We start from the raw sequence: 72,089 nt of genomic DNA, 5'->3' as shown, positions 1-72,089 counted from the left end.
TGAAACTTAAGACACAGGCCCTTGAGATGTGTACCAGTGCAGGAGCACCGGCGGAGCTGAGTTACCTCACCCACAGGAAGCGGGTGCACAGGGTCGAAGTAGTGTCGGGTTTCGTCACGCTGGTCGATGGTGCTTGGAGCTGAAGATGCTTCAGGCGGCTCGACGTGAAGAGTTCCGGTGGATCCAAGGGTGGATCTGAAGATGTGAAGACCTGAAAGCAGAGGGGACAGTGTTCAAAGTCACTAGCCAGTGACTACCGTGGAACCAGATTGGAACCAGGCGATGTCGGGTGCAAACAGGCATTGTCGGGTAGCTTCTTTCTGCAGCCACGTGGATACCCGGGGTCGAGGACGTCTAGGAGTCAGTCACGAGCTGTCCCACGTAGGCTTTTCGCTGTTGGCGATGTCGGAAACTTGATCGGAGCAAACAGGCCTTGGCAAAGGCAAGCCAGGCAGAAGTTGAAAGATGCTTAACACTCGGACCAGCAAGGTCAGAGCGGGTGCTCCTTTTTACAGGAGCTTGGGTAGGTCTGGAGCAACCAGACCTGCTGTGTAAATCGTCGGTTTCGTCGCCAAGATGGCCGCTGACCACGTGGCTAGTGGCCGGGATGGCGCGTCGAGTGGCACAATGCAAAAGGGCCCCAAGCAGATCGTGGAGATGCTGGAGGGCTGATCTTCGGTGCAAGGGCTGCTCGGTGGTGGGGGTTCTCAGTCCCCAAAGCACAACGTCGAGGATGCCTCAGAAGCTGCGCAGTCAGCTTTTCGAGTGTCTTCCAAGAGGTCCGGTCCCACGTCACTCGGTGCCTTCACGGGTCCCTTCTTGGCAGGGACTGTGGATCGGGCTCTGAGAGGTCTGGGAGTCTGGTTCTTGTCGGGCTCTGGGCTCGGGCTCCGGCAGGAGGCGGCGGCAAAGCAGACGTCGAGTTGCTGGTTGGTACCTGTGTTCACAGGGTGGCCACTCCTAGGCCACAAGGGAGATTCTCTTCAGTCTTCTGTGCAGCAGAATGTCGAAGTCCAGTCTTCTTCTTCGTGTAAAGTTGATTCAGGATGATCTGCTGTGCAATGGCACTGCTCCCACTCTTATTCCCAATCTGAGGGGTGGATCACCTACTAGGTCCCTCCTCTGGGAGGAACCAGGAAGGGGGGCGGTTACACCCCCTTTCCTTTGTCCAGTTCCGCGCCAAGCCTGGGTCTGGAAAGTCCCAGGACCGGTTTGGACTGGCCAATGCACGGGGACACCTTGTGTGCCCCGGGCATGTCTGATTCTATTCAGCCCTGTCCTACCCAATACACAAAACCCTGTCTGGGGTGGTGCTCGCACCTCCCAAGGCAGGAAACCCTTTGTCCAGGCCACCATCTGCCGAGTTTCGGTAAGCAGCAGGAGGCCAGACTCGTGTCTGTGGTGGCAGCATCCATTTTTTGATGCTGAGGCTCTGTTTAACTTTAACCGGGGTTAAGGCTACACACATGTCGTGTCCCTCTAGAAGGGTGGAATGCTATCCCCGTCGCCAGAACTGGCGAGGGGATAGTATTCCAATTCGTATGATACCTTACTCGACATGTTTTGATAAAGCCAAACCAAAGATAGCAAATAACCGCGAGGATTATAATGCACTTAAGAGTATATGGTATGGCAATATCCCGGAACAGCTTAGGGAGTGGTTCCCGACAGCTGCAGACAGGCTCAGCTCATGCTAGAGCACCATCTCACATATTTCCAAGCACTCTGCCTCCAGGATTGATGAGGCCTTCCATAGGAGTGGCTGATAGGAACATATGTGCCCGGTTTAGGGTTAGGCACAGACATACTGCACCTAAGTAAGAGGTGGTTACACCGACTTACCCCAGCTGAGTGATCAGCCAGTTGTGTCAAATATGGAGGCCAGGCCAGGGGTGGCACAATACATGCTGCAGCCCCTGGTAGGCCTTGGATACACCTATGCCCTGGGCACCTATGGTGCACTGATACAGGGGCTCATAAGGTGAACCAGTTCCAATTCGTAATGCACCTAAAGTGCATTGGCAGTAATTTAGAGAGAGAACAGCAGGCTGTGGGTCTGATTAGCAGGCCCACAGCCACATTAAGTCAGAAACCAGTGAAGCAAAAAGCAAAAATTTGGGGTGACCATAGGATAGCAGACCCTACTCTCCTACAATGACCTTTTCGCCAAGGCCAGATCCTGCGACACCCTTCTACTCATCAAGACTATCCCCTGATCAATCAGACAGTTTGTACGAATTATGAAATCATCAAGAGTACCGGTTAACTTCTTAACCCCGGCAGTCATACTACGAGTCTCTCGGCATTCCATATCCAGGTAATGAGTTATAATCAATGGAGAACAAAGTCCACAAACCTCTTGTTACAGAGTTATGGTATAAGTCTAAAGGCAAATGCTTACACTTCTGTTGATCGATCCCGTTGTGGCATATAGATGATGCAGAGTTCCTGGCCCAGGCCAGGCTCCTCAGGCTGCTGGGATCAGATTTTAACAAAAGGGGGGAGAGAGAGAGTCAGTGGATTCAGTCTCCCTAGTTATATGAGTAAACAAAGTAGAATCCACTCAAAGTGATGGTGATCCCTAAAGTGATGGGGAACACACAGTGTTGTTTAAATGCCCCTCACACACCAACAGGCCCCTTGGTGTCATGCTTCATCATCGGGGCCTTCGCACCCCTCTACGGGATGCGGGGTGCTACCACTCGCGGATACGCAGGAGCACTTGGAAGTGAAATATGTGAAGGGGTGTGTGTTTACCAAAGTGTGAGTGAGGTGAGGTGAAAAAAAGAAGTGAATAGTTAAAAAATACCTGGCACGTGGGAGGAATTTTTTTTTTAATTAAATCCCCGGCTGGTATTGTTAAAAGAAGTGCAAGGCGTGGTTATAAGGATACATATTAGGGTATCGTAACCATTGTTTAGAGTGTCAACATGTTTCGGAGCTCAAAGGCCCCTTCTTCAGGACAGAGGATAAGCACTTACCCTCCCCTTACTCACATGTAAAATGTAAAAGTGTATTTAAAAATAATTACAACAATGTGTAATGTTCCTAACTATGTTTTTTATGTTAGTGAATGTAGTTGCGCCCAATTGGCGATTGAACCTGTGGAGAGAAATGCACAGATGAACACATAGATCTGTAATGTACAGACCAGTGGAGAAGAAAAAGCTTCTCAGAATACAACAAGGTCAAACCAAAAATAATGGAACCCTGTAAGAAAATAAAAAGCACAAATGGACATAGCACAGTACTTACAGACATATATACAAAACACAAAATTACTCTCTGCTCAGATGGAAAGAGAGCAGACAGTAGAAAAGATAAGTCTTACTTAGAGTTCTCAACTATAAGACCTCATGAGCCTATGCGTTTATTGGGGGATCCTTCCTTTCTGCTCAGAAAATGACCTATAAAACATTAATATATGGTGTTCAGTTGGAAAAAAAGGTACTCAATGCACCAAAGCAACAGAAAAACAGAAAAACTGCTCCTCTCTATGACCAAAACTCACGGTTACTGCAATGGCTATTAGCCTGCCTTCCCTCAACGCGGCTCCGATGAAGTGAGCCTGGATCGCGTCAAATCCCTTATATATACTCTCCCTGGAAGTAATTAGTAATAGTAAATTGATTAATGAGACCCGGGAATGCCCAAATACGGAGATCGTAATCCCTGAGGGTCCGGTGTTGCGCCATCGGCTAACACTACCTGATGCGCATGCGCATACTAGCTATTCCAATTGGCATCCACGGCACATAAAGCGATCGCGCATGCGTGAAACAAGAGCACTGCGCCGCTTTTCAACAAAAGAAAAACGGGGTTGTGCCTAGGGAAAGGGCACCGCGACTGATGCAATAATCGCGTGTAGAGAAAGATAGACTAGGATTTATGAATGAAAACGAAATTGTTTTCACGATAAATGTAAGAGGGGTTGAAAAGTGCCCTAGATTATGAAAAAACCATAATCGAAGTGAACCCGCAATCGGGTTGGAGTTATAAAAGGCAATAAGGTTCATTGCTAGCTTACAAAAAGATTGCAAGTGATTTCATAAAAGGGGCTCATCATATGCAGAGTAATACGGGAAGCGTGTGGTTTAAGAAAACAGAGAGAATAATTCGCTCAGTGAGTAACTCGTCATAGGGGACCCCAGATGTGGTGGAAAAAGGTCCCTGTTAACTAATGATTAACTAAACTATTTGCATAGATACTGATTGAATAAAGAGAGCAGTAGGAATGACTCAATGGAAGCAATGTGACCTAATAAGACACCAAAATACTCGTTATAGATGTGGCCCAAAAAAACCGCCAGCTGTCAAATTCACTGATCGAATAGAGTTTATTTTAAGAGGTTCCATGGAATGGAATCATTAAGTCCAGTGGTGTCGGTTCAGAGCCGGAACACCCACCGTTGTTCCTTTTCCAGAAGGCCCGTTTCTGAGGGTAGTTGTTCTATTACCGTCCACTGTAATTCATTCACACAGTGTTGGTGTTCAATGAAGTGGGCTGACATTTTTGTAGTGAGTTTTTTTACACCTGATGTTACTTTTGTGCTCATTTAGTCTCACTTTCACAGGTCTTGTGGTCATTCCCACATATTCTTTTCCACATGGGCACGTGATCAAATAAACAACATTCTTGCTGTTGCAATTCGTGAACACTCCTTGCTCCCACTGTGTCCCATTTGAGAAAGTCAGAATCAGGCTTTTTTTGGTAAGATGGCAGTTATTACAGTTGCCACACGGATGGTGACCATGTATGCCCTGCAGTCTTGGCTGGTCCCTTTTTGGAGGGGGTGGTCTTGTGTGGACGAGCATGTCTCTCAAGTTCTTACCCCTTCTGTGTGCGAAAAGCGGTTTCTCCAATGTTAGGCCGCCACTTGTTAAAGTGCGCCAATGCTTGTTAACCAGTTTTGTAACTTGGTTTGTCACTGGGCTGTACGTGGTGACACAAACTGTTCTTTTTTCTGCATTATCACTCCGTGGATTATCCTCCAGGAGGGCCTCACGGTTATTATTTCTAGCCCTCTTAAACGCTTTTTGGATCACAGTTTCTGGATACTTTCTCTGTCTCAGTTTTATGCTGAGATCCTTGGCCTGAGATTTGTATTAAGTAATGTCACTACAGTTCCGACGTAAACGTAGGAACTGTCCATAGGGTAAGTTCTCCCTCAGATGACGCGGATGAAAGCTGTCAAATCTGAGGAGACAATTCCTGGGCGTCGGTTTGAAGTGGGTTTCAGTTTTAAGGATCCCTGCTTCATGGTAAATATTCAAGTCCAAGAAAACCATTCTTTTGTTTGACACCTGGTGTGTGAATTTGAGAAATGCATTCTGATTGTTAAGCCAGTGGGTGAACTCAGATACCGTGGTCTCATCTCCTTCCCAGATAACCAAGATGTCGTCAATATACCTTCGCCAGGTGCGAATCCTCGCCCTGTGTGGATTGTCTGGATGAAGGATTCTCGTGGATTCTCTGGGCATTCCCGGGTCTCATTAATCAATTTACTATTACTAATTACTTCCAGGGAGAGTATATATAAGGGATTTGACGCGATCCAGGCTCACTTCATCGGAGCCGCGTTGAGGGAAGGCAGGCGAATAGCCATTGCAGTAACCGTGAGTTTTGGTCATAGAGAGGAGCAGTTTTTCTGTTTTTCTGTTGCTTTGGTGCATTGAGTACCTTGTTTTCCAACTGAACACCATATATTAATGTTTTATAGGTCATTTTCTGAGCAGAAAGGAAGGATCCCCCAATAAACGCATAGGCTCATGAGGTCTTATAGTTGAGAACTCTAAGTAAGACTTATCTTTTCTACTGTCTGCTCTCTTTCCATCTGAGCAGAGAGTAATTTTGTGTTTTGTATATATGTCTGTAAGTACTGTGCTATGTCCATTTGTGCTTTTTATTTTCTTACAGGGTCCCATTATTTTTGGTTTGACCTTGTTGTATTCTGAGAAGCTTTTTCTTCTCCACTGGTCTGTACATTACAGATCTATGTGTTCATCTGTGCATTTCTCTCCACAGGTTCAACCGCCAATTGGGCGCAACTACATTCACTAACATAAAAAACATAGTTAGGAACATTACACATTGTTGTAAGTATTTTTAAATACACTTTTACATTTTACATGTGAGTAAGGGGAGGGTAGGTGCTTATCCTCTGTCCTGAAGAAGGGGCCTTCGAGTTCCGAAACATGTTGACACTCTAAACAGTGGTTACGATACCCTAATATGTATCCTTATAACCACGCCTTGCACTTCTTTTAACAATACCAGCCGGGGATTTAATTAAAAAAAAATTTTCCTCCCACGTGCCAGGTATTTTTTGACTATTCACTTCTTTTTTTCACCTCACCTCACTCACACTTTGGTAAACACACACCCCTTCACATAGTTCACTTCCAAGTGCTCCTGCGTATCCGCGAGTTGTAGCACGCCGCATCCCGTAGAGGGGTGCGAAGGCCCCGATGATGAAGCATGACACCAAGGGGCCTGTTGGTGTGTGAGGGGCATTTAAACAACACTGTGTGGTCCTCAGGCCGCTGGCCGGATGTTGGTAGGCCACGCAGGGACTCCTGGAAGAGCGAGTCCCTGCCGCGCTTCACCCCTGTCGATGTCTCACCGCCTCACAGCCCACAAAGTCCACCAGGCATGCTCTCCCAAAGAGAGAGCCACGCAGCGGCACCCGCGCAGCAAGGAGCAACATCCGTGACAGGGAGGACAGGCTCAGGGCTCCAGCAATGCAGGACAGGACAATGGTCTTCAGGTAAGCGCTCTTGTGCAAAAGGTAGCGTGTTCCCGCTTGTTCCCCGGGATGGAGGCTCTTTAAACACTCGCACTGCCGGGCTGGGGGCGGGGCTAGCAGGGGGCGCTGGCCGGATGTTGGTAGGCCACGCAGGGACTCCTGGAAGAGCGAGTCCCTGCCGCGCTTCACCCCTGTCGATGCCTCACCGCCTCACAGCCCGCAAAGTCCACCAGGCACGCTCTCCCAAAAAGAGAGCCACACAGCGGCACCCGCGCAGCGGGTGCGGCAAGGAGCAACGTCCGTGACCGGGAGGACAGGCTCAGGGCTCCAGCAATGCAGGACAGGATAATGGTCTTCAGGTAAGCACTCCTGTTCAAAAGGTAGCGTTTTTTTCGCTTGTTCCCCGGGATGGAGGCTCTTTAAACACCCGCCCTGCTGGGCAGGGGGCGCTGGCCGGATGTTGGTACGCCACGCAGGGACTCCTGGAAGAGCGAGTCCCTGCCGCGCTTCACCCCTGTCGATGTCTCACCGCCTCACAGCCCGCAAAGTCCACCAGGCACACTCTCCTAAAGAGAGAGCCACGCAGCGGCACCCGCGCAGCGGGTGCGGCAAGGAGCAACGTCCGTGACAGGAGGACAGGCTCAGGGCTCCATCAACGCAGGACAGGACAATGGTCTTCAGGTAAGCACTCCTGTGCAAAAGGTAGCGGATAATTTTTCACGTGTACCACTACATCATCACAGTTCGACATCCAAAACAGCTGAGGAGTACATCAACTTCATTGTGAAGTCTAGTATGTCAGCGGCCATATCAGTCAAACAACTCACTGAGGCCACTAATGCTGACAAGAACATGCTTATCGTCAAAGACATCATTCTATTTCAATCCTGGAAAAATAGTGTTCAGCCTCTTGCTGACGATGTCAAAACAAAAAAATAAACAATTGTACAAGATATACTGTCTGTGACCAAGGAAGGTGTTCCATTGAGGGGCTAAAGAATTGTCATACCTGAGAGCTTTAGACAACAGTTCATTGAACTAGCCCATGATCGACGTTGTAGCATTGTAGCTACCAAAAGTGTCCTAAGAGAAAGTGTGGGTCCCAAGCTTAGACGAGGGAGTTAAGAGGGAACTAAAAGAATGGCACCGTGCAACTGTCCCTCCCTCCAAAAGTGACGCAACATCCATTGACCATGTCTGACCTTCCTACAAAGACTTGGGAAAGTATTTCAGTTGATTTACTTGGGCTCCTAGGAAACAGACATCATCTCATGGTTTTCATTGATGAGTATTCACGTTCCTATTGATGCTCTGGCATAGTGATGGTAATTATTGCCCTATGGAGCCACATTTGGTAAAATAATGGTATTGGCAATTCTAAGCATGACATGAACCTGTGGCAAAATACTGGCAGACAGGAGGTAATTTTTTGCATATTAGTAAAATACTGGAGGTCATTCTTGGCACAGTGGAAAAATGCTGGAGCAGGCAAACTTGAAGGAATTCTTCACACAGGGTCGCCCATGGCCCAATGCTGGGCTAAAGAACGGTGATGGATTAAACCCAGATCTCTTGACTGGGTGTGAGTGTTTGATTGGTTCAGATGCTCCGTCCATCACCATCCCCTTTTGTACCGCTTTGGCTGCCATAAGTTGGCAGGGTATGCTCAGACGTGAGTCCCTTGCTCACTTTGCCACTGGATTCAACCAAGCCTGGCTGAAGACGGCTGTAATGCCAGAAACCGGTCCTAGGAAGCTTGAGTCCGGTCCAGGGAAGGCATGACTTGGCAATTCGGGCTGGACTGTTCCCATGAGGCACAGGGTCAGACTGATTTGCATATGGCCATGTCTGAACTGGGGTGGTAGAGTGGGCTAAAGAACTGTGATGGATTAAACCCAGATCTCTTGACTGTTTTGATTGGTTCAGATGCTCCGTCAATCACCACCCCCTTTTGTACCGCTTTGGCTGCCATAAGTTGGCAGGGGATGCTCAGACATGAGTCCCTTGCTCACTTTGCCACTGGATTCAACTAAGCCTGGCTGAAGATGGCTATAATGCCAGAAAACGGTCCTAGGAAGCTTGAGTCCGGTCCAGGGAAAGTATGACTTGGCAGTTTGGGCTGGACTGTTCCCATGAGGCACAGGGTCAGACTGATTTGCATATGGCCATGTCTTAACTGGGGTGGCAGAGTGGGCTGAAGAATGGTGATGGGTTTAACCCAGATCTCTTGACTGGGTGTGAGTGTTTGGTTGGTTCAGATGCTCCGTCCATCAACCCCCATCTTTTGTACCGCTTTGGCTGCCATATGTTGGCAGGGTATGCTCAGACGTGAGTCCCTTGCTCACTTTGCCACTGGATTCAAGCATGCCTGGCTGAAGACGGCTGAAATGCCAGAAACCAGTCCTAGGAAGCTTGTTTCTGGTCCAGGGAAGGCATGGCTTGGCAGTTTGGGCTGGACTGTTCCCATGAGGCACAAGGTCAGACTGATTTGCAAATGGCCATGTCTGAACTGGGGTGGCAGAGTGGGCTAAAGAACGGTGATGGATTAAAACCAGATCTCTTGACTGGGTGAGAGTGTTTGATTGGTTCAGGCGCTCTGTACATCACCACCTCCTTTTGTACCGCCAATGCTGGCACTAGCACACTGGAGGGCATTATTGTCATGAGAGGACAGCTGTGGCTTATGAGAGGGGGGCAACCATGAATAAAATGCTGAACGTGAAAGGTCCTTTTTGACATAAGGGTCACCCATGTTACGTGGATGTTATTAATGGCAACATTTTAGCTCTGGTACATTGCTTGTAATTTTGGAATACTGGTCACCTATGTCAAAATACTAGCCCTGGCACTATGAATGGATTTTTGACATATGGAGGAAACCATAGCACATTTTGAAAAAAGTGGGTCAGCTCCTATGCAGTGTCAGTTTCATTGGCTATGCTCACCATCAGAGGACTTGAATATTTAAGGAATGTTGCTTCAGAGCCTATGACTTTCTCACAAATTTACCTTAAAATTGTGCTTCAAAATGCACTATTTGACTTAATTATTTTCAAAAGGTTAACACTGGTGGGAATTCCTAACCCTCTTATAGAAGAAGTCTGTCTCACTTTTTTTCATTCACACGCTGCCATTCAGGGCTAATATAAAGCCACAAAACTTTCAAAGATCATGTCGCACCTTGTTCTAAGTCGCATCTAAAATAGACGTTTACATGTTGTCTGGTTATATTCGTGCAGTTATTACAGAGCTTCAGCGATGTCACTTAATGGTCCTGACCTCATGGGAAAATTCAGTTCAAAGCTCATATATGTCACTATCTCTGATGTCATTAAGGTCAAAGGGCATGAGCTGTCACTTCCGCTTTACCTTGGCATTTTGGTGAATCGACTTCTGGTTCCATACAAAACTGTAGCGAACCCGCATAAAGGCTAAACGGCATTTATGTAGAGAATGAAAATTTGACAGATCAGTGTCCTTTGTGATTGAAGGATGGAAAAACATGTAAAGAAACATGATAAGAACAGTGCATTACATTTGCCCTGACCAATCTGTAGAGAAATAAATGTAACAGGAGGAAGAGAAATTGTGACATGGAGGATTATACATTTGTTTTGCAAAGACGACATGGCAAGCCTCACAGTAAGATAAACAGAAGACAGAGAAAAGCATACGCACAATAATTTGAAGAGACGTCCCTGACTTCGAGGCACAGATAAATAGATTTCATGGGACTGTATGGCAAGAACCAGTGGAAAATACTAAGAGCCACAGATCGTGTACTGTTCTCTGAAGTGAAACATTCACCTATAAGACCATCAAGGCGCCTCTTGTTCTGCAGACAGCACTGAGGATAGTGTTCTGGATGGCGGAGTGTTGAACTTCCCGAGTCCAAAGGCTAAACCGAACAATTAGTTCAGATAAGACATGAAAACAGAACCTTCAAGCTCGCTTCTTATTAAACTTTTTTCTGAGCTTCTCCTTATCAGATCCTGAATAAAGAATATCGGACGGGGTTCACCACTTCACCCGAATGAACTCAAACTAGCTGAAATTCTCCTCTGGGAAGGTTCTGTGAATGGCATTTCGGACTTGGCACCCTTCTTTGGTGAAACAATACTAAATCCTGCTACTGAGGACTGTGCTCTGCTGTAATATCGTAAACCATATGCGTCTTTGATGAGGAGTATAATAGGATTCCCCATTGCACACTTCTGAGGCAGCAAACAGCAGGCTGCCTCATGAACAAGAGGCCATGACCCCGTTTGTGATAGGCAGAAGAGAAGAAGCCCAACACACTATACACATAACTTCAAAACAAAATCAAACCCACACACTGTTATAGGTTTGAAAATCTACTACTGGAAACAGCAAAATGACACTACAGTGGTCATTCTCTAGTAGTCCAGGGCTATAGACCCGTTCTGTGCCAATGTATGAGATGTTTTATAATAGCAATTCAGCTGCACGTGCACGGTTGCCTCATTTTATTTTTTAAAGCATTGCTTTCAATTAAACTGAAAGTAATATACTTGCTATCAAAGCGTGACACCAAACTGCAGCAGTGCTCGGTGAAGGGGAACTGAGCCAGAGGAGGCAGGGTGCGGTCTACAGAAAATGACTAGGGCTCGAGTGGGGGTGTTAGGAGTAAGCTAAACACCAGGAGAGCTCCTTCGCTCTCTCGCTCTCGCAAGAGAGTGAAATAGAGTGAGATTGAGAATCAATGAAGGGCATTGCTGAACATGCGTACTCCTGGAGTGCTAAATCTAAAATGACAAGGGAAAAAAATACATCAAAAACATCTTCCTTGACTTCAGCAGTGAAAGGATACAACTCCTCTAATCAGAACATTGTGAGACCGAAATGCTCCTGGGTGGGACAAGCAAGAAAAGAGGATAGTCATGAAATCAAGACTAGACTACCGAGAGGGACGACAAACCATTCAATTATGACTGGGGAGCAAAACACGCATACTCCAAGTATATGCTTTGTGTTAGAAACACTAGGTCTGCCTGCAGACAGCTAAAGCAGTCTATAACCAACAACGAAAAAAGGAGAACTTCGAAAGAGACAATAAAAGTATAAGCAATGGAAAAAACATGTTTACATAAAGGTGCAACGCTAAAGTTAAAGCAGGATTCCTAGCAAAATCTGACATGAAAATTCAATTAAGACTTAATAGAGACTAATAGGCTGTAAAAGGTGGGGAGTGTTTAGCTATGTTCACAAAGCTTTGCAGCCCCAATTGGAACATGGACCATTACATCTATGACTACATATGCAAAGGCGTTGTGCTGGCAGTTTCAGATACCATTTAAATAACTGCAGTGATACAAAATGCCACATTTATTAGTCTCTTGTCGGATGGGTCAACTGATCAAGGAATATTGCTACAAGAATTGATTCATGTGTGATGCAAAATCTACTACACATGGGAGACCATGTAAACATGAAACGCTCCAGAGCGCGAGGAGTCAAAGGTGCTTTACTAATTCTTGGCAACATGTGGGATTATCAGTGGAGATACCTGGTTAGACATGTTTTGCTCTGAATAAAGAAGGCAGAGTAACGAACTTGACAGCACATCAGAAAGTGGTAAACAGCTACCTGATAACACGTCTGTTTACTAGGCATGGGACAACCACGGCTACATTGCAGTAGTGCACTATGTAGTTTATAAAGTAGAACTTGCTGTGTGCGATGCAAAAAAAAGTAGCATCTCTTTAGACAGTTTTGAAGAAGTACTTACATGATGCGTTAACCTATATTATTATTCACCTAAGCTAGGAAGGAATCTTCAGGAAATAGAGAATCTTGAAGAGCAGTTAAAGCAATTGGTGGATCGTAGCTAACAATTAGCATGTCAGTACGCTGCACTGGTAGATCGCAAGACAAACTGGGAGTCTTTAGTATTCTATCTAGATCGCCATTGTGCTTGTAAAGGTTACTATTTCACCAAGGACAGGAGGTTTCCTAATGACTTGAAATCAAAGTAATTTCTTTTACGCTTGACTTCACAGAGCTGAACAAACAAGCGTCTAAAGCATTCTACCAATAAGTCACTCATTTCCAAATCTGCAGGAAGAGCTAAGAATTTTTAATAGAAGGTAACACAAATGGAGACAAGGTGTAGAAAGGAACTAAATCAATTTAATTCAGAATTTAAAGTTAAAGTTTATGCTGCGATCCCACTTTCATTGTCTGGCAAATCTTGGGACTTGCCACAGTGAAATTGGAGTTATAGAAGCCACTGATTATTGCCTAAATACTCCTTGTGCTTCTGAGAAAGTGTCACTCTTAGTCTTTGAAATGTTGGTCACTCATAGTTACACTGAAAATGTCAGAGATTTGAATCTGAAACCTTGGCAGCTGTGACGGCCCTTGGCAGTGCCCATGATGCACTGTGTGCCTGGTCCCCCTCCCCCCAGACATCCATGCATCCATCCATTCATGCATCCATCCATCCATCCATTCATGCATCCATCCATCCATCCATGCAAGGACAAGGCTCCAAAGGGGCCTCTTCAAGTTTATGAAGGTCCCCTGGCTCTTACCTGTAAGCCTGCGGCCCTGCTCCTGGCGTGAGTGAGCCCTCGGCGCTACAGAATACTTTATACATGAAACCAATAAAGGTGTTTTATGTAAAGAGACTGGGAAGGCTCGAGGTGCAGTGAACACATTATTTATTTATATATATATATACACACACACACACAGGAGTGTGACTCAATAGTTTGTGTCACAAGTAAGGCCAGAATCTTAACAGAATCTTAGGACAGAGTAGAATTGTATTTCTTGCTAAAAATATGTCTCCTGGAGGCCAGTGATTGGAAGGGCAGTTTACATCAGAAGCCTGAAGGTTTATTGCAGTCAAAGAGCCCGGCTCTAGCAGGTATTACAAGTGTTCAACCTTTTACTTTTCCTAGGAACGCTTTCTATTCTATTAAGACCAAAGTGACGCGCATTAGTGAGATTGATGAATTTAGAAAGAAAGAAAGAAAGAAGGGCTATTCAGAAGCCCCCAGCTTGTTGGTCTACTTGTGCCTGAAGTCTCAACCCATTGGGCCCAATTGGTGGGCTCACTTGTGCGGAGTCTGTCCCCCTTGGTCTATCTCCAGTCTGACCCCATTCCACACTCTCTTCCTTGGACTCCCCCAAACCCCGCTTTTTCACATGGGGTTTTTATCAACTTGATGGAGGAACACTACACCAAGATAGGATAGGGATAGTAGGGATGGACTTCACGGATTAAGAATAAGTTGCGGGTGTGAGAAGTTGGCCTGATATGTAGTGTTTCCAATTCTGGAATCACTTGGTATCAGTCCAAACAAACCCCAATGATGTCTGGTTGTAAGTCAACCTTGTTAGACAAGCTATCCTAGTGGTAGCATGGACTAAGCAGCCTTAAAGGCTTAACTTAAGAGGTCGTGTTAAGCGAGCTGTTTTACCACATACAATCCTGTAATACCAAATGAAAGGACACCACACACGTATATATTATAAAAATATGTGTTTATTTCTAAATTAATCCCCAGTACTCTTTATGAGTAAAGGGGCACAAGCGTTAAATCAAAAGCACAGTATAACATACAAAGTTGCACAATTTTGGATGAGGGCTGGAGGCCACTCAAACCATATACTAAAAAAATGGTATAAGAGATACCAATCGAACAGTGATTAGGCCTAGGGCCTAGAGAATTGCTGGGAGTAGTCAGGACTAGCAATGCTGAAGTCGGGAGTAGCCTACGGGATTCGGGTGCAGCACGGAAAGTGCGGCTTACACCAATGCAATGTCAATGGTGCGTAAAAGTTACACAAAGTGAGTTTAAAGATACTTCCGCTGAACCTAGAGGAACAAAACTTAAGACACAGACCCTAGAGGTGTGGACCAGTGTAGGAACACTGGCGTTGCAATGTTACCTCACCCACAGGAAGTGGGTGCACAGGGTCGAAGTGGCGTCGGGTTTTGACACGCAGGCTCTTGGTGCTTGGAGCTGAAGAAGCTGCAGGCGGTGGGAAGCAGAAGTGTCCGTGTGATCCAAGGGCGGATCGAAGTCAAGATGTATCTGAAAGCAGAGGGGACAGAGTCTGGGTCACTCAGCAGTGACCAGGGTGGAACCAGGACGGAACCAGGCAATGCCGGGCGCAATCAGATGGTTGTCGAGAGGCTTCTCTCCACTGTCACGTGGGCTCTGGGGCATCTGCGATGTCCAGGAGCAGGTCACGATCTGTCCCACGTAGGCTCTCACCGTCAGCACCGTCAGCTTCAGGATTGCAGCAAACAGCACTTGGCAAAAGCAATCCACGCGGAACCGGGAGATTGCTTCTCACTCAAACCAGGAGGGTCAGAGTGGGGGCTCCTTTTCACAGGAGCGGGTGCAGATCTGGAGCAACCAGAAAAGCAAGTCGTATTCAAGTTTTCATTGGTACAGGGGCCACAAGCCAGCTGGCAAGTGACCGGGCCAACGCGTCGAGCCAACACAAGCAGAAGGGCCCCACGCAGCACTCGTCGAGTGTGGAGGGGTGAGCTTTGGTGCAAGTGTAGCTCGGGGTGGGGGCTTCTCAAGCCCCGGTGTACATCTTTGAGGGTCACTCGTGGGCTGCATGGTCAGCGTCTCGTGGCCTTTTCAAGATGGCGTGCCCCACGCTTCCGGTCGCCTCCACGGGTCTCAGCTTTGCAGGGACTGTGGATCGGGCTGAGAGAAGGCAGGCAAGCTTGATCTTGTTGATCTCTGTCGCTCGAGTTCCGGCGGGAACTGCAACAAAGCAAGGGTTGAGGGCTGGATGGTGCCTGTTTGCACAGGGTGGTCACTCCTTGACTACAAGGGAGATTCTTCAGTCTTCTATGTTGAGTAGATTGTCGAAGGGTCCATAATTCGTTTCTTATGTTTCTTCAGGATGATGTGAGTTGCATTGGCACTGCTCCCACTCTTATTCCAATCTGAGGGGTGGATCTCCTGCTAGGTCCCTCCCTATGGGTGAGACCAGGAAGGGGGGCGGTTAAACCCCCTTTCCTTTGTCCAGGTCACACTGGAGCTGGGGCTGGGATGCCCCAGAACCGGTTTGACCGGATTATGCAAGGGGAAGCCTTGTGCTCCCCAGGCACTGTCTGGTTTCTTTCAAACCTCCCTGCTACAATCCACTATCTCCTGTATGGGGTGGTGTGACACCTCCCTGTGACAGGAAAGCCTTTGTCCAGGCCTCCTCCGCTGAGTTTCGGTCAGCAGCAGGAGGTCAGACATGTGTCTGTGGCAGAAGCATCCATTTTGTGGATCTGAGGCTCTTTTAAAAATCAACCGCGTTTTAGCAAAAGTAACATGTCGTCCCCTCTAGAGGGGAGGAATGCTACCCCCGTCGCCAGGACTGGCGAGGGGGTAGTATTCCAATTCGTATGACACCTTACACGACATGTTTTGATAAAGCCAAACCAAAGTTGACATATAACCGCGAGGATTATAATGCACTTAATAGTATATGGTTTGGCATTATCCCGGAACCGCTAAGGGAATTGGTCCCGACAGCTGCAGACAGGCTCAGCTCATGCTAGAGCACCATCTCACATTAAACCACGCACTCTGCCTTCAGGATTGTTAAGGCCTGCCATAGGAGTGGCTCACAGGTATAAATGTGTCCAGATAGGTTTAGATATAGGCATACCATATCTAAGCAAGGGGTGATTACACCACCTTGCCCCAGCTGAGTGATCAGCCAGTTGTGTCAATTTTAGATAGCCAGCCAGGGGTGGCAAAAGATATGCTGCAGCCCCTGGTAGGCCTTGGATGCACCTATGCCCTGGGCACCTATAGTGCTCTGTACAGGGGCTGATAAGGTGACCCAAGCCAATCTAGTTATGCACCTAGGGTACATGGAATCCATTTTACAGAGAGAGCAGATAGCCTGGGGCCCTTATTAGCAGGGAACCAGGCGAACTAAGTCGAAAACCAGCTAAACACAAGGCAAAAATCTGGGGTAACCATAGTCAGGTAGCCACCTTCCTACACAACCCCCCTCCCCCCCCCCCAAACGAAAGGAGATAAGGCTATCCTTGGCCAGGTACGCCTATATTGCCTGAGTGGCCATATAAGGAAGTACCTGCACTAGCATGGGTACCCCCTGTCTCATGGTTCACTAAGCATTCCCTCACCCTAGGGGTATTAGAGGGTCTCCACCATAGGGAATCACTACCTTGGGTGTGTTTATGCAAAGTTAAAGGCTGGTTTGGATATGGAGTATTGAAGTGAGGCTCCACTAATTTTGGGCTCAACTTCCTCCAATTATCTTCCACCATGTGTGCCTTTCTTTCTTCAACTGAGTTGCACTGAGCTCTCAGGGTCAACCTCTGGCTACCTAAAGCTGGAGGCTGGGTCCCTCTGTGTGGCTTGCTGGAGGGACAGTTCAGGTTTGGGCCCTTTGGGTCCCAGGTTTGGCTGTGCCCAACAGAATCCATCTGTGGGAGGTCCCTAACTGTTTTTAAGGGGGCTCCCTCAGGAGTTTTTAAAGTTTTCACCTTACTAGGCCTACTAGTTTTGGTGCCCCTAATCTGTTGATGGGGGTGCTTTATTTGACAGGGGGCCCTCTGGGTCTCACTGTCCTTCTTGTCCTCTGCAGCCCTGGGCTGACTGAGGCAAGGTAGAGAGGGGCAGGTTACCTGCTCCAGACTGGGTCCCACCTGAGAAGGGTCCACTGCCATCAGAGGCTCTGTAAGGCCAGGCCTAACAACCTCTGGGGCAGTTCCTTCATCAGGGGTAAGATCAGTTCCCTGAGGAGGCTGATCCTGTCCTAATGTCTGGTGAGGGGGAGATTTCTCTTCCTCCTCCATGCTCTCAGTTTGGGTGGAGTGATCCATCATTTCAGGCTTCACAACACACATATCTGTTTGAGTTTGGGCTGTGGCCATCACAGCCCCACCAACCTTTTCAGGAGGAGACTCAGTTTGGGTTTCTGCTGTTATCATAACAGCTTTGCTATTCTGTTTTGGAAGAGCTTCTGTTACAGATGGGGCAGAGAGTTGCTCAGCCCTACCAACCTTTTCAGGAAGGACATCTTGGGTTGGGGCTATAGCCAGTACAGCCCCACTAACCTTTCCATTGGAGTTTACCATTCTAGAATGGATTTCCTGTTCAACCTCAGCCCAGGCTGAGATTTCTAAATCATTACCCAGTAGACAGTCTACAGGCAAGTTTGGTGACACTGCCACTCTCTTTGGGCCAATGACTCCTCCCCAGCTGAGACTTACTACTGCCATGGGATGATTTGTTTGGATGCCATCAATGTTTGCTACCTGGTATGTGGCACCAGGTAAAAGTTGCTTAGAGGGGACTATACAGTCAGCCACCGTGGTGATGCTAGCCCCTGTGTCTCTAAAGGCTTCAACTTTCAAACCATTGATGATGGGTTCTTGTCTATATTTGCTCAAGGTATTTGGGCAATCAGAGAAGTTGGCAAACCCCATGCCAGTCTCATAAACAAGATCATTTGGGGATGGGGACCTGGATAGGCCAGGGTCCTCCTGGGCTCCAAAAGTAAACCCACCCAGATTCCTGGGTGTGCTCCCACTTCCTGGGGGATTACTGCTGACAGTAACAGGAGGTGTTGGAGCTGGCTTTGGAGGTATGTTTTCTTTATTGCCATTCTTGGGACAACAGCTGTCTGTTTTGTAATGCCCAACCTGTTTACAGGCATGATAATAAGGCTTTTTCTCAGTTGAAGAAGTGTCGCGGGGCCCACCCTTTTCATTGGAATTTTGGGGCCCTGGGGAAGTCTTTTCTTTACTTTTATCCCCACCCTTATCTCGAGGCTTGGTAGACTCCTTCTTCTGGTTATTGTCCTGATTCTTAGGCCTAATCCTGGTTCTGACCCATTTATCGGCCCTCTTTCCCAATTCTTGGGGAGAGGTCAAATCTGAGTCCACCAGGTGCTGGTGTAAGAGCTGGTTCTGACAATTACTTAGGATCTGCTCCCTCATAATCAAATTATACAATCCTGTGAAGTCATGTACTTTGCTGCCATTTAGCCAACCCTCCAGAGCCTTAGTTGCACAATCAACAAAATCAGTCCAGTCCTGAGTCTGTGTCTTCTGGGTGTCTCTGAACTTTAACCTGTACTGTTCAGTGGTTAAGCCAAACCCATCTATTAGAACACTCTTCAGGACTTTGTAATTGTTGGCATCCTCATGTCTGACAGTGAGGAGCCTATCTCTCCCTTTCTCTGAAAAGGAGTACCATAAGATTGCTGCCCACTGTTCCTCAGGAACCTGCTGTACCATGCAGGCTCTCTCCAGAGCAGTCATCCATTTGTGGATGTCATCCCCTTCCTTGTAGGGGGGCACAATCTTTGTCAGGTTTCTACTATCATAGGACCTGGGTTTCTCTTTAGGAATATTGCTGCCACCAGTGGAATCTAACCACACATTTTTCTTTCTCTTGCTAAAGCAGGTTTAGCTTGAGCCAAGGCTATCTCTTCCCTCTCTATCTGGAGTTGGACAGCCCTCATCCTGGCCCTATGCTCTTTCCTCTGGGGGGAAGTCATTCCCCTTTGAGATTCTCTTGAGACAGTAGAAACATGAGAGTCCCCTGATGGAGATCTCACCCTTCTGTTGCCTGGGAGAATTAGGTTATGGGATCTGGGGAGGTGCTGGCCCTCTCCATTCCCTAGTAGGTCCAAGTTGGCTTGGCTAAGCCTCCCCACTGGGACCTGGTTACCCCTCTGACTCTGAGCAGGCTCATCTACCTCTGAGCCTTCTTCCTCCTCTTCCTCCTCTCCTTCTTCCTCCTCTTCCTCCTCTCCTTCTTCCTCCTCTTCCTCCTCTCCTTCTTCCTCTTCTGGAGTTATCTCATGCTCAAGGGGGTTCACTCCATCTCCTAAATCTAAGGGAGCCTGACTCGCCTTATCTAAGTCATCCTTTTCCAGGATGGCTATTCGGGAAGGAATGGTAGGGCCTCTGCCCTTCTTTAGCCCTCTTGCAGTGCACAAGGCACACAAGTCTTTGTGGCTAAGGTTGTCATATCTGGAAGTTGCCTTGGTAGGGTCAACTATCACAGGGGCAGAGCCTGAAGCTCTTCCTGTGTCAGACATGGCTGCTAGTGAGGTGTAAGTGGTGCACTTACCTACACTAAGTGTTTTCCTACTGTACCTTGCTAGTGAGTTGTAGTCAGGGTGTGCTAATCCCTTTAATCTACAACTACTAAATTCAGTAGAACTTAATATGCTAAGCTTTTGATTTATATGTACCTAAGGTACTTGATGTGATCTTTCAATTTGATAAAAAGATTGCAATGGTAAAACAACAGCCAGCTCAAATCCGCACCGCTGCGCACCAATGTGAGAAGTTGGCCTGATATGTAGTGTTTCCAATTCTGGAATCACTTGGTATCAGTCCAAACAAACCCCAATGATGTCTGGTTGTAAGTCAACTTTGTTAGACAAGCTATCCTAGTGGTAGCATGGACTAAGCAGCCTTAAAGGCTTAACTTAAAAGGTCTTGTTAAGCGAGCTGTTTTACCACATACAATCCTGTAATACCAAATGAAAGGACACCACACAAGTATATATTATAAAAATATATGTGTTTATTTCTAAATTAATCCCCAGTACTCTTTATGAGTAAAGGGACACAAGCGTTAAATCAAAAGCACAGTATAACATACAAAGTTGCACAATTTTGGATGAGGGCCGGTGGCCACTCAAACCATATACTAAAAAAATGGTATAAGAGATACCAATCGAACAGTGGTTAGGCCTAGGGCCTAGAGAATCGCTGGGAGCAGTCAGGACTAGCAATGCTGAAGTCAGGAGTAGCCCACGGGATTCGGGTGCAGCACGGAAAGTGCGGCTTACACCAATGCAATGTCAATGGTGCGTAAAAGTTACACAAAGTGAGTTTAGAGATACTTCCGCTGAACCTAGAGGAACAAAACTTAAGACACAGACCCTAGAGGTGTGGACCAGTGTAGGAACACCGGCGTTGCAATGTTACCTCACCCACAGGAAGTGGGTGCACAGGGTCGAAGTGGCGTCGGGTTTTGACACGCAGGCTCTTGGTGCTTGGAGCTGAAGAAGCTGCAGGCGGTGGGAAGCAGAAGTGTCCGGTGTGACCCAAGGGCGGATCGAAGTCGAGATGTATCTGAAAGCAGAGGGGACAGAGTCTGGGTCACTCAGCAGTGACCAGGGTGGAACCAGGACGGAACCAGGCAATGTCGGGCGCAATCAGATGGTTGTCGAGAGGCTTCTCTCCGCTGTCACGTGGGCTCTGGGGCATCTGCGACGTCCAGGAGCAGGTCACGATCTGTCCCACGTAGGCTCTCGCCGTCAGCACTCTCGGCTTCAGGATTGCAGCAAACAGCACTTGGCAAAAGCAATCCACGCGGAACCGGGAGATTGCTTCTCACTCAAACCAGGAGGGTCAGAGTGGGAGCTCCTTTTCACAGGAGCGGGTGCAGATCTGGAGCAACCAGAAAAGCAAGTCGTATTCAAGTTTTTGTCAGCACATGGGCCACAAGCCAGCTGGCAAGTGACCGGGCCAACGCGTCAAGCCAACACAAGCAGAAGGGCCCCACGCAGCACTCGTCGAGTGTGGAGGGGTGAGCTTTGGTGCAAGTTTAGTTCGGGTGGGGGCTTCTCAAACCCCGGTGTACAGCTTCGAGGGTCACTCGTGGGCTGCACGGTCAGCGTCTCGTGGCCTTTTCAAGATGGCGTGCCCCGCGCTTCCGGGCGCCTCCACGGGTCTCAGCTCTGCAGGGACTGTGGATCGTGCTGAGAGAAGGCAGGCAAGCTTGATCTCGTCTATCTCTGTCGCTCGAGTTCCGGCGGGAACTGCAACAAAGCAAGGGTCGAGGGCTGGATGGTGCCTGTTTGCACAGGGTGGTCACTCCTTGACCACAAGGGAGATTTTTCAGTCTTCTATGTTGAGTAGAATGTCGAAGGGTCCAGAATTTGTTTCTTATGTTTCTTCGGGATGATCTGAGTTGCATTGGCACTGCTCCCACTCTTATTCCAATCTGAGGGGTGGATCTCCTGCTAGGTCCCTCCCTATGGGTGGGACCAGGAAGGGGGGCGGTTACACCCCCTTTCCTTTGTCCAGGTCACACTGGAGCTGGGGCTGGGATGCCCCAGAACCGGTTTGACCGGATTATGCAAGGGGAAGCCTTGTGCTCCCCAGGCACTGTCTGGTTTCTTTCAAACCTCCCTGCTACAATCCACTATCTCCTGTCTGGGGTGGTGTGACACCTCCCTGTGACAGGAAAGCCTTTGTCCAAGCCTCCTCTGCTGAGTTTCGGTCAGCAGCAGGAGGTCAGACATGTGTCTGTGGCAGAAGCATCCATTTTGTGGATCTGAGGCTCTTTTAAAAATCAACCGCGTTTTAGCAAAAGTAACATGTCGTCCCCTCTAGAGGGGTGGAATGCTACCCTCGTCACCAGGACTGGCGAGGGGGTAGTATTCCAATTCGTATGACACCTTACACGACATGTTTTGATAAAGCCAAACCAAAGTTGACATATAACCGCGAGGATTATAATGCACTTAATAGTATATGGTTTGGCATTATCCCGGAACAGCTAAGGGAATTGGTCCCGACAGCTGCAGACAGGCTCAGCTCATGCTAGAGCACCATCTCACATTAAACCACGCACTCTGCCTTCAGGATTGTTAAGGCCTGCCATAGGAGTGGCTCACAGGTTTATATGTGTCCAGATAGGTTTATATATAGGCATACTATATCTAAGCAAGGGGTGATTACACCACCTTGCCCCAGCTGAGTGATCAGCCAGTTGTGTCAATTTTAGATAGCCAGCCAGGGGTGGCAAAAGATATGCTGCAGCCCCTGGTAGGCCTTGGATGCACCTATGCCCTGGGCACCTATAGTGCTCTGTACAGGGGCTGATAAGGTGACCCAAGCCAATCTAGTTATGCACCTAGGGTACATGGAATCCATTTTACAGAGAGAGCAGATAGCCTGGGGCCCTGATTAGCAGGGAACCAGGCCAACTAAGTCGAAAACCAGCTAAACACAAGGCAAAAATCTGGGGTAACCATAGTCAGGTAGCCACCTTCCTACAGCGGGTCACAAGAAAACAGTAAAACAAAGTTGCGAAGTAAGGGAAGGGGGCAGGCTAGAAACATTCTGACCCTTTAGGCTTGCTCAGGGGGTCGTACATGGATGTTAAGGCTCTTTTATTTATTTTTTTAAAGAAAAATCATGGCGTACGCATTCGGAAATCTGTGGAATTACGAGCACGAGCTGCATGCTGATTGGCTGTCAACTGTCTGTCAGCACTCTAAACCAGGAAGTGTTGGCAGCATAGTTTATTTTGAAGTATGTGGGGGTGTCATAACACCAAATGCGATCTCCCCAGGAACAGACGCTAGTCCCCAACACCCCCTGACCAAACGCAAGGGACAGTGGTTAAAACACTTGTTTCCTGAATTCAACCAGAAGGGAAAGGGGAAGTGGAAGACAAACAAGTGTCAGGTTGAAGCCTCACCGTGCCTGCCCAATTGTTAAGGAACTACATTTCCCTTGAGCATCTGTTACAGGAAGTATATAGGCGATGGAGACAGTAAGGAAGTTGCACGTAATTCTGAGTCTTTGCTTTGACACTATCGGGATTGGAGAGGTGCCTGAATGCTGCGGCGGTTAGCTGTGGCAACCGGCTGGAACCAAGGACTCAACATCACTCGTTCTTGTGAGGTATTGGGGCGGGCATTTACAGCCGCTGGGAGCCGCTCTGCTCGCGCGCTGTATTTCCTGTTGTTGCAAGTATCCCCGTTTGTGAGGCGGAGGATACGCGTCGGCTGACGCGTGCTGGTTCAAAAAGGGGAACTGATTTATTTGGTTTCCGCGGAACTGAGCGGCAGCTGCTGCCAGTTGCCGTGTTCTTCGTTTTGTTCTTGGAGTTTGTTCCGTTTATCAACACCGAAGGTGTGGTTGGTCACGTTTTCACTGGGGTAGTGTGGTGGTCACAACTACCTACTGCCAGTGCTTTGGAGTATAGGTGATAGTTACTTGCAGCGGAACGTAGTGGTGGTCGCAACCACACGTTACCGTTCAGCAACGTGGATATGGGAAGGATTGTTTTCCTATTCTTTCCTTGACCTTTTTTCAGTTATATAACAATAACATTGTTTGTGGAGTGATTATAGAGCTTCCTCTCTTCAACTCTTTATGATTTATGAACTACGGGGAAAGAGATCTCTACTGCATTGTATAAGTAGAGGACTACAAATCTATGGGGTCATATGAACAGTCCAATTCCTCATGATATGGTGTGTATGTGTATTGGTGGTAAAGAGCTGGTATGAAGGTTTGGAGATTAGAGATTGGTGTAATAACTACTGTGTTCTGTTGCAGGAAGCTGGACTATATCTGTCTTATGATTGTTGGAGGAAAGTGTACAGCCTCATAAGGTATTTGGGTTCTAGAGAGAATTTATGAGAGTAGACTTCAACATAGACTTGTGCTATAATTCCTATGTTTTGTCATTTCAGATCCCTTGTCCCTGCTGACCGTTTCCCTTCCCCGTTCACTTTTTCACTCTTTATCCCTCGCCTGATGGTTCGACCCCCCTGTGTTTTACATCCAGGGTGTTGGTAACATCGGGAGGTGGACCCCTTTGTTCAACAATCGTCTCCTGCGGAGCGGGCCCTGACAGAATTACGTGCCCACGTTAAAAGCTTCGCCCGATGCGTTGGTGAACAAACATGGCTACGCTTGAGAATGTCTTACAAGCTATTGCAGTAATGCAGCAGGAACTAACAGCCTTTAGAGCAGAGAGACTGCTTTAAGAGAAAGAGTGGATAGGATGGCAGGCAATCCCTTTGTTGCAGCCACTCTTAATCCACGGATTCAGGTTACGGTGCCTCCACCCATACTGTTGGCAAGCCCCGAAAGGTATTCTGGGGATCCTTCGAAGACCCAGATATTCCTGACCCAAATCATGATGCATTTCTCATGTAAACCCGCTTCTTTTCCCAATCACCATTCAAGGGTGGCATTCGCCATCTCGCACATGATAGGCGATGCCGCAAATTGGGCTGTCCCGTTGGTGAGAAAAGACGATGCCATATTATCTGACTGGGGGGTATTTAGAACCGAGTTCGAGAAAGTATTCGATCGGCGAACCACTTCTTTTAGTGCAGATAAAGAACTGTTGGAATTAAGACAGGGACGGAATGAACTGGTCACTTATCTAACCTCCTTTAATCGGTTGGTAGCGAAGTCATCCTGGCCAGAGGAAAAGCAGATGTCTATATTTTATCAGGGTTTGAGAGAGGGGATGAAGGACGTTATAGCCCAAATAGATCCCCAGCCCACTACCTGTGCAGGCATGATTAGTCTTTCATTAAGATTGGATGGTAGGCTAACGGAGAGATCAGGAGATAGGAAAAAGTGGGAAAGGGGTCCTCCTAAGCTAGAGTATCTGAATCGGAAGGGGCCAGTGGGAGTTGCAGACAGTCATGAACCCATGGAAATAGGAGCCGTGAGGGCTCCGTTAACTAGAGAAGAGAGAGAAACCCGTAGAACACAAGGGTTGTGTATGTACTGCAGGAGGAAAGGTCATTATGTGAGGGAATGCCCAACGAAGCCCAAAACCACTGGGGGATGGGTTAAGAAGAGATTGGCCGTGTCAAATACCGAGCTAGGCAATGCCGGGTCAGAAGGAGGAGTTCAGGCCCCTTTGAAACTGCCTTCTTTGGTATGTGAGATTATTCGTGATTCGGTATCGCACATTGTCCTGTCTATGTGTTTGGAAAGCCAACAGGTAGTACATCAGGTGCTAGTCATGATCGATTCAGGGGCTACTGGTAATTTTATTGATAGCGGGTTGGTGTCCCTACTTGCACTGAAACGCATCCCACGACAACACCCAGAGGAAGTGTGGGCGGTGGATGGGTAACCCCTGAAATCTGGGTTGATAACAGAACAAACGGAAGAGGTATTGTTAACTGTCAAAATACCAGAGGGGGAACATCGAGATAGGTTGATTTTGAACATAATTGAGGCCCCTCAATACAAAGTCATTTTGGGAATGCCCTGGCTGTCGTACCATAACCCCTAAATTGATTGGAGGGAAAAGAAGCTACGGTTCCCCTCACCTGACTGCCAGGCACACATGTCATTGCATCCAGTTACTCAGGCTGTGGAGTTATCTACTCCTTTTCAGGTGGCTACTGCCGCAGAAAAGGAAGTCCTGTTACCTAATGAGTTATGGTCTTACAAGAATGTATTTAGCGAACAACTGGCCAATGAGATACCCCCTCATCGTGTATACAATTGTTGTATCGATTTAGTTGAAGGAGCAGTGGTGCCCACATGTCGTGTATATGCATTGTCAGTACCTGAAACTAAACATTTGAAGGAGTATTTGGATCACTACCAGTCTATAGGTTTTATTCGACCCTCCAAGTCCCCTGCTGCTTCTCCTTTGTTTTTTATTGCTAAATCCAGTGGGGAATTGAGGGCATGTGTGGACTATCGAATGTTAAATAAAAACACAGTCCGTAACAGATATTCACTCCCCCTCATTCCCGTTTTGTTAGATCAGGTACGGAATGCCAGGATATACACCAAACTGGATCTCAGGGGTGCATATCATCTTGTGAGGATGAGAGAGGGGGATGAATGGAAGACTGCTTTTAAACATGCTATGGGTTATATGAATATACAGTCATGCCCTTTGGGTTATGTAACGCCCCGGCAGCGTTCCAGTACTTCCTAAATGATGTGCTGAGAGACCGGGTGGATATCAGTGTAGTGGTATACATCGATGACATTTTAATCTATTCTGAGAATGTCACTATTCCTCTGGATCATGTCAAACAGGTTTTGCAGAGGCTGAGAGATAACAAATTGTTTTGTAAGCTCAGTAAATGTGACTTTGGAGTGGAGAATGTGGAATTCTTGGGAGTTATGCTCTGTCCTGAAGGGTTACAGATGGCAGAACGCAAGGTGCAAGCAGTCAACTCTTGGCCTACACCAAAATCCATAAAAGAGGTCCAATGCTTCCTGGGTTTTGTTAACTATTACAGGAGATTCATAGATGGGTTCTCACGCATAGCTGTACCCCTTTCTCGCCTTCTTCGAAATGGGGTGGGGTTTTGTTGGTCTCCTGAAGCTGATGCTGCCTTTATGTGTCTGAAAAAGGCTTTTGTTACCGCTCCCATTCTTGCACATCCGCAACCTGATCTGCCATACATCGTGGAGGCAGACGCTTCGGATGAGGCCGTATGGGCTATTTTATCTCAAAGGAACCCACAAACAGGTCAACTGCATCCGGTGGCCTATCTGTCCAAAAAACTGAGCCAGGCGGAAAAGAACTATACAATAGCTGAAAAAGAACTACTGGCTATCAAAAAGGCATTCCAAGAATGGAGGCAGTATTTTTGGGGGGCCTCATATCCTGTGGCAGTGTATTCAGACCACCGAAACCTGCAATATATGAGAACTGCAAGGCATCTGTCTCAAAGGCAAATGAGGTGGATGTTATTCTTTGCTGAATACAATTTCATCATCACTTTCCGTCCAGGCACTGAAAACAGAAAGGCGGACTCTTTGTCTCGTTTGGGTGACACGGTGTCGGTGCAGTCTGACCCTCCGATGGAGGCCATCATCGAACCAACCAAGGTGATATGTGTGCTGAACGCAGAGGCATTTCTGGAGAAGATAAAAAGGCAAAAGACCGTGGCTGCATGGACTCAATGGAGTAGCAAAGAACCCGGTCTTTCTCTTAAACAGGGTCTGCCGTTTGTACAAAACAGGTTGTTTTTGCCTACAATGGAAAGCCGGAAAAAGGCCTTTGAGTGGTGTCACTCTTCCCCAATGTCAGGTCACCAAGGCATAAAGAAAACAGTACTTTTAGTACAGAGACAGTTTTGGTGGGACTCACTGTCCAGAGACGTAAAGTTATGGGTGGGTCAGTGCGATGTGTGTGCTCGTGCAAATACCTTACAGTGCCAGAGTAAGGGGAAATTACTACCTCTGCCCACACCTAAAAAGCCATGGCAGAGTATTAGCGTGGATTTCGTTACAGGATTGCCCACAGACCATGGACATACAACAGTTCTGGTTGTTGTGGATAGCCTCACAAAAATGGGTCATTTCATTCCCTGCAAAAATCTCCCCACAGCTGGTCAAACCGCACAGCTGCTCTTGTCTAATGTCATCAGATATCATGGAATACCCAAAGTCATAATATCTGACAGGGGTCCCCAATTCATCGCCAGCTTCTGGAAATCATGGTGTTTAACTTTACACATCAAAGCCACTTTATCGACCAGTTTCCATCCCCAGACGGATGGTCAAACGGAGCGGCTTAATCAATTTTTGAAAAAATACCTACGCTGTTATGCTGCAGAAGCTCATGACTCCTGGGTATCCTTGTTGTGGCTAGCTGAGTTTGCCTACAATCATGCGTGGCACAGTTAGTTGGGGGTGTCTCCCTTTTTTGCCAATTATGGATATGATGCTCGAGCCTTGCCTATAGCCATCCCAGGAGATGTGGGAAATCAGCCTTCAGTCTTGAGTCTGAACCGTCAGTTGCATGCAGTCCAGAGGAGTGTATCCAAAAACTTGGTCCATGCTAAGGCGGTCTACAAGAAGTGGGCCGATAAACACCGTGGTGAGGGTCCGACGTATCATGTGGGGGACAGAGTATGGTTGTCCACGAAGAATATCCGTTTCAAACTCCGTTCGGTATTCCATCCTAGATACATTGGCCCCTACGTCATTCTAAAACAGATCAACCCTGTGGCATATAAATTGAAGCTTCCAGCATCACTGCGAATCCACCCGGTGATTCACTGCAGCTTTTTGAAACCGGCGATGTCTGCGAGGAGAAAGGCACCTCCGCCAGTGCAGTGTGATGGAGGGTTGGAATATGTGGTTCGATTCATAAAGGACTCTAAAAGACGTAGAGGCGCATTGTGGTATTTAGTGGCCTGGAAGGGCTACACTGCTGAAGACGACTCTTGGGAACCATGTCAGAATGTGCATGCTCCTGTCGCGGTCAGGACATTCCATCGGAGGTTCCCTGCTAAACCTGGACATTGGAGGCGCTAGGGGGGAGGGCATTCTGTCAGGTTGAAGCCTCACCGCGCCTGCCCAATTGTTAAGGAACTACATTTCCCATGAGCATCTGTTACAGGAAGTATATAGGCGATGGAGACAGGAAGGAAGTTGCACGCAATTCTGAGTCTTTGCTTTGACTCTATCGGGATTGGAGAGGTGCCTGAATGCTGCGGCGGTTAGCTGTGGCAACCGGCTGGAACCAAGGACTCGACATCACTCGTTCTTGTGAGGTATTGGGGCGGGCATTTACAGCCGCTGGGAGCCGCTCTGCTCGCGCGTTGTATTTCCTGTTGTTGCAAGTATCCCCGTTTGTGAGCCGGAGGATACGCGGCGGCTGACGCGTGCTGGTTCAAAAAGGGGAACTGATTTATTTGGTTTCCGCGGAACTGAGCGGTGGCTGCTGACAGTTGCCGTGTTCTTCGTTTTGTTCTTGGAGTTTGTTCCGTTTATCAACACCGAAGGTGTGGTTGGTCACGTTTTCGCTGGGGTAGTGTGGTGGTCACAACTACCTACCGCCAGTGCTTTGGAGTATAGGTGATAGTTACTTGCAGCGGAACGTAGTGGTGGTCGCAACCACACGTTACCGTTCAGCTACGTGGATATGGGAAGGATTGTTTTCTTATTCTTTCCTTGACCTTTTTTCAGTTATATAACAATAACATTGTGGAGTGATTATAGAGCTTCCTCTCTTCAACTCTTTATGATTTATGAACTACGGGGAAAGAGATCTCTACTGCATTGTATAAGTAGAGGACTACAAATCTATGGGGTCATACGAACAGTCCTATTCCTCATGATATTGTGTGTATGTGTATTGGTGGTAAAGAGCTGGTATGAAGGTGTAGAGATTAGAGATTGGTGTAATAACTACTGTGTTCTGTTGCAGGAAGCTGGACTATATCTGTCTTATGATGGTTGGAGGAAAGTGTACAGCCTCATAAGGTATTCGGGTTCTAGAGAGAATTTATGAGAGTAGACTTCAACATAGACTTGTGCTATAATTCCTATGTTTTGTCATTTCAGATCCCTTGTCCCTGCTGACCCTTTCCCTTCCCCGGTCACTTTTTCACTATTTATCCCTCGCCTGATGGTTCGAACCCCCTGTGTTTTACATCCAGGGTGTTGGTAACATCGGGAGGTGGACCCCTTTGTTCATCAATCGTATCCTGCGGAGCGGGCCCTGACAACAAGAGAGACTTCACTGGTGATAGTACCGGCCAGGACTCTTCTTTCTTCTACTATTTCTCCTGGAAGTACCTGTAACAATGACAACAATGTAAATTCTATTCTACACTAGTATGCTCTGACACTATATTATTCTTTAGATATTACTCTCATTACCCTTTTCACCAATGACTTTGCCCCTCTCTAACGTTTGCCTGAGCTGATTTTTGATCAGTTGAAAAGAGCTTCAGTCCCCGCTCAAGAACTGAAGATGAATTGAAAATAAACGTTCTTTCAATCTTACATGAAATGTAGTCTTTGAGCAGTTGAAACAATTCTTTCAAGAACTAGATGCAGTCTCTAATTCGAACACAAAAGTCTCTTACGTGCTTCCGGGCACTAGTAATTTTGGAAGCATAGTCTTTGAACAGTCACTACACAGTCTTGTAAATAATGAGAAGCGCCTTTATATCAGTTACACTGGATGGCTCCTCACCGAATGCTGAGGTGGCGCTGTATTCAACTAGTAACGGAATTCCTTACTTGGTTCTGAAGAATGGAAACCCTCTCTTCACAGAAGGCGTTCCTCCAAATGATTACGCATCTCTCATATACTCAACTCCTTCTTCTCTAGGTCTTTTCAGATGAAATTCTCTGAAGACGAATGAACTCTGAAGATGAATTCGTGAAAAAACAAAATTACCACACGCTCTCGGTGGAAACACAAGAAAAAGCTCTGAATACTTTCCTAAGATACTGCTGCTCTGAAACTCTGAAGAAGCGCACAAGCGAAAGACACTCAAAACTCATGCGCGCTTAGGAAACGCTGCTCTCTCCGTCGATCTTTTCCGTTGAAGTGCACAGTTACCAGAGCACGCGTGTGCTGAATAGACGTTACTGGTCTCGTGCTCCAGAAGACTAGAGCGAGAACCTACGTCTTCTCGCAATGGCATAGCGTGGGCAAATTAAGACAGACTCAAACCCCTGAGAATGGTTTTTTGAGTGGTCTTCCAGGTAGGAACTTGCCGCAACCAATGTGGATATTTATTGAATGACCTCTTGTCTTTGCAAAATCGTTTCTTGACCTTGCCGAATGTAGGACTAAGCACTGGGGTCATGACAGTGGGGGGTCACGGGTCTCCTACATTCTTTGGGGACCGCCACCTTCCTGGGGCAGTAATATTTAAAATAGAGGGGTCTGTGATTGCACAGATTTCCCAGCTCCGGGGACTTCCACTTCTTGGGACTTTTAAATATTGGGAGGGGGTCGCGCGGCCTCCTTACTGGAATCCTTGATGGCCCTGGGGACCATCATTTGCCAGGGTCGGCTATTGCAGTGTGTTGGGTGCCTATCCCCGGGACACTGCTGTTTGCTATGGTAGGGCAGGAGCGCCGCAGCTCCCACTTTAGCACAGCAAACCAGTTTCCTATTTAAAAGAGAGAGTAAGTTAATCTGCTAGGTCTTTCAGGTAGGAAAGCAGATTGCTTTTTTTTAGAGAGAGGAGCATGTAAGCTGTTCTCTCTGAGAAAGCAATGCCGGCTCTCGAAGGATGCGGGGAGCCGGCTGGGACCGTGGGGGCATTGGCGTTCTCTCCACGGTCCCCAATGTTATTTTTTGAGTCCCAGGGGATGGGGTCCCTGTGCAGCCCCTTAAACATTTGTTAATATAACTTTTCCAAAATCTTTTTTTGTGTTTGGGAACAGAGTATTACTCCAGTGACTTTGTCATCCATGTATCTTTTTTACTTTTTCTTTATTTGAATTCTGCTTTATTTACAGTATGTTTCTACCTTTCTTCACAATGAGTTCCACAGCGTAGCGTCCTTTGCAGTGTTCTTTGTCTTTTTGTTCTTTTGGTGTCTTATCAGTTTGTGTTCAAGATTCGGTGATCTATTTGTGTTGCTTTCCTTTGTGTATCTTTTATGCAGGCTTTTTTTGTATATGTTGTTTTGTATCTAACTTTATTTATTCAGTGCTTCATCCAGTGTTCTAAATATAGGAGTACATCTGTAGACATGTAGTTTTCTCCTTTCCTTTGCCTCTCTCAACCCTAATTGAGAACGTAATGGGGTGAGTCAAACTAAGGCAATGTTGTCGTCATTGTTTTAGGTTTGCAAAACAATAGGTAGTATAAATAAATAAATAAAGCACTTGACACAATGCAGAGTGGCACTGTATTGATTGTATTTAATTTTAGAATATTTAGAAAATAATATACACTCATGTACAAAATATTAGTTTAATTGTAAGATATTTCGTATAAATCATCACATATGCTGATATTACAGTGAAGATAAAATTAAGTGTTTGTTTTTGTACAAGAACCTACAACATAAGAAATTCAGTATGAAAAATCAACAAAATTTGAAAGACGGTTTCGACATTAGTAACAGTGTCATAGAAGAGCTAAACATAATTTTTATAAATAGGGAGAATGAAGAGGAAGATATAAATGCTGTAGATATCAGGTGTGATTTTCTAAACTAAACTTTAGATGCTGATTTTGTGGAAGAATTAGATGAGATCGAGTATGATCATATGAATTTGTGTAATCAAGAAATTGAAGAAAATCATCCCAAGCATAGTCAGCAGAGCTTAGCGTAAGGTACTTTGTAGGAGTTTCTAAGTTCCTTAGCATACATTTTAGTTGTGCATGATGGTACCAGTACTCATTACTACAAAGCTGACATGCCATGAGATTAATGAGGTGAGATTCCAAAACATTATCTTTCTTCTGTACTTTAAGCATACATTTGTTTGCTGAAACATTTTGCAGATGTACATGTGTTTTCAATACAATGTTTTGTGCATAAGAAGTCCAGAGAAATCACTCTCAAACAAAAGATGGAACAAATATGGAATGCATCGTTGAAATCTTGGATTTTCTGCATATAACATTCATGTATGGTATTCAGATGCAGGAATCTGCACAGGTCGGTCATCATATCGTCCTCTTTTTCGTGTGGGAAGGAACGGAGGGAAAGACCGATCTTCCAAGCTTTTTTCGAATACAGTAATGGGACTTCCCTTTGCTTCTTTCATTTGGAATAACTCTGTAGTATTCCCCATCACTTCTTTAGAATGAAGTGGATGAATACTGTAATGTTCGTAGATTTCTCCAGTTTTTCAATTTGTCCTGATGGGATGTCAGTATCTTCTACAGTTATTTATTCTTTTCCCACATACACATTTTTGTAATATTATTTTTTTATAGCAGATAGAACAGAACATTGCCTTTTTCACTTACCTAATATCTGCTAATTTTTGCCATAATTTCTTACTCTTAGTAGGAACGCCATTGACAAGAATAACTAAATGTTCACACTGTACATTTTCTACACCAATTGTCTGTGTTTTAAGTAAATCAAGATTGAATTGAATGTTTTCTGTAGTGCTAGCGCTCTTGGTGTCTAGTTGTGAACTGTACTGAGCGCAGAATTGATTGAAGGCACTTCTAAGCACACATAGTGAAGAGAAATTTACATTAAAAGCTGAATGAAAGTTGTGAACCCTGCTGTCTGTAATGTAGATCGTAGGTACTAATTTATACAAATATTGATGAATGCTATTTTGTATAGTTAACAGAATCTGAGGAAAGAGTGCAATTGTCTCTATGTTAAGGAAAGTAAGGGTAGATCCAATGGTGTCTTTAATGTAGAGGGAAAGGTGAATTGAAGTTGTGAATCCGGCTGTCTGCAGTGTACATTTAATGGTGGAGTGTATCATCTGTAATCACGATTTAAATGAAAGATAATTTATGGAATGCATTGTCAAAATATGTATGTTTCAGGGACATAATAGTTGAAATTGTGACCTGTGTTGTCTGTAGTGTAGACCGTCATTCAGTGTTATTTTGGACTTGTAAAATAAATGTTGTTATTGTACTAAACTTATAATTGATGTAAATAAAGTTAATGAAACTCAAGAATAATTGATAATCTTAGCCAAGTAAGGTAGCAGGTTTGCACATTTTTAACTGTGTTTGGGTGGGGTAGTAGCTACATTTAAAAAAAGGCTTGATAAAGGGCCTCGAGTTTCAATCAGAATATGAAATTGAAGAATAGTTCATGACCACAGTGAAGAAAGGCAGCAAGTAGGTATGTGTATGTGTGGATGATATGTTGATTGAGTGGAAGATGAATAAGGTGAAAAATAAGAATTGCTGAAGATGTGCAAGCTGCCCATTTCCTTGTAAGGGAAGTGAGTGTTTTAGTTTTCCAGTCCATTACACCGACAGGGTGTCGGATTCTGCAGTGGGAGCCTGATAAATGGGTACCATAAATAAGGAGGCAAGTTAGTGGACAAAGTACACACACTGTGCGGTAGAAAGGACGCAAGAAAGGACACAAGTGTGCAAATTACCCACTGCTATTCATGGGTAGAAGTTACCAAGAAGGGTCAATGTAGGGCCTGCAGTTTGAATTTCAATTTCAAGAAGAATAATTGATAACCCTAGCGAAGAAAGGCTGCAAATGTGGAAACTTCTACAACAAAAAGGCTCAATAAAGGGCCTTGACTTTGAATCAGAATATTAAATTAAAGAATAATTGATAACCCTAGCCAAGAAAGGCAGCAAGTGTGCACATTTCCTACTGCCTTTGGATGGGATAGTTCTCCCATCAAAAAAAGCTTGATAAATGTGTAGTGAGTGATGTTGAGGAGAGTGATGCTCCTTTTTTTAAAATTTTTGATGAGGTTGATAGACTATTTGACGTAACAGAAAAGTTAATCGCAATAAATGCATAAAAATGTAAGTTTACCATAATCAAGATCAATATGTGAGTATGGACTGCTTGCCGAAGATGCTGTTGCAGCAGTTGATGCGGTTGGTGCAGCAGCAAGTTGGTTGTCCTGTAATCTCTGTGTTGCAGCTCAAGTGAAGTTGTTGGGGTGCAAGTTTTTACATGTCGTACCATAGTTGGTATGCCAAAGGAGTATTTTTTGGATGGATCATCCCTTGAAAGAGTTGTTTGCTAAATTTTACAGATTCGTTTTGGAGTATTAACCTTCTTCTGGGGTAGTAGAAATGAGAAAAAGGTTCGATAAAGGGCCTTGACATTCAATCAGAATATGAAAATGGGGAATGATTGATAATCCCAGCCGAGAAAGGAAGCAAGTGTGCATCTAAAACAACAAAGTTCTGTGGAGTGTGTGATGATGTGTGGTGCAAGCATCACGGATTGGTAGCAAAATCTTTCAAATCAAGTTTTCTAATAAATATTGGTGTCCATTCACAAAAGTAAGTTGAAGTATATTTTCAAAAAGGATGATGTATTTTGTTTTCTAAATAAGTCATCTCATTCAACACGGAGACATGGTGCTGTAAGTAGTATCTTTGGCGGTGAGCTTGTATGTTCCCTGTGCAGTGTGGATTGAAGGCAGTTGTTAACAGACATAGATGAATGTTTTTTGTCACTTATTTAAACAAAATGTGAAACACATATAGTAGAATGTTGCCTGCATTAAATCAATAAAGGCTGAATTTCCTTGTGTTCAAAGTTTAAGAAAATGTGAGGATATTGTGCAAGGGTCTGTGTTTTAAGTAAATCAAGATTGTATTGAATGTTTTCTGTAGTGCTGGCACTCTTGGTATCTAGTTGTGAAGTCTACTGAGCGCCGAATTGATTGAAGGCAGTTCTCAGCACACATAGTGAAGAGAGATTTATATGGAAAACTGAATTGAAGTTGTGAACCCTGTTTTCTGTAATGTAGATCGAAGGTACTAATCGATGGAAACATTGGTGAATGGTATTTTGTACAGTTAACAGAATGTTAGGACAGAGTAGAATTGTATCTGCGTTAAGGAAAACAATGTTGAATGTAATGCTGTCCTTAATGTAGAAGGAAAGCTACATTGAAAGTCAGAACGCAGCTGTCCGCAGGGTAGATTGAAGGCAGTTGTTGGCACAATGATCGATGAATGCTATTTTGTATGGTTAACAGAATGTGAGGACACAGTATAATTGTTTCTGCCTTAAGGAAAGGAAGGCTGAATGCAATGTTGTCCTTTATGTAGAAGGAGAGCTGAATTCAAGCTGTGAACCCAGCTGTCCGTAGTGTAGATTGAAGGCAGTTGTTCACACAAAGATTGAAGAATGGTATTTAGTTGCAGACAAACGAATCTGAGGAGACAGTATAATTGTTTGTGCCTTAAGGAAGGCTGAATGCAATGCGGTCCTTAATGTAGAAGGAACACTGAATTGAAGTATTGAATACAGGTGTCCTCAGTGTAGATTGAAGGCAGTTGTTGACACAAAGATCGATGAATGCTATTTTATCTTAGTTAACAGAGTCTGTAGTGAGGACACAGTATAATTGTCTGTGCTTTAAGGAACGGAAGGCTGAATATAATGTTGTTCTTAATCTAGAAGGAAAGATGATTTGAAGTTGTGAACCCAGCTGTCTGGAGTGTAGATTTAAGGTAGTTGTTGATAGAAAGATCTGTCAATGCAAGTTGTACAAGTTAAGAGTATCCGTGAACGCAGTATAATTGTGTCTGTCTCAAGGAAAGGGAAAGTAAAGGTCAATACAATGGTGTCCTTTATGTAGAAGGAAAGCTGAATTCAGGTTGTGAACCCAGCTGTCTGCAGTGTAGATTGAAGGCAATTGTTGACACAAAGATCGATGAAAGCTATTTTGTCACTGTTTGCATAACCTGAGGACCCAGTATAATTGTCTCTGCCTTAAGGAAAGCAAGGCTGAATACAAGGTGTCCTTAATGTAGAAGGAAAGCTGAATTGAAGTTGTGAACCCAGCTGTCCGCAGTGTAGATTGAAGGTAGTTGTTGACAGAAAGATCTGTCAATGCAAGTTGTACAAGTTAACAGTATCTGTGGACGCAGTATAATTGTGTGTCTTAAGGAAAGTAAAGCTCAATACAATGGTGTCCTTAATGTGAAAGGAAAGCTGAATTCAAGTTGTGAATCCAGCTGTCTGCAGTGTAGATTGAAGGCAGTTGTTGACACAAAGATCGATGAAAGCTATTTTGTCACTGTTTGCATAACCTGAGGACACAGTAGAATTGTCTCTGCCTTAAGGAAAGCAAGGATGAATACAATGCTGTCCTTAATGTAGAAGGAAAGCTGAATTGAAGTTGTGAACCCAGCTGTCCGCAGTGTAGATTGAAGGTAGTTGTTGACAGAAAGATCTGTCAATGCAAGTTGTACAAGTTAACAGTATCTGTGGACGCAGTATAATTGTGTCTGTCTTAAGAAAAGTAAAGCTCAATACAATCTTAATAAATATTAAAAAATACTTTAAAAAAGCGAAAATTATTAAAACACATCAATTCGTATGGAGGGGACAGAAGGCAGTTACGGGCCTGTTCTGCTGTGGAGATGTTATACTTTAAAAAGCCAATGCTTAAATGTCTACGTCGTATTGAGTGGAGTGCAGGGCACACAAACAAAACATGAGTCAGTCAAAAGTCTATTTTTCGATTAATTAAAATCATAAAAGCAGCATCAAACATACATACATACAAGTTACAAGAAAACATCTAAAATGTAATGTACAAATAGATAGGTGTGCAAAGTTTTAGCAGATTTTCCTGCATATACACAGTATTTGCAGTTCCTGGTTTGTGCATATAACAAACTTTATAGCGCCACTAAGGGATCTACCATTTAAAACAGTACTATATACAAATAAAAATGAGGCAAAGTTTTACAAATGTTCATATATATATACACAATATTTACAATTCATGATTTGTGCAAATGTTGAACTTTGTGACACCTCTATGCAAAAAATACAATTTAAAACAGAAGTGCAACTATAGTGTTCATAGTTTATAACTGAGTTCCCACTGCTCCTTCTACTGTGCCTTAAAGCAAACAGGTATTCACACTTTTCCTATTAATCCTCACTACAGCCACCAGAAAACTTGCTACACTAAAGATGGTATCCACGCTACTCTGAAGTTGCAAGTGTAAGAGAGCTGGTCTTACTTGCAAGAAGCCTGCTTCTCGTAGTATGGGGAATAGAAATGTTTTACGAGTCACAGAGAATTTTTCACAAAACATAATTAAATGAAGTGTAAAAATTATCACAGGAGCATGGTGCAGAATCTTCAGGTTTAGCCCAGTGCGGAAAGGAACCTAAGGTGAGGTGTATTAAATTGAACCTAAATCTTGTCAGCAGAAAACGGTGGAAAGGTTTCGTGACAATCTTTAAATAGGGTTATATTAAGGTGGACGTCTGTAAAAGATAAATACTTGCCCCCTGCATCTTGGACGCTGACCGCCGCATCACCCTGCCGCGCCCGGAGGCGCATAAGTGAGAGGCGCTTCTGTGGCAGAGCGGTGATCGACTTTGGCCAGGGGTGTAATCTACTGCCACGAACTGCCATCTTCAGAGGCAGCTTACCGGTCAAGCTAGCACCCTTGCAACCCTCCGCCGCCGCTGGGAATCCCGCAGCCGCCGAGTGAGGAGAGCATTGGGGCCAACCGGACCACAACTCCCAGCGCCCCCTGCATCTTGGACGCTGACCGCCGCATCACCCTGCCGCGCCCGGAGGTGCATAAGTAAGAGGCGCTTCTGCGGCAGAGCGGGGATCGACTTTGGCCGGGGGTGTAATCTACTGCCACGAACTGCCATCTTCAGAGGCAGCTTACCTGTCACGCCAGCACCCTTGCAACCCTCCGCCGCCGCTGGGAATCCCGCGGCCGCCGAGTGAGGAGAGCATTGGGGCCAACTGAACCACAACTCCCAGTGCCCCCTGCATCTTGGACGCTGACTGCCGCATCACCCTGCCGCGCCCGGAGGGGCATAAGTGAGAGGCGCTTCTGCGGCAGAGTGGGGATCGACTTTGGCCGGGGGTGTAATCTACTGCCAAGAACTGCCATCTTCAGAGGCAGCTTACCGGTCACGCCAGCACCCTTGCAACCCTCCGCCGCCGCTGGGAATCTCGCGGCCGCCGATTGAGGAGAGCTTTGAGGAGAGCATTGGGGCCAACTGAACCACAACTCCCAGCGCCCCCTGCATCTTGGACGCTGACCGCCGCATCACCCTGCTGCGCCCGGAGGCGCATAAGTGAGAGGCGCTTCTGCGGCAGAGCGGGGATCAATTTTGGCCGGGGGTGTAATCTACTGCCACGAACTGCCATCTTCAGAGGCAGCTTAACGGTCATGCCAGCACCCTTGCAACCCTCCACCGCCGCTGGGAATCCCGCGGCCGCCGATTGAGGAGAGCATTGAGGAGAGCATTGGGGCCAACCGAACCACAACTCCCAGCGCCCCCTGCATCTTGGACGCTGAGCGCCGCATCACCCTGCCGCGCCCGGAGGCGCATAAGTGAGAGGCGCTTCTCCCGCATCGCGGGACGCGCGCGGGCAACGCCGGGCTGAGCCCGGGTAGAGGGCGGGCCGTCTGTGGCCATCCGGGGTCGACCAGGGTCAGGTCGGGCCTCCTCCCCTGATCCAAGGTACTGTTACTCTTAACATTTTTTCTGTAGCCACTGCCCATTTGTTACACTGGCCTATTGTCGGACCAAGAGTGTATACTGCGACTAATCTGGGCCCCGCTACATTTCATAGTCGTCAGTACAGTACAGTATAACTTCCTTAGCAAAATGAGCACCGCAACGTAGAAGTCTCGATTGCCTGCATCTCGCCCAAATACCAGACTCCAGCCTACATTACCGCAGCCCTTGCCTACACTGACGGCTATTGATAAAATGCTGCAACAAACTATAGGGGTGGTGGCCAATGCAATAGAACACACTGAAAGAAGAATATCCTTTCCAGCCTCAGCATGCACCAAAGACCACGCAGAGGATCTCTCTGTCATAATGAATGATCCAACGGTCCTGGATTCTTACCTAACATCTACCTATGCTGAGCTCCCTTGTGCGCAGATGCCTGCTGAGATTTCAGTTGATGTTGATGTCGAATTGGTACAGGTCCTAACTGGGTCCCCAACTAACAGCAACGACGTCCAACCTTGCACCCTGACCTCCCCTTCCCCTGTAATAACCTCTAAAGCTGCGCAATCATAATTTGGTGACCCCATTTGTAAACACGTTCCACTCACCTGCAGGGATACTGTGTTGGGTCACCAATATGGTGGCCGACCTCCAGGCAAGCCTTAAGCAAACGATCGCCTCACATTTTAAACCCCTTGTTTCTGAACTGGACAGACTAACTTCTATTTTAAATATTAAAATGCCAGCACCAATGAAGCTAGCTAATCCCGAAGCCAAACTGACACCTCCTGCATCTGCTGTAGCTACCACAAAACCATCCTGTCCAGTTACAACTAACACTACTGTTCCAGTTATACTGAACCAAAACCCAGGCCCTGCAGTAACTACTGCAAAACTTGCAAACCCCACACCTCCCCTACCGCCAATCACTAATAAATCAGGGAACACCATTCCCCCTGCAGGGGAAGCTGTTGGGACATCTAGTCGCCACCATAAAGAGGGTAAACATGTGGGAACCAATAACACAGCTAATTTATCAAGACCTCCTGTGGCAAAACCAACACCTAGGCAACTGCCATCAATAAATCTACCCCCGGAAGCTCAACCATATGTAGTTGCTCTTGTGGGTGTCCCGGTTCTCAGCGGGCGGAAAAGAGAACACGAGGCAGACTTATATAAAAAGTGTGTACAGTGGCTGGATTTAAATAGACCGCTGCCCCCAAATGTCTCGGGGGAAATACTAGCAGTAAGAAGGATTGATTGGATTGGGAGAGGCCCCACAACAGTGGCAGGTGATGTCATTACCATTAATTTTAGGGACCCCTCCGCCGTGGATTGCATCTGTAAATCCCACAGCTATGCTGCTGTAATTATAGTCTACAGCGCTGCTCATTTTAAAAAAAATACCGTTTTTGTATTTTGTTTAGTTTAAATTGTATTATCCCCTGTTTTTAATTCAATCCTGTTGTGCCCACACACTTGCACCTTAATTTGGGCCCCCCACCGCGTTTTTAGCGGATTCGTTTTCTTCTTGCCTTCGTGTTTGGCGCCTGGTCGCCATCTTGGGGGTGGCTAGTATCGAGAGTGCCACTTGTTTGAGCGCTCTAGCGCTTACTAGGACCACAGGTGAGCCCTACTTAAGGTGAGCTTGCCAGTAGCTCGACCTTGGAAAAGGTAATAGCACGCACGCGCGCTATGCTGCTGTAATTATAGTCTACAGCGCTGCTCATTTTTAAAAAATACCAGTGGCGGTGCGTCCATTGGGGGCGTTGGGGCGTTGCCCCACTAGCCAGGACGACCGTCACTATCACGAATTGGCAGGCATTCAATCCATTATCAATTTAATAAATACAATTATGAGCGCTGTCACCAGTCTGTGTGTGTAGCACGACAGAATCATGACTGATCGGACCTGACCTCATCATCGCGGAAGGGTGGGGGCGGGCCTGCGGCAGTGAGTGATGACATCATGACAGGCAGCGTGAGCAGAAGTATGGCAGCCAGGGCAGCAGCAGTGTGCGCATTTTGGACTAGTCATTTTTAGGACTTGCCCACGCATGCGCACACACGCTGCAGTACCTCCCCTCCTCCTCCCCCCCTAGCAGTCAAACAGGCAGGGACCCGGCTTCCCCGGGTCTCATTATGGGCAATATTGGCCCTGCTCGTATGCCAATCCTGGCGCAGTGGCACTGTTAATGCTGCGCCAGGATTGGCTGAGTAACAGTCACGAGGAGAGTGAGCGCCGTAGACCTCGTGACTCGTGCCTGCTGCAGTGAGGGTCTTCTATATCAGCCTCGACGTCGCGGCCCGGGACCGGGGAAGGTAAGTTTTAATTTATTTTTTTTTAAAACCCCCTTCACCCCCTCCCCCCCATGCCAACAGCGTGTGGGGACATCCAGAAACCACAGCACGTGCCAGCAGAAGTCAGCCGCTCGGAACCGGGAAAGAGCGAGACAATGCGCCCTTCTCCTTTGAAACCGTTTTCAATGCTGAATGTGAGTTAGATGAGGTCGCACCTACACCTGTGCTAATTACTAGCGCTGTTGTTTAATAGAAACACGTAGATTGCTTAATGCTGCAGTTGGCCGCTTGTAAATGCTGCGGGTGCTCCGTTCGTCGACATTGGGAGGATGGAAGGCAGGGTTACCCTGGCCTGAACAGTATTCCAAGTCGTGACCTGCAGCTGAAGCACAGAGATCAGCGGAGGGCACTTGTTTTTAATGGTCCTTGTGTTTCAAAGGCCTGGCCCAAGGTGTGAAAGGTCCATTTGTCTACCGTGCACTGCACATGTGTTTTCTTGATAATAGCAAATATGGAGTGTGTGACCCGTGCGTGGTGGTATTTTTTTTTAATGTACAAAATTAACCTTGTTTAATCATGCTGCCTTCCACGCCATTAAGATACACAACTTTTAAATGAATTTGCTGAGTTTGTCTCCGGTGATGTTAGGCGCAATCCTGCCACAGAAAGAAGGGCTTTGTGTGTTACACAGACTTTCAAGACCATGGGCAGATATTTGCCCACTGCCAGGAAGCATTCGCCCAGTGCACTGTTAATAGTATTAATGGCCTTGGTTAGCACAACTTCCTGCACTGCACGCCGTCTGGTACAACGTTGACTGTGTGGCCTTATTTTGAAGCCACACATTTCTTTAAATGTGACGCAATGACGAGCCTTTTCGCCTCATGAACAGGGTAGTGATGTGGTGTTGTGCAGGAGGGGAGCGGATGATCGTTGTGACGTCCTCCAGCTGGCTGAAATGAGCAGGTGACCACCACACCCTACAGAATGCTCAGGTTCCATATGAATAACATAAAGAAACATTATCCCTTAATTAATATTGCTGGCAAAAAAGCTTTCCGAGCAGACGGAAATAGCACAATAAAAAGAAGTTGCAGATCAATGCAACTCATGCCAACAATTCCCCCCCTCCCCCCCCCCCAAATCGTTCCCACCGAATTACTCATCTCACGTTCAGTATTATGAACCAAACATTCTTGTGAACTCTTTTCATATTCCATCCAACTCTGCAACAATTAAATCACTTCTGCCGTGGAATGAAATGAAGAAAGTTGACAAAAGGCCTTAAGAACAATTTATCAAACATTTAAAAAGTGCACCTCAATCATATCCAACACTTTAAGTGGGCCGGGTCGGGGCATTGGCAGCAATTAATAATTAGACAAAGTGGTTGAAACTGATCCCTTTCAGCCCCTAAATTCATTTCTTTAATCACCGGAGTCAAAAAACGCACAGTGCAGCAGGTTGAACAACCAAATCTTCCCCTGAGTGAATATGACATCCAGGGAGGCCGTTACCTCTGAGCGAAAGCAAGTCCTGCCGCCATGGGGCCTGTCAGCAACTGGTTTGTTTTACTTTTATTTGTTCCTTTGTTTGCAGCTGCGTGAGGCAGGTGGGCTGGAGGCACACCACTGTCCCCTACCACTCAGACAGCTTGTTGGTTGCAGTAAATCTAGAAGATTTACGTAAAAGTGCTTTGGTGTTGATGAAGGATAGAGCACAGTATGATGGAATTTGTATTGTGGTGTGATCCGATGTGGCAGGCAACCTAGAGTGAATGTTTACATGCTGATGAGAGCACTTGGAGTTAAGGTCTCATGTGGGTTATTAGCAGCAGCATAAAGGTGCAGTTATGGCTGAAACTCGTAGGTCCTAGAGGTGCTCCACTTAAAACTGCTGAAGCAAAGCCATAGGCAAAAGGTTGCCTAGCAAAGGGAGACAGACAGTCAGGTGTAGAATGATGTTTTGAGAAGCTCCAGCAAAAAAGACAAAATTAATACCTTGTTGGAATTTTAAAAAGTTCTGGCACAGATTTCTATTGTTTTTTAGTGGCTTACAATAAATATAAATGACTGGCACTGTCCCTCAGAATTTTGAGTGCACCTTGTGTGATGTTTTTCTGCTTCTGATAAAAAAAACGTGTTTAATGCTAATTTCACTCAATATTTGTGGAGTAAGTTTTTCTGAATATGAGAGACCGGATTTGTGATTTAGACCATTCCTTTAATTGCATAAACCACGCATTTTTAAAAAGATTCCTGCTCAAGCTTCTTTTAGAAACCCCCACTTTTATGTGCCACTACCTAAATAGTGTTAAAATAGTGTTTCTCTTTGAAGTGCTTGATTAGCTCTGTTTTATTACACAAATATTCTTGCTGTTGAGCATGCTGCGCTTTGAGAATCTGATGAGTTAAACAGTGCAAAGTGCTCTGCCACTCAATGTGTATGTGTGGCAAAACCTGACAAGGAGTGGTGGTTGTAACCAAATGTCCAGGAGGCCACTGAGAGCATGAGTATGGCACACCAGATCTTGGAACTCCAGTACTGCAGATCCGTTAAACTGCGCTTTAATTTTGTGATCCTGGCTGTGAAAACCCGATCGAGAAGATAATGTAATCGCCAGATGTTATGACTGGGATAGTGGTGGTGCTGAGTAGGGTTAGAGTGGAGATGCAAAGGTGGAAATTCTGGTTTTGAAATGTGTTATTTCCTCTTATTCTTTTCAAACGTTTTGTGGGAGAACACCCCCCTAAATCTCCCTAATGTCCATCATCCTTTCTAATCTCACTCACTAAGCCAAACTTGCCTTTAACATTTTTGCCCCACCACTTTGAAAAGTCACCAGCCACCACTGAAAAATACCGTTTTTGTATTTTGTTTAGTTTAAATTGTATTATCCCCTGTTTTTAATTCAATCCTGTTGTGCCCACACACTTGCACCTTAAATTGGGCCCCCCACCGCGTTTTTAGCGGATTCGTTTTCTTCTTGCCTTCGTGTTTGGCGCCTGGTCGCCATCTTGGGGGTGGCTAGTATCGAGTGTGCCACTTGTTTGAGCGCTCTAGCGCTTACTAGGACCACAGGTGAGCCCTATTTAATGCTCGCTCCTCGCGCGCAGCGGTGACGCCCAGCGGTAGCGCCGGACTCGCGCCGGAGTCAAGCCAGAGTCCTGCCCGTCTGCGCCCGTCCGCGTCCCGGAGGGTGGGGCTCTAACACCAGGTATGTGTTCTCCAGGGTCACCAGTGCTGCAATATTCCCCTGGGGAGATTCGCTCTTTTGCCAACCTAGCCACAGGCTGCCGCACTGTCTTTCCCGGACGTCATCGTGGCAAGTCCTGCTGCCCTGGTTGTGGCTGGCACCCCAACCGCGCTCAGTTATCATTCTCCAACAATAACATTGTCAGTGTTGGTTATCTCTGCATGCTATTAAACACCAGATCGGCGTGTAGACATGCACAAGACACATTTGAGCTTCTAGATACAGCAAAGCCACTGTGTCTTATGCTCACTGAGACGTGGTGGGGTGAATTTTCCAACCCAGATGTCGCCACGGCAATCCCGCCTGATTATAACATCTTCAGGAAGGATAGAGCTAAGGGAAGGGGTGGTGGAGTGGCACTGGTGGTCAAGAAAGGCACGCCTTGTGCGATCTTGCCAGTGGAGGACATTCGAGGCTCGGAGACCCTCGCTTTTTCTATCACTCTGTCTCCGCATCAATCAATTAAGGGATTACTCGTGTATAGACCACCTGGTCCACCCGGAACGTTCTTTTAAGATCTGGACTCCGTGTTGTTGGGGCTGGCCCTGAAAGCGGAACATTGCATCGTGGCAGGGGATTTTAACTTTCGGATGGATGATTCGTCAGACCCTGCTGCCATTAAACTTTCTGAGGCTATGGCCCCGTTGGGACTGATCCCTCATTTGCAGGGGCCTACGCACGAGAAGGGGCATACTCTTGACCAGGTATTCTCGTCGTCCCCTCTTGAGGTGATTGAGATTATCCCGGTACTATGGTCAGACCACTTGCTTGCCAAATTTACGATCAAAGGCACAGTTAAACCGGTTGCTGCTTTGGCACAGCAGCTGGGTTGAGTCCATAGGGCATATCATCGAGTGACCCCAGAGATGCTGGCCCAGGCTGCTGTAGATCATCCATGCTCCCTCTCAGGCGATCTGGATACGGATCTGGAGACCTTGCAAGCATGGCTTTTAGACAGGCTAAATGATCTTGCCCCGGAATTGACACCCCGCCTGACACCGAAACGGGTCTCTGCACCTTGGTTTACTGCAGCACTGTTGGCTACGCGGCAGCAGTGTAAGGTGGCCGAAAGAGCTTGGCGGGCACAATACGATACTGTAGCCAAGCTGACCTATAAGACGATGGTCAAGGCCTATCACCGGGACATTCGCCTGGAAAAAAAAGCATATCTGGCTGGGAGAAGAGAAGCTGCTTCTAACTCCTGTGAGGAGATTTTCTCCATTGTGAAAGAATTTATTTCCCCACGGTCTAACACCTTGGACGAAAAGCCATCTGGTTCCTGGGCTTCGGACCTTGCTGATTTTTTTACGAGCAAGATCCAACTTATACAGGATTCTTTTCCATCGCCTGTGTCTACGGGCCTGATTAATCCTGAGGCCATCTTGTCCCCGCGGGCTTCGCCAGGTGTGACGCTGGGTGTGTTTCCTCCGATCTCTGCCCCTGACTCTCTAGCTCTAATGGGCAATCTCAAATCGGGCTCGCCTCTCGACCCATGCCCGCTAAATTTTTGGCGAAAGTTGCGGAGGTGATCAATCCGCTGGCGAACCCGCTGCTGAATCTCTCGTTGAGTCAGGGAGTGGTCCCGCAAGCCTGGAAGCAGGCGATGGTGATTCCGCTGCTTAAGAAGCCAGGCCTAGATCCGAAGGCCCCGGTCAACTATAGGCCTATTTCTCTGCTGCCGGCTCTCACGAAGATTGTGGAAAAGCACGTTCAGGTGGTGCTCTCCAATTTTCTTGAGACCAATGAGATCCTGCACGCCACCCAGTCGGGTTTTCGTCCCCATCTCAGCACAGAGACTGCGCTTCTTGAGGTCTCAGAAAACATTAAAGGGGTTCTGGACTCTGGGGGCAAAGCCATGCTGGTGATGCTGGACTTGTCGGCGGCTTTCGACACCGTCCCCCATGATGGCCTTCTCGCAAGACTCTATGAGATAGGTCTGCGGGGGACGGTGCTCGGTTGGTTTTCCTCCTTTCTAGCCGGCCACCGGCAAACGGTCTGGGCCTCGCCAGATTCCGCCGTGATGCCGCCTCTGGGAGTCGGGGTCCCACAGGGCTCTATTCTGAGCCCGACCCTATTCAACATCTTTATGACCCCATTGGCAGCGTTGGCAGAGTCGTATGGGGCCCAGATCGTATCCTACGCCGACGACACCCAGCTCCTCTTCTCGTGTAAGAGAGGAGGAGACTTTGACGGGGAGAGTATCCGGGATTGCCTTGGGGCTGTTTTCCAATGGTTCCAACTGAACAGCCTCAAGTGCAATTCCGATAAGTCCGAGGTACTCTTCTTTGGGTGCGGCACAGAGCCAGACTGGCAGGCCTGGTGGCCTATAAACATGTTTCCTCCGTCTTGTTCTTCCCAAATCGCCAAGAACCTGGGGGTCAAGATGGATAAGGGGCTAACGTTGAAATCCCAGATCCTCGGGGTGTCGGGCACATGCTTCGGCATCCTTATGATGTTGCGGAAGTTCCTTCCCCTGCTGTCTGAGGAGCATAGGAAATTGACAGTGCAGGCTCTGATCGGGTCCAGGTTAGATAATTCTAACATTCTTTACCTGGGCCTGCCAGAGTATCTGCTGCAGCGGCTCCAATTGGTGCAGAACGCTGCCGCGAGAGCAATCTTTGGTTTAAAAAGACGGGCCAGTGCAGCGGGCCTGCTGAAAACCTTGCATTGGCTTCCAATCCGGAAACGGATTGCCTTTAAGGCTCTGACTCTGGCCTATAAAGCCCTCCACGCGGTGGGAGCAAAGTATCTTCAAAAGAGACTGGCCTTCTATCAACCGACTCGCTCTTTGAGGTCGGAATCCCTGTTTCTGGCGGTTGTCCCGCGTGTGAAGAGAGCTCGCCTGGGAGGCCGCTCTTTTGGACTACTGGCGCCACAGTTGTGGAATTCTCTGCCGCTTACTCTGCGGGGAGCTACCAGCCTATTTGCCTTTAGAAAAGGCCTTAAAACCTGGCTGTTTACCTAGTATCCTGTTTTTTCTGTATGTGCTCGTTCGGCCTTCTGTCCTTTTCTTTTTTTAACGGTGTTATGTTATTGTGTTGCAGCCCTCCTTTTCCAAAAGCGCCGGGACACTCTTTTTGAGTAGCCGTGCGCTACACAAAAGAATACATAACATAACATAACATAACTTCTATAGAGAATCTCACATTTTCCCCCTACACTTATTCTACTTCTATCCCACCCCTAACTACAAATTCACTTCCCACAGGAGACCTCAACCGATTAGAAATTGCCACCCGCCTCCTAACAGGGCTAACCACTGGCAGCCATTTGGGGAGGGTATCCCTTCTCTATTCCCCACCCATAAACTGCTACCCCACTGGAATAGGTTTAGTGTCCTTGAGGAGGTAGATTGACTGTCCTCTAAGGGCATCCGTCCAGTGCAATCTATTAATACAAATCTTGAGGAAGGGATAGGATCCAAGGAGAAGTCCCTACCAATGATCATTGGTGAGATTTCCTCCCACACTGTAGCGATAGGGGAGGGGCCGGGTGTAGAGCAGAGATCAGGCTCTGAGTCCTTTTTGGAGCAAGGGGGCGTACAATGCACAGGAGAGGCCATGGAAGAAAGCATTAGAATTTTTTCTTGGAACGGGGCCGGGTTAAAGAGTAAAATACTCGACCCAGGGTGGCTCTCTTTCATGGCTTCCTGTGACATTTGTTTGATGCAGGAAACCTGGTGCCTAGAGGATGTGGTAAATATTTGATTTACCGTCCTAATTTCTATGCAGGTAAGTACTTAATCAATAATAACTCAATCGGAAAGAAAGAGGCAGAGTCCGTGGTGTTAGAGTTCTTAGGGGTTTTATTCCTTAAAAAGGAATGGTCAGACCGGATATCATGTTCCTACCACCACTGGGGTGTAGGAAGGGATAGAGCAATATTTTATTGACAATACATAGCTTATATACTTAAGTTGCATTATAGAAACCAATACAGTAGGCGTAACAGCTGAGAGAAACAAGATAACAGCATCCACGTGTTAGTAATACGTAATTAGAAGGCGTGGACTGGGCGTGAACACAGAGGTGTGTGCTAGAAACATCACAGGTAGGTGTCACAAGTGGGTGGCAACAAAGCAGAATCTTGTAATGTCAGCAGAAATCTGAGGCTTGGATGCGCGCGCAGCTGCATGACGTGTGATTGACGTGGAACCGGAGGGTGCAGGGGACTTGACATTTACACTAACGGAAGAGAGACAGAAGTCTGGCATTTCAGATCAACTCGTACCTCTATCATATCTGATATCTGATGTTTGGGAACCATATTATCTAGAGGGAAAAGTCTCGGGGCAGAAGCTATTCTATACTGACTGTGAGTGCGTGTATAAGCGCCTAAGTGTCTGCATGAGGGGATAGGAGCATGGGCCTACCATGGTAACAGAGGCTATGAATTACTTGCACAGAGACAGTGAGGCCGGGCCCTTTGCTCTGCAGCTGGGGGGATGTTTACTTAAACTAGTAGGCAGGAATGCATTTTCGAGGAGCGGAACAGATAATTCGAAGGTTGAATACAGTCTTGGCAGGCAGCAGGCTGAGCTAAGCGCCGTTAGCCGCACAGGGAGTAAGGCAGAGTTCACGGGTACAGAGACAGCCTGGGCTGAGGCTTTCGGAGTCAGAAAACAGGAAAAAGCTCGATGGCAGAATTCAGGGCCTACTTCGCCAGAGCTGAAAAACGTGTAAAGTACACCATAAAAAGACGTTGGCATAGCCCACTTGGAAACGGAATATTCAACCCATTCAGGGTGGGTCTGAAAGAGGACATGTTAACGTTGGACGCAAATGTATTTGCGTCTTCATGGCTGGCACAGGAGGGAAGTTACATGCACTTTAAGCTGGTACATGGAGACGGTGGGGTACACGCTAGGGAACATTACTTGACCATAACATTTATATTTCCTCACTCCCTCCTTGTTCCCTACGGACCCTTCATGATATATCGATCCTCATGAATCGATCAGTCTGTTCTTGTAACATCATTTGCTCTTCTTTCTTCCTCTCACGTTTTGAGAGAAAACTGGAATGTTGAATACACGATGTGGCACACAGTCCACAAATCGCTGGCCCACACTGTAGGCACAGGCAGCAACTGAATATTATGACAAGGGCAATGCCTAGGAAGGATAGGATCTTCCATCCCCAAGCGGTCAACGTTGTCCAGAACCAACCGGACCAAGTCCAGGTGCCTGGATTCTGATGTATCAGATTTGCAATTTTATGAAGACGTGTAATAGCTTGGTATACTGTCGGCGCGTTTTCTGGGATGAAAACACAGCAACTTGACCCGATGACCTTACAAGCTCCGCCTCTATCTGCCAAGATGACGTCAATAACAAGACGATTCTGAAGGACAACAACCCGCATGGCGGACTGTTCCTCTGTTAAGTTACCTAGAGCGGAGGCAGTTTCATTCACTACAGCTTCAAGTGTTCTAGTTAATCTGCGGATTAGTTTACTATTTTGGACGGGGCCTGTGAAGAAAAAGAATCCTTTATTGAAATCTGTGTATTGCTCCCATGCCGTTTCAGTGTAGTCGACAATCGGGAGATCTCTTCGGAGTCTATTCTTTACTAGATTTGTATTTCTGTGATAATCAGGAGGGGCTAGAAAAACAGGTGGCAGAAGGAATGCAATGTAACAGGTACCATCCCAATCTGGAGGCAAGCGTATGTATGCGGTATGACCACAAACAAAGTAGGAATGACGAGTAGCTCTAAAGGAAGATTTGCCTTGGTCACTGAATTCGACCACAGTAGTACATTTGCTATGACCCAAGTGTACTGAACCCTTTTTACTGACACATAATTCACCAGTGACTGGTAATACTGACATAGCAGGGAGAACTGGTGCAGCTTCGGATTCGACAGTAAGAATCATAAGGTTAATTGTATAATTACCTAATCCATATACTTCATTTTCTAGATCAGTTCCTATTCTAATGGGAAGTCCCTTCTTGTCAGGATAACAGGCATTAAGCAGAACTAAGTTCAAGTTTCCCCAAACCCAGCTCCCCTTAAAAACGGCAACATCAGGATCTAAGGAATTAATTATTCTGAACCAGGCACCACAGGAGCCATTGTGTGTGAACGGGTACGGAAAGAGGGGCAGAACTCCCTTGTATTTCTGATAGGGAGGGAGTCGGCCACATATCCAACAGTTTGTAGCGTTGTTAGTCTGATGGGAGTGATGTAACATACTAATGAATGTGTTGTTGCCCAGCACGAGTCTGTAAGATAGTTCGTGGGGAGGTAATTCACTAAAAGAATGTTCGGCAGTGACATTATAAGCAGATTGTTCACGCTTGAAAATAGGCTAATATATGGGAAGCAATATACTTGCAACAATAATCAGAAGACTTAGAAAAAACATAATCAATAATGTCACTATACAGTGACTACGGAGTGATTTGCAATATGTACGTTTCTTGAGTTGTCTCTCTCTCTCTCTATCTCGATCTAGGGGATACATGTCAGAAACTATTTAACCGATTCACCTAGGGGAGGACTTAAACAATTAAACTGTCTGACTTGCTAGATCGAAGTTTCATACGGTACTCCTCTTGGGGAGTTTTCTCTTGTTTCGTGACTTTAAAGTCTTTAGTGTCTAGGCAGTCTTTGGAGGGGGTGGACGAGTCTGTTTCTGGCAGCAGTTCGTTGCATTTTTTTATATGACTCGTATGGATCCACCCCTTTCGGCCTTCCACCTTGATAGCGGTCCGCGTTGTGAGAAGGACGGTCTTCGGCTCTTTCCAGCGGGGCTCCAGCGGACTTTTCCTGTCGAAGTTCCTAATTAGCACCGTATCGCCGGGACGGACATCATGCGGCTTTACATCAGTGTTGTCAGGAGAGGCTGCGGCAACCTGTGAACGACATGATTGGAGTGCAGACATCAAGGAGGCAAGGTAATCTGTCAGCATATTACAATCAACATCGGTAATTTTCTTAGGCATGGGCGTCCCCCACATATTCAGTGGTCTGCCAAAGACCACTTCATACGGGGATAGTCCTGATCTCGAATGGGCGACCATTCTCATATAGAACAATGCAACTGGCAGGGCGACTATCCAGTCGACCCCTTTCTCTTTACAAACTTTAGCAAGGCGGGTCTTTAGTGTCTGGTTATGCCTTTCTACAAGGCCAGCGGCTTCGGGATGTCGGACACAATGGAATCTCCACTGATATCCTAGCAGCAGGGAAACCTGTTTCATGAGTTCGGATGAGAATGGCTGTCCGTTATCTGAGTACACGACACGAGGCAAGCCGTATCGTGGGAAGAATTCTCGAACCAGCTGCCTGGCAGTGGTCGGAGCAGTGTAATCTGGGACTGGATATGCTTCGGTCCAACGGGAAAGTGCACAAACAATTACGAGGACATACTTAAATCCTCGACAACGGTCCATCTGGATATAATCCATCTGGAGTACTTCAAAAGGGTGATCGGGAGGATGAAATCCACCTTGCTCTACAGGGACACTTTTACCTGGATTGAACTGACAACAGATCATGCAAGTACGCACTTTCTGTTTTGCTGCTGCTCGTAAGTGTTTGTTGTACCAGAGGTTCTGTAAACTGTCTAACATAGCTTTTTCTCCTAGATGTGCTGGACTATGTGCTGTATTTATTATGACTTGAACCATCGAGTCGGGGAGAAACCATGTAGATTTTCCCTTCGTCATCCAACCTTGATCTGTCTGGATCCCTCCTAGTTCAGTCCATTTCTTTATTTCATCTGTAGTAGCATGTGTCTGAATATCGATTACATCTAGTGTGGGATCCCTAACTGTCATACAATGTGTCGGTACTATTGTCTTTGTCACATCAGTTGTCTGGGTGTGAGTCAATGCTGTATGTTTTGCTGTTTGGTCTGCCAGGTCGTTACCCTGGGAGACAGAATCTGTAACTTTAGTATGTGCTTTACACTTCATGACGGATATGCCTGAAGGCAGATGTATTGCTTCTAACAGTGCTTGAATGAGGGGACCGTGTTGAATCTTGGCACCGTGAGAGGTCAAGAAACCTCGTTCTTGCCACAACATTCCGAAGTCGTGTACGACTCCGAAAGCATAACGTGAATCTGTGTATATGTTAACATTTCTGTTCTTGGCTAGTATACAGGCTCGGGTCAGAGCGATGAGCTCTGCCGCTTGAGCAGACAGTGTATCAATACGATATGTTTCTTTAACTTCAGTTTCAGTGGTCACTGCATACGCGGCCACTAACTCTCCTGTACTTGTTCTCATACATGAACCATCCACGTAAAGTGTCAGGTCTGGATTGGTCAATGGAACATCTGTTAAGTCTCGTCGGGGCTTTGTTACTGCATTAATGATTTCTATACAATCATGCGGGGCTGGATCTGTCATAATCGAAGGTAACAATGTTGCGGGGTTTAGAATGCTGCAGCGCCTGATTTCTATGTGTGGCTGGAATAGCGTCAATTCATAACCTGTCAGTCGTGCTATAGTCAAGTGTTGAGTCTGAGTTCTGTTTAAAAGAACCTCTACGGAATGTGGAACTTGAACTGTTAATTGATGTCCTAAAACAATTGAGTCGCTCTGTCTGATTGCTAGTGCTGTTGCTGCTACTGACTTTAAGCACGCAGGGAGTGCCTGGGCTACTGAATCCAATGTACTTGAAAAATAAGCGCAAGGCTTATGTGAACCTGCTTGATCTTGAGTGAGGACAGACAACGCTGTACCATCACGTTCTGTAACAAAAAGTGTGAAAGGTTTGCTGTAACATGGTGTTGCTAGAACTGGTGCTTGGCATAAAGCTTTCTTTAATTCTTCAAAGGCTTGTGTATGTTCCTGAGTCCAAGGAAGGGCAGTCGAAGTCGCTGCCTCCTGTGTTGTCAACTGAATGAGTGGTTTAGCTAGAAATGCATACTGAGGAATCCATTGTCTGCAGTACGAGGTGAGGCCTATAAAGGCCCGCACTTCCTTTTGTGTCTGGGGTTTGGCATATTTACAATTAACTGGATACGGTCAGGAGTGAGCTGTCTCCCCACTTTGGACAGCAAGTGACCCAAGTACACAACTTGCTGAACACAGAATTGTAGCTTCGAAGGAGACACCTTGTGTCCCTTGTCGGCCAGAAAATGTAAAACTGTCAGTGATGCTTGTTCACATTCGGGTTCACTTCGTGCGGTGATCAGCAGATCATCGACGTATTGCAGTAAGGCAGTGTTAACTGGCATTTGAATACAATCAAGTTGTCTTTTCAGTGCTTGACTATAGATGCTGGGGCTTTCTGTGAATCCTTGAGGTGCGCGTGAAAATTTGAAACTTCGTCCATTTAAACTGAATCCGAAAAGGTATTGGCTCTCTGGGTCAATAGGTACACTGAAGAAGGCGTTCTTGAGGTCAATTACGGTAAAGAACGTTGCTTCAGAATCAATAGCAGTCAATAAGGATGAGATGTCGGGAACCACAGGGTACTGTGGTACAATGCATTTATTCAGTTCTCGTAAATCAATCACCAGCCGGTATACTGGCGGTGCATTGGGATCAGTACGTTTAAGAATCGGAATGATAGGGGAATTACAGATGTTGGAGTCGGTCTCTACGACCACCCCTTGGGCAATGAGCTCTTCAATGATTTCCAGTAAAGCCACTACAGCATCGGGTGGTAACTTGTATTGTCTGATTCGTGGTAAAACAACACCTGGTTTTAATGTAACACGATATGGTGTAATGTGCATGCAGCCTACATCGGTTGGGCCTTGTGCCCACAAGTGATCCGGTACATTTTTTAATCTGACATCAAACTCTCGTAATACATAGTAACCCTTGAAATCTCGCAAAAAGAGTCTAACTCATTCCGGAGAACAACATATCACTGCTCCTAGAGCCTTCAGTGTCTTTATTCCTAACAGATTTTCCGGACATGATTTCGTGAGTAACAGGTCTGTAACACGTGATAATGGACCCACAGCCAGGGGGACTGGTTTCGATACCTCATTTACAATAGGTTGTCCTGAAAAACCAAGGGAAACATTCTGTGAGCCTGAGAGGGGTGCCCCTGGGACTTCATTATGACTGATTGTTGTACGACTTGCCCCTGTGTCAATTAAAAACTTTCTGTCTTTTCCCAATACTTGACTGTGTACATAAGGACCCTCTTGATCTACAGGAATCTCAATAAGAGGCAAGCCAACCTCCCTCTTTAGGCTGTTTCATGTGTATCGTGGGTAATCGGGCTAATGTCTTGTGTAAGGGACCTGGATCAGAATGTTGATTTCTGTATAACGTGAGGAGGTGCTGAATCATGTATACACCTGCTAATTTCTGCTCGTCTGGGGAAAGGTTCAGAAATGTCTGCGCTACTGTGTCATCATTATATATATTAGGGTTGTCAGCCCATAGTACTGCTGACCGGGCTAGTTCTTGTTCATCCATAGAATTGAGTACATGGTACCCCATTCGTTCTCGAAGCATTTTATCAGTGTCTTGGAACTGGTGTTCAGGAGAATTCGGTTTTGATATGCCAGAGAGAAAAACTCTCTTGCTTTCTGGACGAATGCCTTTCCTAAGATAAGTTCCCTTACCTACATACGCTATCGTATCTGTAGTCTTTTCTGGCTCTTCAGGTTCTTCCTCCTCCTCGGAGGAGGCATTTTCTTTCTCTTTTTCGTGTATTTCTATCACTGCTTTTCTTATTTTCCTGTACATACTGGCTATGCAACCCCCTTTATCATGTTTTCCTTCCGATATATTTTGACCCCACTTGTTGAGTGCCTCCAGTTCATCCTGTTCTGTCTCAGGCCTGTCTCGTTCTCTTATTAGACAATTTATGAAAAAACGTAATATATATGCTTGAGTGTCAACTTTCTGATGTGCCATGGCCTCTTTAATACTGTCAGGGTCTTCCCCAGTTTGGACAAAATGATATATTCTATCTAAGTGCTCTTTCATTCCTGAGAATATTAGGTAATCTGTAGCTTGTCGCAACCGTAGTGATGCTATCAACATCCTATCGTCTTTGCCTGGTACTGGATCGTATCTGCAAACTGAAAGCGGTCCTTTGAGTATGTCGAGACGGGGTGATTGGAGCGTAAGGTGGTTCTGCATGTCCCTAAGGTGTAATCTGTGTGTTGCTGGTGGGGTCTGGAGACCCCCTGTCGCACCTCCTGAGGCGGAAGCTTGGGCATTATCCCTCTGTGGAGTCTGTATGTGTACTTGAACTTGTCTTTTAGTAGGATCAGGTAGAAACGGATTTGGTATATTAATTTTAGGTGCGGGAAGTGGTGGAGGTGTAGGAACGACGGACTGTCGAACGGGGAAACCTGGTTGCGGTAATGGCGGGGTATGGTCTGGAGGCGGGTTGCCATCTCCGTCACCGTCAGTAGGCGGGACGTAGGCACGTGGATTGGTGTAAGCGGGTGCTACATCGTTCAGATAGGAATTCAGAAATATGTCCTTAGTAGTCCTGTGATTTACTTTAGTTGGAACCAATGGTGGCGGCAGGTCTTTCGGTATTTCTGAAGTGGCTTCAGGCGAACCCTCGGCCATAAGATACATGCCATTTACAAGATTGTTTCGTGCGCGGTCTACTTGTTCTGATTTTACTCGAATCCCTACAGTAACTAATTCGTTTTCTCGTGCTTTATCTGACTCTTCTCTATGTCTGTCTTCTCTACGGAGTGCTTTTTCAGCACGTTTATGTGATTCTTGACGCCAAAATTCTATGGCGTCTTTCTGAGATTGTCTGGCTTTCTTTTTCCATAGTGCTTCTTCTACCTTCATGATGCACTCGGCATCCCATGTTCCGGTGACAGGCCATCTGTGTCTCTCGTCTAGATGCTTAGTATAATCGGCCCATAAATCTAGATACAATATGGCATCTAAGCCATGTTTGTGGTACATGAAATTTCCAGGCGTGTCCCTAGGGGGGATAGGAATTTCTTCCTCTAGTATCCCTTTCCTAGTTCCTATCTGCTTTAACTTATTGAAAAACGGCATCTTGTTTACTCAGTACTGAATGCTCAATCCTTACGACTTAATTCTGAACACAGCTAGTTACACAAAAACACAATAATGCACATAAAAAAACAGTCACTCATACCACGACATTTTATCACATGGAAGACATTTGAGACATATATGACTACCCCCCTATACTGGATGTACTGCTAAACAGCACAGATACACTGTTAAAAACAGTGCAAGAACTGGAATAACGGATATACTGCTAAACAGTACAGATACACTGTCTAAAACAGTGCAGACCGAATTTGTGTACCCAAACTCGTCTTTACCGGATACATAATAATGCACCCGTCTAGATACGTCCCAGCAATGGTACTCACCGGGAAGCACGGAAACAGAAGGCCTCGGAAAACTCGACTGGACTGGACCGGACTCGACTCGACACGTAGATACTTCGGAAACTGGTGGGCCTCTTGACACCTCGGACCTTGCTTCTTTCTGCTAGGCTCTGGTCGGGATCCTCCGCACTCCTCACCGCCTCGTCTGGGTGCTGATCGCAGTCTTCGTCACCTCCGTGGGCCAGAGGGAGATACAGGAAATCCTGCCAGTACGCGTAGTTCCGTCTAACTGATGGCAGGGGACAGAGCTTGCAACGCACCAACCGGCGCGTGGGGTGGGGGAGGGGTCCCTGTGTGGTAAATATTTGATTTACCTTCCTAATTTCTATGCAGGTAAGTACTTAATCAATAATAACTCAATCGGAAAGAAAGAGGCAGAGTCCGTGGTGTTAGAGTTCTTAGGGGTTTTATTCCTTAAAAAGGAATGGTCAAGACCGGATATCTTGTTCCTGCCACCACTGGGGTGCAGGAAGGGATAGAGCAATATTTTATTGACAATACATAGCTTATATACTTAAGTTGCATTATAGAAACCAATACAGTAGGCGTAACAGCTGAGAGAAACAAGATAACAGCATCCACGTGTTAGTAATACGTAATTAGAAGGCGTGAACTAGGCGTGAACATAGAGGTGTGTGCTAGAAACGTCACAGATAGGTGTCACAAGTGGGTGGCAACAAAGCAGAATCTTGTAAGGTCAGCAGAAATCTGAGGCTTGGATGCGCGCGCAGCTGCATGATGTGTGATTGACGTGAAACTGGAGGGTGCAGGGGACTTGACATTTACACTAACGGAAAGAGACAGAAGTCTGGCATGTCAGATCAACTCGTACCTCTATCATATCTGATATCTGATGTTTGGGAACCATACTATCTAGAGGGAAAGGTCTCTGGGGCAGAAGCTATTCTATACTGACTGCGAGTGCGTGTATAAGCGCCTAAGTGTCTGCATGAGGGGCGAGGGGGCATGGGCCTACCATGGTAACAGAGGCTATGAATTACTTGCACAGAGACAGTGAGGCCGGGCCCTTTGCTCTGCAGCTGGGGGATGTTTACTTAAACTAGAAGGCAGGAATGCATTTTCGAGGAGCGGAACAGATAATTCGAAGGTTGAATACAGTCTTGGCAGGCAGCAGGCTGAGCTAAGCGCCGTTAGCCGCACAAGGAGTAAGGCAGAGGTCACGGGTACAGAGGTAGCCTGGGCTGAGGCTTTCAGAGTCAGAAGGCAGGAAAAAGGCTCGATGGCAGAATTCAGGGCCTACTTCGCCAGAGCTGAAAAACGTGTAGAGTACACCACAAAAAGACGTTGGCATAGCATATTTAGGAACGGAATATTCAACCCATTCAGGGTGGGTCTGAAAAAGGACATGTTAACGTTGGACGCAAATGTATTTGCGTCTTCATAGCTGGCACAGGAGGGAAGTTACATGCACTGTAAGCTGGTACATGGAGACGGTGGGGTACACGATAGGGAACATTACTTGACCATAAAATTTATATTTCCTCATTCCCTCCTTGTTCCCTACGGACCCTTCATGATATATCGATCCTCATGAATCGATCAGTTTGTTCTTGTAACATTATTTGCTCTTCTCTCTTCTTTTCGCGTTTTAGGTGAAAACTGGAATATTCAATGCACGATGTGGCACACAGTCCACAAATCGCTGGCCCACACTGTAGGCACAGGCAGCAACTGAATACTATGACAAGGGCAATGCCTAGGAAGGATAGGATCTTCCATCCCCAAGCGGTCAACGTTGTCCAGAACCAACCGGACCAAGTCCAGGTGCCTGGATTCTGATGTATCAAACCTGAAATTTTATGAAGACGTGTAATAGCTTGGTATACTGTCGGCGCGTTTTCTGGGATGAAAACACAGCAACTTGACCCGATGACCTTACAAGCTCCGCCTCTATCTGCCAAGATGACGTCAATAACAAGACGATTCTGAAGGACAACAACCCGCATAGCGGACTGCTCCTCTGTTAAGTTACCTAGGGCGGAGGCAGTTTCATTCACTACTGCTTCAAGTGTTCTAGTTAATCTGCGTATTATTTACTGTTTTGGACGGGGCCTGTGAAGAAAAAGAATCCTTTATTGAAATCTGTGTATTGCTCCTATGCCGTTTCAGTGTAGTCGACAATCGGGAGATCTCTTCGGAGTCTATTCTTTACTAGATTTATATTTCTGTGATAATCAGGAGGGGCTAGAAAAACAGGTGGCAAAAGGAATGCAATGTAACAGGTACCATCCCAATCTGGAGGGAAGCGTATGTATGCGGTATGACCACAAACAAAGTAGGAATGACGAGTAGCTCTAAAGGAAGATTTGCCTTGGTCACTGAATTCGACAACAGTAGTACATTTGCTATGTCCTAAGTGTACTGAACCCTTCTTACTGACACATAATTCACCTTTGACTGGTAATACTGACATAGCAGGGAGAACTGGAGCAGCTTCGGATTCGACAGTAAGAATCATAAGGCTAATTGTATAATTGCCTAATACTTCATTCTCTAGATCAGTTCCTATTCTAATGGGGAGTCCCTTTTTGTCAGGGTAACAGGCATTAAGCAGAACTAAGTTCAAGTTTCCCCAAACCCAGCTCCCTTTAAAAACAGCGACATCAGGATCTAAGGAATTAATTATTCTAAACCATGCACCACAGGAGCCATTGTGAGTGAACGGGTACGGAAAGAGGGGCAGAACTCCCTTGTATTTCTGGTAGGGAGGGAGTCGGCCACATATCCAGCAGTTTGTAGCATTGTTGGTCTGATGGAAATGATGTATAATACTAATGAATGTGTTGTTGCGCAGCGCGAGTCTGTAAGATAGTTCGTGGGGAGGTAATTCACTAAAAGAATGTTCAGCAGAAACATTGTAAGCAGATTGTTCACGTTTGAAGATAGGGTAGTATATGGGAAGCAATATACTTGCAACAATAATCAGAAGACTTAGAAAAAACATGATCAATAATGTCACTATACAGTGACTACGGAGTGATTTGCAATATGTACGTTTCTTGAGTTGTCTCTCTTTCTCTCTATCTCGATCTAGGGGATACATGTCAGAAACTATTTAACCGATTCACCTAGGGGAGGACTTAAACAATTAAACTGTCTGACTTGCTAGATCGAAGTTTCAATCTGTACTCCTCTTGGGGAGTTTTCTCTTGTTTCGGAACTTTAAAGTCACTAGGTTCGATACAGTCTTTGGAAGGGGTGGACGAGTCTTTTTCTGGCATCAGTTCGTTACACTTTTTTATATGGCTTGTATGGATCCACCCCTTTCTGCCTTCAACTTTGATAGCGGTCCGCGTTGTAAGAAGGACGGTCTTCGGCTCTTTCCAGCGGGGCTCCAGCGGACTTTTCCTGTCGAAGATCCTAATTAGGACCAGGTCGCCGGGACAGACATCATGCGGCTTTACATCAGTGTTGTCAGGGAAGGCTGCGGCAACCTGTGAACGACATGATTGGAGTGCAGACATCAAGGAGGCAAGGTAATCTGTCAGCATATTACAATCAACATCGGTAATTTTCTTAGGCATGGGCGTCCCCCACATATTCGGTGGTCTCCCAAAGACCACTTCATACGGGGATAGTCCTGATCTCGAATGGGCAACCATTCTCATATAGAACAATGCAACTGGCAGGGCGACTATCCAGTCGACCCCTTTCTCTTTACAAACTTTAGCAAGGCGGGTCTTTAGTGTCTGGTTATGCCTCTCTACGAGGCCAGCGGCTTCGGGATGTCGGACACAATGGAATCTCCACTGATATCCTAGCAGCAAGGAAACCTGTTTCATGAGTTCGGATGAGAATGGCTGTCCGTTATCTGAGTACACGACAGGAGGCAAGCCGTATCGTGGGAAGAATTCTCGAACCAGCTGCCTGGCAGTGGTCGGAGCAGTGTAATCTGGGACTGGATATGCTTCGGTCCAACGGGAAAGTGCACAAACAACTACGAGGACATATTTGAATCCTCGACAACGGTCCATCTGGATATAATCCATCTGGAGGACTTCAAAAGGGTGATCGGGAGGATGAAATCCACCTTGCTCTACAGGGACGCTTTTACCTGGATTGAACTGACAACAGATCATGCAAGTACGCACTTTCTGTTTTGCTGCTGCTCGTAAGTGTTTGTTGTACCAGAGGTTCTGTAAACTGTCTAACATCGCTTTCTCTCCTAGATGTGCTGGACTATGTGCTGTATTTATTATGATTTGAACCATAGAGTCGGGGAGAAACCATGTAGATTTTCCCTTCGTCATCCAACCTTGATCTGTCTGGATCCCTCCTAGTTCAGTCCATTTCTTTATTTCATCTGTAGTAGCATGTGTCTGGATATCGATTACATCTAGGGTGGGATCCCTAACTGTCATACAATGTGTCGGTACTATTGTCTTTGTCACGTCAGTTGTCTGGGTGTGAGTCAATGCTGTATGTTTTGCTGTCTGGTCTGCCAGGTCGTTGCCCTGGGAAACAGAATCTGTAACTTTAGTATGTACTTTACATTTCATGACGGATATGCCTGAAGGCAGATGTATTGCTTCTAACAGTGCTTGAATGAGGGAACCGTGCTGGATCTTGGCACCGTGAGAGGTCAAGAAACCTCGTTCTTGCCATAACATTCCGAAGTCGTGTACAACTCCGAACGCATAACGGGAATCAGTGTATATGTTAACATTTCTGTTCTTGGCTAGTATACAGGCTCGGGTCAGAGCAATAAGCTCTGCCGCTTGAGCGGACAGTGTATCAATACGATGTGTTTCTTTTACTTCAGTTTCAGTGGTCACTGCATACGCGGCCACTAATTCTCCTGTACTTGTTCTTAAACATGAACCATCCACATAAAGTGTCAGGTCTGGATTTGTCAATGGAACATCGGTTAAGTCTCGTCGGGGCTTTGTTACTGCATTAATGATCTCTATACAATCATGCGGGGCTGAATCTGTCATAATTGAAGGTAACAATGTTGCGGGGTTTAGAATGCTGCAGCGCCTGATTTCTATGTGTGGTTGGAATAGCGTCAATTCATAACCTGTCAGTCGTGCTATAGTCAAGTGTTGAGTCTGAGTTCTGTTTAAAAGAACCTCTACAGAATGTGGAACTTGAACTGTTAATTGATGTCCTAAAACAATTGAGTCGCTCTGTCTGATTGCTAGTGCTGTTGCTGCTACTGACTTTAAGCACGCAGGGAGCGCCTGGGCTACTGAATCCAATATACTTGAAAAATAAGCGCAAGGCTTATGTGAACCTGCTTGATCTTGAGTGAGGACAGACAACGCCGTACCATCACGTTCTGTAACAAAAAGTGTAAAAGGTTTGCTGTAACATGGTGTTGCTAAAACTGGTGCTTGGCATAAAGCTTTCTTTAATTCTTCAAAGGCTTGTGTGTGTTCCTGAGTCCAAGGAAGGACAGTCGAAGTCGCTGCCTCCTGTGTTGTCAACTGAATGAGTGGTTTAGCTAGAAATGCATACTGAGGAATCCATTGTCTGCAGTACGAGGTGAGGCCTATAAAGGCCCGCACTTCCTTTTGTGTCTGGGGTTGCGGCATATTTATAATTAACTGGATGCGATCAGGAGTGAGCTGTCTCCCCACTTTGGACAGCAAGTGACCCAAGTACACAACTTGCTGAACACAGAATTGTAGCTTCGAAGGGGACACCTTATGTCCCTTGTCGGCCAGAAAATGTAAAACCGTCAGTGATGCTTGTTCACATTCGGGTTCACTTCGTGCGGTGATCAGCAGATCATCGACGTATTGCAGTAAGGCAGTGTTAACTGGCATTTGAATACAATCGAGTTGTCTTTTCAGTGCTTGACTATAGATGCTGGGGCTTTCTGTGAATCCTTGAGGTGCGCGGGAAAATTTGAAACTTCGTCCATTTAAACTGAATCCGAAAAGGTATTGGCTCTCTGGGTCAATAGGTACACTGAAGAAGGCGTTCTTGAGATCAATTACAGTAAAGAACGCTGCTTCAGAATCAATAGCAGTCAATAGGGAAGAGATGTCGGGAACCACAGGGTACTGTGGTACAATGCATTTATTCAGTTCTCGTAAATCAATCACCAGCCGATATACTGGCGGTGCATTGGGATCAGTACGTTTAAGAATCGGAATGATAGGGGAATTACAGATATTGGAGTCGGTCTCTACGACCACTCCTTGGGCAATGAGCTCTTCAATGATTTCCAGTAAAGCCACTACAGCATCGGGTGGTAACTTGTATTGTCTGATTCGTGGCAAAACAACACCTTGTTTCAATGTAACACGGTATGGTGTAATGTGCATGCAGCCTACATCGGTTGGGCCTTGTGCCCACAGGTGATCCGGTACATTTTTCAATCTGACATCAAACTCTCGTAATACATAGTGACCCTTGAAATCTCGCAAAAACAGTCTAACTCCTTCCGGAGAACAACATATCACTGCTCCTAGAGCCTTCAATGTTTTTATACCTAACAGATTTTCCGGACATGATTTCGTGAGTAACAGGTCTGTAATACGTGATAATGGACCCACAGCCAGGGGGACGGGTTTTGATACCTCATTTACAATAGGTTGTCCTGAAAAACCAAGGGAAACATTCTGTGAGCCTGAGAGGGGTGCCCCTGGGACTTCGTCATGGCTGATTGTTGTGCGGCTTGCCCCTGTGTCAATTAAAAACTTTCTGTCTTTTCCCAATACTTGACTGTGTACATAAGGACCCTCTTGATCTACAGGAACCTCAATAAGAGGCAAGCCAACCACCCTCTCTAGGCTGTTTCATGTGTATCGTGGATAATCGGGGTAAGCAGATTGGGCATACTGGTACATCTGTTGTGAAACTTGCTGAGTCGCGGCAATGGGCTGTGGCTGTGGTACCGCTACCGTCTGTGCTGTATGTGATGAAGCATGCGTAGGCTGTGTATTCTGCGAAGTCTGTTGCTGGACCTGGTCTTGTCTAGGTGGACGCGGTCTTTCTTTAGTTTTACCTGTTGATATATTATGTTTCAAAACTGGACATTCATGTACGTAGTGACCTGGCTGCTTACAATAATTGCATGTCCCTTTAACGGGAGCTGCTGAATTCTGGGTCTGGTTCGTACCCTTTCTTTGGCCGTCTGCTGGAACCGACTGGGCCATTAACATTTTCATTTTCGTGTCTTTCATACGTTTCTGTTCATGATACTGTTCTTCTCTTATTCTGTTCTGATGGTACTGTAACATTTGTCAATAAAGGCTAGCTAGTTTAAGGGAAAAATTAGGGAGACTCTGGTACGTCAGCAGTGACAATATGTGGAAAAAACACTGTTTTCCTTTGAAAGCCCTCACCCACCGACCTAGTCGGTGGCATGCTTCATCATCGGGCCCACCACAGTGGCACCGAATGTGCCCCGGGTGTGCTTCAACGCCAGGTGACTGCGGAGCTGGTATTTTGCTGAGTGTGCAGTGAAGGGGTGTGAAGGTGAGAAATTAAAATGCTATCCAGGAGGTCCCAGCACCCGAGGGTATTAGCAATATTTAATAAACTGGGCCTCTGTTAGCAGGTTAAAAAGGCAATAGGACGTTTTAAGGGAGAGTTACAATGACCTCCAGCGTCCAGTGTGGTCTACATGTTTCAGCCAGTGCCTTTTGTTATAAGCTGGCTTTCCTCAGGACCAAAAGAGGGTGAAAAGTGCAAATTATAATAAACTATATTAAGTGAGTGTTGTTATTTTCTCTATGTGTCGCGCACGCTAAGGCGCTGTAACTGTTAGAGGGGGATTCCCTCAAGCTTTTCTACACAGAACACATAGGACAAAGACAAGACGTACAAGGAAGAGTCATATTAGGTTTGCATTAAGTAAAAGAACCACTTTTGGCCGGCTTATAAGGTGGTGTTCGACCTATATGCGGCTATGGTGAGCTCATTGGGGACTCCATAGAGCTTGTGAGGGTATATTCAACCGTTAGTGAGGGGTGGTGGGCTAAAAACGAAATCACAAGGTGAGGTACAGGAAAGTAATGGTACTAGGTCCTCACTCTGTTATTTCAATGTAAAAAGCCTCATGGGTCGCCTGGCAGAGAAAGAGACCCTGTAGGGATAAAAATGAGACATACAAGGCTTTCTAACCTGTAGGGAAAGAAAGTGCTTACGCCATTTGCAGGATTAGAGGGTTACTCACGAGTAGTTCGGTCTGGTTCCTCCTGGGACCTATTCGTCCATCCGCGGCGCCCGAAATGCAGTGAATGGGCCGCCTTGTGTGTCTTTTTATGCTCTTATCGTGATCTATTTCACCTGGTTAGAGTAGAAAGAGAAGGCGGTGTGCGCGTAAAACGCCATATCATGCTGCGACCAACTGCACATGTGCAGGGAAGCAGCGTGTGGGCTCGCGCATGCGCGGAAGCTAGGGCGCGTCAATGCGCATGCGCAAGAAACGGGACTCTAGTGCGCATGCGTGGTGCATCGCCGAGTGAGCGCTGCGAGCGCTGGGCGATGCGAACAGCCTGTATGAGAACAGGTGTGAGTAGCGCTGAATATGCGCTAGCCAGAGAGTTATGAAAAACAAAGTATTTGGCCCTGGCGCGTGTAATGGAACGCAAGCGCTGGGCAATGTGAACAACCTGCAAGTGAACAGGTGTGTGTAGCGCTGACTAAGCGCTACCCAAAGGGTCATTATAAACGAAGTATTGGGCCACTGTGTGGAGGATGGGTAATACCCATCATGCTTAGGAAATACTAAGTAGAGAAAAGGGATCACTAGTAGGAGAGAGAGGGTCAGGGAGGGCGCTCATGCAAGGGGACAGGGGCACCAGTTTTGAGCTATAGGGAGAGGCTCACATGAAGTGCCAGGTGCTACTGAGTAGGACCGGGGAGGTTTTCATTGGCTCGCAGCTCAAGTTGTATAAGTGGGCATGTTATGGTTATACTGTTAGGCTATTCCATGGAATGGCATCGTTCAGGCCATGGATGTGTGTGGCTGGGCGGTAAATCCAACGCTGCTCTTTTTGTAGAAGGAATCTTTCATCTTTGGCATTGTCAAATTTCTCAATGACAGTCCAGGAGAAGTCATTTGGTGTGTGGTTGTGGGTCAGGAAGTGATCTGTGAGTTTACTGATATTTTTCCCACATCTTATTGTACTCCTGTGTTCAGTCATTCTTGTGCGTACCTTGCGAGTAGTCATGCCAATGTATCTCAGGCCGCATCTGCACGTTATCAGGTAGACTAGGTTGGTAGAGTTGCAGTTAGTGAAATTTCGCTGCGTCCAGGTTTTGCCCGGTTCCAGATTGAGGGTTTTAGACGGAGATGTAAGGTGGCATACGCTGCAGTTGTTACAGGGTTGGTGTCCGGTGATCTTGGGCAGGCCCCATGCATTAACAATTGTGTTGTCTCTGTTCTGATTGGTCGTGCGTGGCCTGGTATTGACTAGTTGGTCTCTTAGGTTAGTGGATCTTTTGTAAGCAATGCGTGGTTTTTCCCATTGTCTTGTGCCTGAGTTGATAATTTTCCAGTTCCGTTGTATAATGTTGGAAACTTGGTTCGATGCTGTGTTGTACGTTGTTACACAGGTGAGGACTGGTTCTTCCTCAGGTTTGTCGTAGTTTTCCAGGAGGGCTTCTCGATTTTGATTCCTTGCTCTTTTGCGGGTTTGATTTATTATCCTGGTGGGGTAACCACGGTCCCTGAGTTTGTGTACCAGGTCATCGGACTGTTGTTTATAGTCCTTGATGTTACTGCAATTGCGCCTGATACGCAGAAACTGCCCGTAGGGCAAGTTTTCCCTCAGATGTCGAGGGTGAAAACTGTCAAACCTAAGCAGTGAATTCCTTGCTGTGGGTTTGTAGTAGGTGGTGGTGGTAAGCTTCCCATTGTCAGGTTTGATGTTCAGGTCCAGGAAGGGTAGTTCAGTGGTACTGCTGGTGCATGTGAAGCGTAAGTAGGGGTCCAGTTGGTTGATCCAGAGCATGAAGCTGTCCAGTGATTCTTGGTCTCCTTTCCATATTAAGAGTATATCGTCGATATACCGACGCCACATACGTATGTTGGCAGAGAAAGGGTTGGTGGGTTGTTGTACGTGAGTGTCTTCAAAGTGGGCCACGTACAATCCTGCCACACTAGGGGCAAAAACACTGCCCATAGACGTTCCATTCGTCTGTAAGTAGTGCGTGCCTTCATATTCAAAATAGTTCTCTTTGAGAGCCAGAGCCGCGCAGTCTAAGATGAAGCTGCGGGGGGTGTTGTATTCCCAAGGGCTTGTCATTAGGACATCATGTAACACTTGGAGTGTGGCGTCCTGTGGTAGGCTAGTATATAGGCTTTCTATGTCTAGTCCTGCCATGAGTTCTGTGGTGGGGTCAAAGTCAATATCTTGAATCACACTAAGGAGGTGTTTAGTGTCTTTTATGTAAGAGGGGGTCTTTTGGACGAGTGGGTTTAGGAAGAAATCACAGAACCGAGATAGGGGCTCTAGGAGTGACTTGATCCCTGATACGATTGGTCTCCCGGGTGGTGGAGAGATACCTTTATGTATCTTGGGGACCGTGTAGAAGTAAGGGGTCTTTATTTCTTTGGGACAAAGGTAGTCCGCCTCTTGTTTAGAGATGTGTTCGTTGTCTTTAGCGTTGGTGACCAGTTGGTTAATGGTTTTACGCGCACACCGCCTTCTCTTTCTACTCTAACCAGGTGAAATAGATCACGATAAGAGCATAAAAAGACACACAAGGCGGCCCATTCACTGCATTTCGGGCGCCGCGGATGGACGAATAGGTCCCAGGAGGAACCAGACCGAACTACTCGTGAGTAACCCTCTAATCCTGCAAATGGGGTAAGCACTTTCTTTCCCTACAGGTTAGAAAGCCTTGTATGTCTCATTTTTATCCCTACAGGGTCTCTTTCTCTGCCAGGCGACCCATGAGGCTTTTTACATTGAAATAACAGAGTGAGGACCTAGTACCATTACTTTCCTGTACCTCACCTTGTGATTTCGTTTTTAGCCCACCACCCCTCACTAACGGTTGAATATACCCTCACAAGCTCTATGGAGTCCCCAATGAGCTCACCATAGCCGCATATAGGTCGAACACCACCTTATAAGCCGGCCAAAAGTGGTTCTTTTACTTAATGCAAACCTAATATGACTCTTCCTTGTACGTCTTGTCTTTGTCCTATGTGTTCTGTGTAGAAAAGCTTGAGGGAATCCCCCTCTAACAGTTACAGCGCCTTAGCGTGCGCGACACATAGAGAAAATAACAACACTCACTTAATATAGTTTATTATAACTTGCACTTTTCACCCTCTTTTGGTCCTGAGGAAAGCCAGCTTATAACAAAAGGCACTGGCTGAAACATGTAGACCACACTGGACGCTGTAGGTCATTGTAACTCTCCCTTAAAGCGTCCTATTGCCTTTTTAACCTGCTAACAGAGGCCCAGTTTATTAAATATTGCTAATACCCTCGGGTGCTGGGACCTCCTGGATAGCATTTTAATTTCTCACCTTCACACCCCTTCACTGCACACTCAGCAAAATACCAGCTCCGCAGTCACCTGGCGTTGAAGCACACCCGGGGCACATTCGGTGCCACTGTGGTGGGCCCGATGATGAAGCATGCCACCGACTAGGTCGGTGGGTGAGGGCTTTCAAAGGAAAACAGTGTTTTTTCCACATATTGTCACTGCTGACGTACCAGAGTCTCCCTAATTTTTCCCTTAAACTAGCTAGCCTTTATTGATTTATATATATAAACTGGGGATACAGGCTAGCTTATCTAGTCCTCTCTCTCTTGTTGATCTGTATACCACTAAGCAGCGCGCAGCTGTGAGAGCTTCCTTCCCTTCAACATGGCCGAAAATATGGGCCTTACTTACACTGCTGAGGATATCAGCGAAATTCTAGCTGACCCCTCACTCCTGGCAGACTTCAACATCCCTGCCACTGTAGCACAAACAACGGACTGGGATTCACTTACGGAGAAAAAGAGGAACAGGATTCGGACTGTTCTGCATGGGGTCATCCTGGCACAATACTTACGCACCAATACAGCTCCTACCGGCCTTCTAGTCACCAATGCCCCCAGGATCTTCCTGGATGACGCAGCATTTCGTAAAGACTGGGCCCAGATTGCCTGGCACTGTACTAGGGACTGGCTAGTCTTAATCATCAAAACTGCCAAACGTCTATCAGATGCTATCATGATAGAAATCCAAGCAACAGAGTCCCATTTCAAAACCACCATAACGGGCTTTAAGAAAAAACTCGAGGACCAAAACCGCGAAATAGCGGAATATAAAGACTACTTAACTCAGACCAAAATTAAGAAATTCGAGAAAGACCTGAAGAGATTCAGCTATTCTAAAACTTACCCGTACTCGGAGGACGACTACACCCCCCCCAAAAAAACTTTTGACAACTCAGACAACAGCTCTGTCTCAAGCACCTCTAGCAACTCTAGCACAGGATCCAACACATCAAGAGGAAGAGGAAGACGGGGACAACACTGGCAACAACCATGGCAAGGCCCCCAAAACCAAAATTACGGGCCACCACCGCCCCTTCTAGGCCACTTCCCACCTCCTTACTTCGGATACCCACACATGTATCCCCAAGGCAACATGCCGTTCTTCCAAGGGAACCAAAACCCACGGTATCCTTTTTTATCCCAGGGCAGAAGAGGCCGGGGCAAGAGACGGAACTCGGGGCATGTCCAATGGACCCCAGAGGAAGAACCTGTGAGCGCCAACACAAGAAACAAAACCAGGGAACAACCGGGAACCAGCAAATAACACCGCAACACCCACTGGTGTTCAACCTATCAGATACCCAGTTAACAACAGAAGAAATGGAAGTACTCAACAAAGGCCTTTCATTTGTCCCCACTCCCAGGCTAGATATGTTCAAATTACACGTCGAGCTTGCCGAGTTCTTCAGGAAACTTAAACTTAAAGCTTTCTTTGAGAAAAAGGATAACACCATGTCGGAGACAACCAGCACGCCAAACGAGACAGGCTTGAGAATGAAGTCCACCTTCACCCCTCCACCGGGTAGCATCCCGGTCGAAATCCTGACGTTCGAACAGGCAGTCTACACCGATATACAAAACCTACAACAAAAGGACACTTTCAACAACCTATCCAGCAAAGATAGAAGCACCATCCAACGCCTACAAAATGACCCCACACTGGTGATCAAACCTGCTGATAAAGGGGGAGGAATAGTCCTGATGAACAAAACTGACTACGACCTCGAATGTAAGAGGCTCCTCAGTGACACAAGGAACTACAAACGCCTCACCAAAGACCCGACTGAACAACTTCAAGTCACCATTAACCAACTGGTCACCAACGCTAAAGACAACGAACACATCTCTAAACAAGAGGCGGACTACCTTTGTCCCAAAGAAATAAAGACCCCTTACTTCTACACGGTCCCCAAGATACATAAAGGTATCTCTCCACCACCCGGGAGACCAATCGTATCAGGGATCAAGTCACTCCTAGAGCCCCTATCTCGGTTCTGTGATTTCTTCCTAAACCCACTCGTCCAAAAGACCCCCTCTTACATAAAAGACACTAAACACCTCCTTAGTGTGATTCAAGATATTGACTTTGACCCCACCACAGAACTCATGGCAGGACTAGACATAGAAAGCCTATATACTAGCCTACCACAGGACGCCACACTCCAAGTGTTACATGATGTCCTAATGACAAGCCCTTGGGAATACAACACCCCCCGCAGCTTCATCTTAGACTGCGCGGCTCTGGCTCTCAAAGAGAACTATTTTGAATATGAAGGCACGCACTACTTACAGACGAATGGAACGTCTATGGGCAGTGTTTTTGCCCCTAGTGTGGCAGGATTGTACGTGGCCCACTTTGAAGACACTCACGTACAACAACCCACCAACCCTTTCTCTGCCAACATACGTATGTGGCGTCGGTATATCGACGATATACTCTTAATATGGAAAGGAGACCAAGAATCACTGGACAGCTTCATGCTCTGGATCAACCAACTGGACCCCTACTTACGCTTCACATGCACCAGCAGTACCACTGAACTACCCTTCCTGGACCTGAACATCAAACCTGACAATGGGAAGCTTACCACCACCACCTACTACAAACCCACAGCAAGGAATTCACTGCTTAGGTTTGACAGTTTTCACCCTCGACATCTGAGGGAAAACTTGCCCTACGGGCAGTTTCTGCGTATCAGGCGCAATTGCAGTAACATCAAGGACTATAAACAACAGTCCGATGACCTGGTACACAAACTCAGGGACCGTGGTTACCCCACCAGGATAATAAATCAAACCCGCAAAAGAGCAAGGAATCAAAATCGAGAAGCCCTCCTGGAAAACTACGACAAACCTGAGGAAGAACCAGTCCTCACCTGTGTAACAACGTACAACACAGCATCGAACCAAGTTTCCAACATTATACAACGGAACTGGAAAATTATCAACTCAGGCACAAGACAATGGGAAAAACCACGCATTGCTTACAAAAGATCCACTAACCTAAGAGACCAACTAGTCAATACCAGGCCACGCACGACCAATCAGAACAGAGACAACACAATTGTTAATGCATGGGGCCTGCCCAAGATCACCGGACACCAACCCTGTAACAACTGCAGCGTATGCCACCTTACATCTCCGTCTAAAACCCTCAATCTGGAACCGGGCAAAACCTGGACGCAGCGAAATTTCACTAACTGCAACTCTACCAACCTAGTCTACCTGATAACGTGCAGATGCGGCCTGAGATACATTGGCATGACTACTCGCAAGGTACGCACAAGAATGACTGAACACAGGAGTACAATAAGATGTGGGAAAAATA

The sequence above is a fragment of the Lissotriton vulgaris genome, chromosome 10, assembly GCF_964263255.1.
Source record: "Lissotriton vulgaris chromosome 10, aLisVul1.2, whole genome shotgun sequence".
Taxonomy (NCBI): Eukaryota; Metazoa; Chordata; class Amphibia; order Caudata; family Salamandridae; genus Lissotriton; species Lissotriton vulgaris.
This window is presented reverse-complemented; position numbering follows the sequence as displayed.